Raw genomic sequence first — 72,089 nt, 5'->3', positions numbered from 1 at the left:
ATATCTCCTAAATTATAACTCCGAATCGAGCGCATAAGTACTCGTTGGAAAGGTATGACAAAGCTCTACATGATTATTCCACTGATTCCCACTAATTACCCCACGAAAATTCCCAGAAATCCCTAGAACTACTGCTGTTCACCCACTCACAAAATTCCTGGACAGCACCTCTACCGATTCGCAAAGATAAACACATAATCCAATTGATTGCAGCACAAAAACAACAAAAGTTAATCACAAATTCACCTTAGGTTCTTCCCTTCCTCCTTCCTTCTTCCTCCCTCCAAACTTCAATTGAGATCGCAGCCACACGACGGAGAACCACACGGGAGGGCTGCACCCTGGAGGAGGGGGAGAAATGGGGGGGGGGGGGCGGCTAGGGTTTTGGGTGGTGAGGGCTGCAAAGGTTTGAGGAGGAAGAAGATGGGAGAGGGGGGGGGCGTCCAAGAGAAAGGGGAGGGGAAGGGGCGGCTGCAACAACCCAAGGGGGAAAAAGGGGGGCGGCTAGGGTTAGGGGAGGGTTAGTGGGCCGGATTGCGATTCGCGGCCCAACTCGCTTGCACGACAGCTCCCGACCAACCACTCTAGTGTTATACTGGTGAATGTTTTCCACAAATTCTAAATCCCCAAAGCGCGACACCCGAATAAGAGAAAAAACAAACAAAAAGAATAACCTTCAATTTCTCTTCTTTGCAAACCGGGTATCACACATCTTGATGAGCTGAGCTGCTAGATTTTGTTCGTCTGGAAATGTCAATGGAAAAAACCTCCTGACTGGACTCAATGGTTAGTCTTTTTGGATTACTTGGAGGGCGATCAACAGATCTCATGATTAAACACTGAATAAATCTGTTGAAAAAAAGTTGTTTTTAAATACAGTGATTTATGCATGAATATATGCCAAAAAAATCTAATTTTTACTATAACTATCTACAATGCATACTACATAATGCTAAATGGAGTTACATAACTTAAACTACCTTTTCCATTTATGTGACAACATTTAATGAACAATGGTTATATACAAACATAAAGATTAATTTAATATTTCATATAATTCTAACTGGAGCATGATAAAATAAGTGCCTTTTTTGCATCAACTAACTATACAACATATTTTAATAACTGGTTCATAGTAATATACACATTTAGCTCATATTCAAACATGAATATTTAAATAACTTTTGCATGAATAACAGTATCTGTATGTATTTATATATAATAAACAGTAGTGTAAACTACTGATTCAAGTAAATAGAACAATGTAATTATGCTTATTACCTTGTCCAATGTTCATAAACATTTGTACAAATGAGCATAGATAGTATTGACGATATGCATATATATCAAATCCAATAAGTATATTTTATATATAATACAACAGGTGTGTAAACTAATGATTGAAGTAAATAGAACAATACAATTATGCATATTATCTTGACCAATATTCAAAACATTTGTACAAATGTGCATAAACAGTCTTGACGATATGCATATATATCAAATACAATAAGCATATACGTGTTACTAATGTTGTGTAAAGGTACTCTCTGCAAACTCATGAATAAATATCTGATCCACTACCTTCGTCTAGGTCTATGAATGCGGAGAGATACACTGGATCTAGAAGAAATGCAGGTGCTCTAAGATCGGGGCTCCTGAACAAAAGATAGATGCAATGAGCGACGCAATAAGCAAATTAGAGAGATGTATAATCGGATACAAATCACACATTTAGGTGAAGAATAAGGGTTACAATCAAATCCACTTCAATCGACGAAAAATGCTTCAAGAATCGACGGAAAACTCGATGTATTTCAAGTTGGATTACCTGGAACTTCTGGGAAAGCATTGGCTCTTGAATCGGGCTCCAATGCTCGGAGATTGAAGGAGCTCAGCTGGATTGGAGTGGCGCTGGATTGGAGCGGCGGAAATCGCTGGCGAGTCGCCTCAGACGCAAGGAAGGACGGCGCGGTCACTGGGGTTTCCTTCCTATCAACGCGGGTTTCTCTGGGCTGATTGCACGAAGACGGTTTTAGAAACCGGGAAACAAGGGATACGTGGCTGGGACTGACGGGGGAAATGGTGTAACGGCGCCGTGACTGGAAACTGTTGACCAGGTCTGGTTCAACCCAAATGAGCATATTGACTAGCCTGGGCTTCCTCTATTATTGGAAGCCCAGGGCTCTTAATATATAAACTATATATATATATAGGGAAGAGGTAATGGAAGCCCTGGGCTTCCGTTAGTGGGCGAAGCCCCAGCCAGGAGACCGATCGGGTCGCGTTCGGCCCACTGGACGCCAGCTTGCGCCATTTATGCATAGGATAGCCACGTATCCCGGCTTAGACGCGACATGCGATATACGCACGCATAAATATGTGTACAAATGTGCATAATTCATGCATAAATGGAATCTTTTATGCCAGGAATCGCGGGAACGAATATTTGTATGTGCTTGCCGGTTACGACTGCATAACGTTGTGATACATGATAGCGTAAACCATGCAAACGTTTAAAATCTCCCACCGGTTTTGAGATAAGGCAAGACGTGATCTTCGTGCGCGTAAATAAAGGCGCAGTTACGGTAGGAAACAAATACAACTTTACAGCCGCTCGTCCACGTTCGCTCGTCCACGTGCGTATCTGAGATATTGGCGGCGGTTAGCGGCGGCGGAAGTGAGAGGTCCGGCCGGCGATTGGCGGCAAGAAGATGTCCAACACCGGCGCTGGCGATGACATGCCACCTGTATCATCTGTGCATAAGCCAACAGGTACGTCTATTTCAATGGACATGCATCCTGTAGCGTCTGTGATCGCCCCATACACAGAGGGTGTCTCCGTTACTCCTCCGGCGGCATTGAGGGCACCTGGACATATCGATGAGCACACAAAAACGGCAGACGTGGTCGGCGCAGAGAAGCACATCCCCATGAGACATATTGGGCCACATGAACAGGACACACCTCATATTCTTCAAAGCCACGTAAGTTCTCCCATATTACGTTAGATTTAGTCGCTATTGAATCGTAAATGTTAAATTTCTTTGCGCGGCCGGACAATATCGATATAAGATTGATACCTAAGGTCGGTATGACATTTAGTAACGTGGACGAGGCGTATAATTTTTATAGTCAATATGCATATGAGGTTGGATTTCCGTTGAAGAAATATAGGGAGTGGAAGAATTGTAAATGGTTGAATTGTTCAATGGAAGGAAAGAATGCTGAAAGGGTAGCTGGAAATCCAAGGATACGTAACACATGTTCGAAACGAACACAGTGCAAGGCTGGGATGAAACTTAAAAAATCTACGATGATGCTAAAGAGAATGTTATTTCCGTTCGGATTGATCTGGTAAACTATGAGCATAATCATGAATTCTTGGAGAAAGATACAGAAAAAGGGCAATTGCAATGCAACAAAACGCATGATCGTGAATATATGGAGTTCCTTAGTGCGATGCAAGAAAGCAGGATTCCACAACATTGCATAATGGATTTTGTTACAGAAATGCATGGTGGCCCAGAAAACGTTCCAATAACCGTGCAGGACATGAGTAATCTGTAAGTGTATTTTGCATTGACAATAATTGTATTTTGTATTACAGAAACAATCGTAATGTGTTGAGTTAGAGATAGTGCATAATCATTACATTTTTTGAAAGGAAAAAAGCATGGCAAAGGGAAAGAAATGCAAATGATGTGTCAAAGATGTTATCATTTTTCATTATGCAAGAAAGATAATCCACAATTTTTTTCAGACTTTCAACTGGACAAAGAAGGGAAAATTTTAAGCATATTTTGGTCCCATGCTAGCCAGCAAGCCGAGTACATTGATTTTGGTGATGCAGTTACCTTTGATACTACACATAAGACTAATATGTACGATAAGCCATTAGGCATGTTTGTTGGCTCGAACCACCACCTACAATGCACAATATTTGGGTTTGCTTTACTAGGAGACGAGACAGTTGATACATTCGAGTGGGTATTCAATACGTTCAAAACATGTATGGGATGTGAAGGACCACGAGTGATGTTGACAAGTATGTTGTTATAAATGGCTCGGATTTATTATGGCATGTACTATATGATATCATATTGGCTTGCATAATGCTATGTAAATTTATCTATTTCAGATCAAGACCCTGCTATGCCAATCGCACTAGGCAAAGTATTCCCAAACACAATACATCGATTGTGTTTGTGGCATGTGCAGAACAGGTATATGCCCCACTTGAATGAATTGTATGCAAGATTTGAGGAGATGGATTTCAAAACAAGGTTCCAATCTATAATACATCATCCATTGAATGAAATGGAGTTCGAGGCTGCCTGGCAAATGATGCTAAATGATTTCCAGCTACACGAGAACAACACACTTGCCAGATTATATGAGATACGCAAAGATTGGGTACCTGCATTTTTCAAAGGAGACTATTGTGGTCTTATGGTCTCTACACAATGAAGAGAGAGCATGAACAAGGTGGTGAAGAGTGCCCACGTGGATGCAAACACACCGCTTCATCAATTTGCAAAGCAAACGATGAAGCTCCTGCATAGTAGGAAGATGAAAGAGGCCAAAGAGGCACTAGGTTGCATGGTAAGTGGAAAAAATGATAAACATATGTTTTATGCTATTAAAAACAAAATGGTATTAATACTATATTGTGTAATTTGCAGGGTCAGAAGGATACAACTACATTGTATATGTTTGAAATAAGAGTTGCAAGGGCATACACTAGAGCTGTGATGACAAGGTTCCAGGAGACCGTAAAATATGCAACTGCATACCGAATAGACCGTGATACAGAGGGTGATGAAAATGATTGGGTGGTGAAAAATACTACAAGATCAAATAAAATTGTTTGGGGTCAACACCAATTCAAAATAAGGGCTGATGTGGATGCCGGAAAGTATTCATGTGAGTGCAAGCATTGGGAGCATACAGGTATGTTATACTAAACGATTATTTCTATATGGAAATCTAAATTATTATGAATACATAGTTGTTTGCGATTAATATGTGCCATAATGTACGTGTAATCAATTATAGGTCTATTTTGTGTTCATCTTGTACGCGCTTTCATGCATCTACAAATTGAAAGGATCCCGAGTGAGTATATTTTGCAACGATACACATACTTCGCGCGTCAAGATGTGGCTTTTTCAAGAGACGATAGGAATTTGAAAGGAAAAGATGGAGAAACTAGATCATATAGACAGAAGATGTTGCTTAAAAAGCATTGAAAGTAGTACACCATGCAAGTCTGTCTAAAGCTGGGAATGATAAAGCCCTAGAGATGATGGACGAATTATTAGGGTTATTGATGCGTGTGGAGCCTAATATAGGTACTGGTGAGAGTTGTGGCACAAGTGCTGGCGACGACATCCAGGTACGCACATCGTGTTATTATGAATTTTGCATAATTACATGTCGATAATGATCCATGTATGTAATGATGATGTAGGCCGAAGCGTATGAAACAGAAGACATAGTTGTAGCCAATTTAAGCAAATTAGATGATGGGGACGAGGTATGGAACATAATTTTATAATGTATTATTTATGCTGCTCTATAAAAATTGTGTCTTCAGTGGAGTTTGCGTTATTTCACAGGAAATTTTAATGGAGTCTAATACAAATGAATGCAATATGCCGATATTAACATTGGAAGATAACACTGATATGCGTCTGGTTGATAGTAGTGCTAAGGATGTGGAAGCTAGAAAGGTAATAACATTGCTACAATATATGATGAAATACGTGAATATAAAAACTAACTTAATATCTTTGATTTGTAGAAACTGGATTTTCATATGGAACGTGTAAACTTAGCAAGACCAGATAAGGCCAAGCCTAAGGGAAGAACAATCAAAAGTAGTGAGCAACAAGTTTTTAAATTGGGTGCGAAAGGAGCTAAGAAGATGAGCAGGAAGTGCCAGAAATGTGGCATAGCTGATGGTCACAACAGCCGTACGTGTTTAACTGTGGGGGATAATAGGGTTCGATTGGCAAACCTATCTGGACGTAAGCGAGGACGGCCTCCTGGTTCAAGGAACAAAATGATAGCTGCAGCCCCACAATGGAATGAGACATCAACGTCGAAAAAACGAACGGTGGATGTCAGAGATGATGATTCATCTGGTAGAGAGTAGAATACCATAAGATTTATGATAAAATTATATTCTGGATGTAAATGTGATTCCTGTGTTTAATTGACAATGTCAGAAAGTGTCATAAATATGCTTGTAAACGTGCATAAACGTATGTGGAATTTGTCATAAGTCATCAACAGTTCTGTAGCAAACTGAATGTACATATACTTAGCATACATGTATGTGCAAAATATGCATAACACTGCAATTTGTAATGCATAAACTGGTCTGAGTGTGGAGCATAACTGTACAAAAAATGAGATGTTTCCAGTATATAATGGTGATAATTGTATCCTACACTTGAGCCAAAACTATAATAATGTATGTGCATTCCCATGGTGATAATATTACCATAACTGTATGGGCAAACATGCATAACACCGGCAATCAGTATGTCATAAACTTGGGACAAAATAGTCTTAATTCGAGGTTGTTGACAGCACAAATTTGTACAGGAAATTGGTAGAATCAAATGCAATAAACACACATGACGATCAAACACATTTGGTACAATATTCCAGTTTAGAGATTCGCTGATCCACAAAGTTGTCATTGACATAAACTAAGAAACGTCTACGGTCTTTGCCCATATTATACACACATGACTGATCTGAAGTTTAGGGAACCATTGTATACACAAATATATTACATGCCCAAACTAAACTACATCCATTAGACCTTGAATCTTTCGATGTCTTCAAGCAGCGATAATGCTTTGTTCTTCGGATGGAATGTGATATAATGCAGCGCAAGAGACCGTATCTCACTAGTGTTGCCCTGCAATACAGTAAAATTGAGTTATGTATAAATCTGTACCATATGTTGCATTGTACCAAATATAGAATTAACTGGTAAATTTGTACGTACTGCTTCTATGTCTGACCGCAGAGATCCTTTGTCGCATTCATAAAAGAGAATGTAACCCATAACATAAAACCCACAGTCATTGGACCCTGCTGCCATGTTAGGACAATTTGGGCACAAGTCAATTGCGAAGTTGCCAAATTTGGGAAAGCATGTCCTCGGCCGTACATGTTGTATTCCTTTGTTTAATCTACTCATAATAACCTTAGCCCATGGTGCAAAATGATAGTCCTTCCATGTAGTACCACCAAGTGTTGTCCCATATGGATTGGAATCTAAAATATGAATGCACTTCTTGACTGTATTGACAACATACAATGTCCAGTGCCCCCTACTTACCATGGGAACCATGATCTGACCGTGTAAAAAAGCATAAAATGAACAATGTAAGTTACAAAAGCATAACAATGTGATATGTTCCATTTAAAATAAATTATGTTTGTATTATGAAATACGATTGTTACCGCTTTGCATTGATCCAATTCATCTGTCTCGGGCAATGAATTGTCTAGAAGTGTGTGGAGTACAGATTCATCAAAAGGTTGAGGGTTGCGACTGTGTCGTTCCTGTTCCTCAAAGTTGAGTAGTGACTGCAATAAACGATATAAATGTAGTCAGTATACTTGGGTTCATCCAATGTGTATATGAATATGGTGTAAGTATGTTACGATAATTTACCCCAACATTAACATCAAGAATTAATCTGTTCGAACTCATCGAAGTCTGCTGATTTTTTGCATCATCATCAACACATTGGATGAAACACTGCATGAACACATTGTTGAGACACTTCCCATCGGCAAAAGATTCATATATATCAGAACATGTCGCTGAATATTCACCATAATCTATTATGGTCCTGGGGAATTTTTTATAACAATTAGAGAGGTCACGAAAAACTACCAGCATATAAACAGATTTTGATTTAGTCTATACTTCATACCTGCTGGTGTCAGATTGCGGACCACACAAATATTCGCGTAGAGCTAACACAGTTTGCATCTCCGAATCAAGTGCAGCCTGGCTAACCTGAGGAGTGTTTGTAGCTGGATCGGTTTCAACAGAAACCTAACAATATATATGAAAATATACATATAAATCTGTGAACAGTTTTGACAACTATAATGAAAATGAAAAGTACTAAGCTGACATAAACTGGGATAAACGTATGTGGAATCAAGTGTCATAAACTGGCATAAAATCACTGAGCTGACATTGCTGATCCGAATCAAGTGTCATAAATCAGCTTGCAAACTGGCATAAATGTATGTGGGATTTATCATAAGCAATTAACAGATATGGATACATGTACATCTACTTAGCATACATGTATGTGCAAATATGCATAACACTGCTTTGTGTAATGCATAAACTAGTAAGACTGTGAAGCATGACTGTACAAAAATTTGTGAACAGTTTCGACAACTATAATGAAAATAGAAATTACTGAGATGACATGTTCAGATGGAGTCTGATCAAAGCATGGACCACTGTCGGGGAGATCTGTTTCTGCCGCTAGTTGGACGCCGCCAGTAGACTAACAATTATGGTATAAATGGATTAGAAGTTTAGTAAACTACTAATAATAATATAGAAAAAACAACGAGGCGGTGTACTCATACCTTTATTTGAGGTGTCGCGTCAAATATCGGCGCGGAAGATTCCGTATGTGGTGTTGCTTTAGGAGTGACGTTTGTGTTGGTCGGCATGTTCTGGCCACCGTCACCATGTTTACCCTGAAAAAAATTGTAATGGTTATATGCTATTTAAAGAAAACGATGAATACAACCCTTAAATGAGAAATACAAGTAATAAGAAAAACATTACCACTGGGGTTGTAGGTGTTTTGTTCTGTTTCGTTATATTTGTATGAACCAGTGGATCAATATCAGCTTCATCTGGGAAACTTTCTAATAGTACACGAATATGTTGTTGCCTTAACAGTAATTCATGTACCTGTGTGTCTGTAAACTGTGTATCCTGCTGTGATGCTGGAGTAGAAATATCGGGTACAGTTGGGGGGCGGACACGTACATCCTTCTTTATGTATCATGTAAACAAAAAAACATTGTTTAAAATAATGGCATCAAAATGATATCGACAAATGATTGCATAACTTTTTTATATTGATGTAAAGACCATAAAACTGACTAACCTGCCGTCTGGAGAAGACTATCATCTGATTTTGTAGTTATTTTCTGCACATCATAACCATCTTCATTGTCCCCTGACTAAGCGCGGAGGACCTCATCAATTAACTCGCCAAAAACATCAGATAGATTGTATTGTTTCTCAACAATCTATTGAAGAGTCTGTTTAATAACTGAACACGCCTTACCAACCTCCGTATCAAAATGTGACAACTTCTCTATGAAACCCAAGCGGTGGCGGGATGGAAGCTGATTCAGCTTGGTTGATATCAAATCCCTGATGAGCGGAAGTTCGATGTGAATTGTGTGCTGTCCAGATGGGTCAGGACGAGGTACATCAAAAGTGTTTGTCCTAGTCTTATGCTGTTGTAAATTGAAAAATATTAAGTAAATATATAGCGTATCACTGAATATTATGTTGAAATTCTATGACAAAAAATATATATAAATAGAATATTGCCTTAAATTGTGCTTCAACAAGTGGTACAGCTGTGTAGCAGGTCTCTGTGGGGCTTCGGAACTAAAAAGGCGTGAAAGATGGAGTAAAACTTATACAAACATATTAAATTGATAAATGTGATTCATATGTTTAATGGACAATGCAAAAAAGCATCATAAATATGCTTACAAACTGGCATAAAGGTATGTGAACGTTATCATATGCATGTAAAAAAATGATTGACACATAAAAAAATACCGAACAATGTCCAAATGGTTCTTCTCCTTTGCGTATCTTGCCCTTGTCAGCTCTTGTCAGTGCTTGAATAATATTCCTATCAAAATATTTGATGTGTGGTGTTCCACGTTTATTCTGAGGTGCCGCTGAGTCATGAAGATGATCCAAATAATACAGCTGCAAAAATCATAACATGAGTCATTGTGAGACATAACAAAGCATAATCTACGTGTATATAGATTTTGCATACAAGAATATGGCTACATATAACAGACAAAAAAAAGATATGCTTACAAGAATGACGATGGAACATCCGTAAATGGTTGTAGAAACGTTCGTAACGCTCCTAGTATGCCACTTCTTGGCAGCTTGGCATAAATCATTGAAAATAAGCTGGCACCAGTCCATCTGGTGGAAACGATCCATCTCCTCAGTTAAAAGAACCTCATGGTTGGTTATTCCCCAGCTGGCAGTAGGGAACAACAACCTATTGAACAGTATCAGGAAAAAGGATCTGATGCTTAGATCATCGTCAGACCCTTTCCTCAGACGATCTTGAAGAGCTGCAACCCCAAAATCTTCTTTCGATAAACCAAGTTCAGCCCTTAAATTGTTGGCAGCAACAGCTTCATCGATGCCCAATGTCATTCCTCCACCAGCATTTGGTAACCCCAAAATAAGGTGCACCGTATCCTTTGTAATTTTGAGCTCCTTCCCTGGGCCGGCTCGAATTGTTATCTCATTATGGTCGAGCTTTTCCATCAGCCAAGCTAAATGTGATCTACTGCCGAGTGCGTCAAGTCTCATATCAAGAATACTGGAAAATCCCCTCTGTGCAATTGCTTGGCGCTGTCTGTCATTTAATATCTGGATGCTTACTAATACATCTTGGGGGTTGCATCTCACGTTAAGCCTCTGCTGAAAAAATGTATACAATGAATATCGTAAACATTTACAACTGCATAATCGCAACTCAATGTTTAACTCAGACCTCAACACAACATGATTTCACGCAGAAAATGATATATTGCCATAGACCATAAATTCTAGGACTGTCGTCGAAGTTACGCTTTGTGACTATCTTCTTCAAACCTTTTCGAGGACTATCTTCTTCAAACCTTTTCGAGGACTATCTTCTTCAAACCTTTTTGAGGACTGTCGTCGAAGTTACGCTTCTTGGATAATGGCATAAAGTCATCGTCCTCATCAGCAGCCTGCCTTGTTTCGTGTCTAACAGTTTCCGCCGGAACACGGGGAATGTCAACACGAAAGCACTCTTGAGTAGACTGAATTATAATCCGTTTTGGATTAGATGGAGGTCGGTCTACGTTCTTCATGAATGATGTTCCTGCCAAATCAAAAAACACATATACATAAAATACGTAAAGGATCAATAAAAAGATAAGCGCAAGTCAATTCAGTTCACTTCATGACCATGCATTCCATTACTACACAAAAATCATGCAGCAGCACTACTAACATCTATGCATGTTGTGCAAAATACGAACAAAACGGGCCGGGGAGCACTGCTAGGGCCCACTAGGAATGGTTTGGAGGTAGGGATAGGGAGACGCGCTGCTGCGTTCTTCATATATGATGTTCGAGCCAAATCAAACAACACATATACATACAAAACTTAATGGATCAATACAAAATCTGCTCATATGCGACATCCAATTAATGTATAATCTGGATATTTCGTGTGTGCTGACCCAAATTGAACAATGAGATGTTTATGGCATAACATATTGATGTATATATCATAATTTTGTCAACAAAGCAGCATAACACATTATTGTAAATTGCATAAACGTGTGATAAGTTGAATAGTATAAATTTGTGTCTCCGTTTAACAATAAATTTATGCTGAATTGGTTTTTGATAAATCAAGCAATTGGCAAAATAATAAGGCCAAACCTATTTACGATTCAGATTGTGTAAATATGCAAATGTAAGAGTTAAAGGTTGAGGACTTACCGGAGTGTGGATGTGCCTGGAGGCCGGCCGAATTCGGGACACCTCTGCAGGGGACAAGGCCAAGGCGACGCGCGGCTCGGTCAAATGCGTAGGGGACTCGACGTTGGGGACGGAGCTCACGACGGCATAGGGGACTCGGCGTTCGGCCGCCGCGGTGGAGAAGATCGAGGTCTCGGTCTTTGCGGAGGAGAAGAACGAAGGGGCAGCGCCACCGCCTCCGCGATTCCGGGTCCCTTCCCGGTGAGGAAGAATAAGGCGACGGCATCTCTGCGGCGGAGAAGGCGATTCCGGGTCTCTGCGGTGGAGAAGGTGAATGCGACGACGGTGGAACGACGGGGGGAGAATCTCTATGTGTTCGGCGGCCGCGGTAGAGAAGAAGCTCACGGTGGCGATTAATGTAGGGTTCGGCGGGCGCGGAGGAGAAGAAGCAGACGGCGGCGATTTAGCTAGGGTTCGGCCGCCGCAAGCGTTACGGGAGAGGTGAGCTGAAAAAATGCGAGCTCGGTTGCTGGATTCGTGGGACCGATACATGTAAACTGCTGGCGAAATCAACGTGGAGGCCCATGGACCGACACGTGGATTACTGTATCATAAACAGAAGCATAAGACATCGTAATATCGATATTTATGTGGGGACTAGTACGACTGCCCAGATTGCGGGAACACGATCTTTTGGTGGGCCCGGATGCCGCGAAACATGCGCACACCAAAAAGTGTGTAAACCGTAACAAGATTGAGCATAACACGTAGTTATAATTGACGTAACTAGGTGGTACAGTGAACCAAAAAAGCCTGCGCACCTGGTCGGTACGGTGCGGTCAGCGCACCTGGTCGGTTTCTGGTCGGGCCTTCCATTAGTTAGAGAGAGTCCAGGGATCTAAATACTATATATATATATACTACTCCTTATGTTTGTAGTGTAGGCGTCCACAGTTTGTGTTCTGCCATCGCACGCTCCCCGCGTCCGTGGTCCCCGTCGCCGTCCTCGCGGTCGCAGCCGAGCACAGCCACCGCGTCCGCAAATCATGAGACTCCCCTTCCATCCATGGCAGGTACACCGTACGCGCGTCCGCCAGGGCTTCAACTCCCCTCCTCCTCTCCCCATTGCTCAGTGTAGGCAGTCCCCAAATCAACGGAAGGTGTCGAGGATCTCCTATCCCGCCATCAACGGAAGGTGTCAAGGATCTTCTACCCCTGCCGAGGCCGCCATCAACGCCCTCCTACCCACACCATCCATGGAAGGTGCCCGAGGTTCCACCCCATCGCGCCCTCCTCCCCGTCTGCTCTGCCCCACCCTCCTCTCCACACTGTCGATGGCGCGCGCAGATCCCAGGTGGCCGAGGATCCGCCCCACCCTCCTCCCCCACCTTCTAGGCCCCTGCCGTGCCCCTGCATGCGGGTATGTCCCGCATCGCGAGATTCCCATCGCAAGAGCCGATGAGCCCTTCTCCGCCTCACCTCCCTTCCTCTCTCCGCCTGACTCGCACACGCCCTCTTCGTCCGATTCCCCCACGCGGGCACGAGCCCGCCCTACGCGCGCGCCGCCAGGGCGCTCGTCGCCATCGTCCAGGCCAGCGTGACCCCGTCGACGGCCTTGCCTTAGGATCCGCTCCCTGCCCCTGGACGATGTAAGAATTGTCAGTTTCAGGACTCCAACAATAGCCAACAGAGCAGTGATGCCATTGAAGAGAGTGTAGCAGAATTGTGCTTAGCACTTGAGCAGATTCGTTGGAAGTTTCACAGCAAAAGAATAACCAGTAGCCAAGAGTGGGTACTTAGTCTATTTGTTTCTTGCTATCATTTCAAACATGTAATTTCTGCATAGTTCGTAAAGACAATTTTTTTTGGTGATTAAAATTATGGCTTGATTCCAATGTGTTGCATCTAGCTTTGCCTTTCTTCCATGATAGCTGATTGTTCTGCTGTCCACTTTCTGTCTTACCAGTACATATACGTTTAAATGAATTAGTATCAACGCAACATAGAAGAGGAACATTAATCTGATGCATATAAGGACAGTCCTAACCCAGAAACTGCTACCCAATTTTTATACCTTCCGATGTTCTCCCATCTCACAAGGTGAGGCTACTGTCTCTCGCCTTCATTAGGGTTATAATTCAGTCTTTTATGCAAATGAACCTTATCAGTACAGGTTTGTGATGCTTTTTTGCATTTTCACCTTTTTTAGATCTATGAACACTAATAACAAGAAGATGAGCTGCCCAACAATGGACCCTGAAGCAAGAAATACATTGATTTTCTCTCTGCAAATTATTTCTGTGGCAAGGTACATTGATGCATTTCTGTGGCAAGGTTGGGTACCAATTTTGTGACCTTCAATCTTTTTCCTCCCATTGGATCAGCATCTTTATTCATTTTGTTTAGGCACTTTGTAGTCTTACACGCCTCTACATGATAGATCTAGAGTCTTAATTATTGTTAACTGCAAATTATTTTTTAACTGAGGTAATGGAAACCTGTTTGTTTTAGGGGAAGTTGTTCACATATTCATGCCACTTGTATATGTACTTCTGATTAGATAGTTTTGAATCAAATCATGGACCCCATGGATAGTGTCGCTAGCTGTGGAACTAACGAGTCTAGGCATCCATTCGCATGCGACTTATCTGTATCATAGATCAGGGTAAGTACATCAGCTCAGTTCTGTTGAGAAGGACAAGACAAGTTAACTTTAGTTGTCTAACTGCTTAAATACTTAAATTTTGGGGTCGTAATGTTGTCGTTGTCTAGATCTATGCTTTTTGGGGTCGTAAGGTGCGCTGTTTCGCGCACCTCCGTGACAATTTGGCTGTATTGCAGCGTGGATTCAGGTTTCTTCATGCTGCATTTGTGGCTTGTGATGCGTCAGAGTTTTTTTAAAACATGTGATTATTTTTTATACCTCTGCAAGGGGTTGCTTTCGTTGAATGGAGACCCTACGGGCATGAAATGAAAAAGATGAGGGGTCAACTAGGGGATATAGAATAAGGTCAAGACTTTTATCCAAAAAATGTAAATATTGGCTGGACACCGTGACCTGACGACCAACCATATTAGTGAAATAGGAGAACCCATAACTTACATTTTTTATCACAGCTTCTTGGGTGAGTGGGGATCTATTTCTCTGCAGTCGAAGTCATGGTGACTTTTGTCACTGACAGGTGAGGTGAGCCTGACCTTGAGGCATCCAAAATAGGCTAGGTAGTAGTAAATGGCAACCTTTTCATTTTAGCTATGTTTTTTTGTTTCATCCATCTGTTTCTGTATGCATTTTGCAAATATATGTTTAATTTAGAGTAAATTTAACTATGCATTTTACAAACAAACACACATATGATGAGGTTCATAGAAGTGTTGGAGCAAGTACTGAAGCTTCAAGTGAAGCAAATACCCGCCGCTGGTGCGTGTAGATTCTCGGGCTGGACATGTGCGCGGATATCATCGTCGGCAACGAGCTAATACGCGGCATCTCCGGCGGCCAGAAGAAGCGCCTCACCACAGGTACCCCTCCCTCTCCTTCATCCGCCTCAAACCCATCCGCGCGTCTGCTGTTGCCTCCGTTACCATTGCTACAACCGCGCGTGTTTGGTTTTAGGGGAGATGCTGGTCGGCCCGACCAAGGTGCTATTCATGGACGAGATCTCCATGGGCCTCGACAGCTCCACCACCTTCCAGATTGTCAAGTGCATCCAGCAGATCGTCCACCTGGGCGAGGCCACCGTCCTGGCCTCGCTGCTCCAGCCCGCGCCGGAGGTCTTCGGCCTCTTCGACGATGTCATGCTGCTGTCCGAGGGGCAGATCGTCTACCAGGGGCCCCAGGAGTACGTGCTTGAGTTCTTCGAGAGGTGTGGCTTCTGGTGCCCGCAGAGGAAAGGTGTCCCTGATTTCCTTCAGGAGGTTGGTTACTTCGTGGCAGAAAGCTTCCTAATACATATTTTTTCCAACATTATTTCTCAAACATAGCATGCTTTTGTAATGAAGTCATCAGAATTGCATAAATCAACACGTAGAGATTTTTTTATGTAATGAAGTCATCACTCATCAGAACTATATAAATCAACATCTAGAGCTTTTTTCAGTTAGTATAAAGACCAACTTGTTATTATCCTATAGTTTGTAGACCTTCTTGATACATCAAGTTTACCTTCTTGGTGAACCCACGTCTGTTAAAGAAAATGTATGTTGTTTCAGAAAGTGTGTAGTTAAACTTCTGTAATATGGAGATGGACCACCATGTCGTCGATAGGAAAGAAATATTGGACCGGTCACGTGAGATTGCACCATTAGGTTTATCAGGAAAATTTAATGATTTTTTTTTTCATTCTGCCATCTGGCACTGTGGCACATCCAAGTACAGAACACAAAGTTGCATGTTGGGGACCTTGCATTGTCTAAAATAGCCCAAAGTAAGTAGCATATAGTTTTGATGAATGTTGCTTTTGACCAGGTTACATCAAAAAAAGATCAGGAACAGTACTGGATACAAAATGAAAAACCATATCACTATGTATCAGTACCTGAATTTGTTGCAAAGTTCAAGAAATTTCATATGGGGAAGAGCCTCAAGAAACAACTTTCGGTGCCTTTCCATAAGAGGAAAATACACAAATATGCTTTGGTCTTCTCTGAGAAGTCTGTCTCTACTTTGGAGCTTCTCAAGGTCTATGGTCCAAAGAATGACTTCTCATGAAGAGGAATTCATTTGTGTACATCTTCAAAATAGTTCAGGTACCTAGAAGGATAGTCCCTATTCTAAATTGTTTCTCTTTGATGTGAGCTTAACATCTTAGTCTTTCCTTGGTAGAGTGCTTAACAAGGATATAGTTCTTCCAACATTATTTCTTGAGCGAGGGGTCGTAGTAGGAGTTGAAGCTGTCGATGCCGACGACGCCGTCACCGCGCTTGTTGTTGGGTGTCTGTACACGATGGCATCAGTGATGCTCATCTTTTCAGCAAAAGCTGCTGATATTCACCAGATAATCCCTCTTGTGAAAGCTGCAGGACCAGATAAAATGGTTTGTTGATTCCCATGTTTATTTGCTAGCTGTTGTAGCATTGATCCTCATCTTTGCTTGATGGATGACTGCCAACTTGTTAATACCTCTGCGGAGTCATCTAACAGTGAGATGGTTTATGGTTCTGAAGAAGATGAAAATGATGCACTGGCCTTTCTTTCAGCCATAAGCGAGCACGACATGGAGCTAATAGAAACTGTGATGTGCCACTTCAGGGAGAAGTTTGAAAATTTACCAGAGGTGTGGATTTAGTTTTCCTTAGTATTTTTGTTTACTTGTATAGAACGAAAACATAATAGATAACTGATTGTCTTTAGCTGTTATCTCCAGAAGTTTAATGGGGTAGAAGAACAACTTCTTCAAGAGTTTTCCCTAGATGATTTGTTTCCTCTTGTTGCTCCACTGTTCATGGAGACGCCACACTCTTGTTCGATGTATGCAGAAAAGGCCGAACAATGTTTTGACGAGGTAGCAACTGATCCTTCACAAATAGTTGATCTGTGTTACAATGTTAATATTCGACAATTACAGTATTGTCGTTGTAACCTGTTGTTTTTGTCTGCTCATCTCCTGTCCACAGGATACTACAAGTTTCCTTTGCAGCGCTACATGGCCCTCGTGGATCTCCAGGTAACTGATCATTAAGTTTCATTGTTATGCATAGTATATTAGTATAGCTGATATAAGGAGTTCATTTGGGCTATACTTTTCTCTGGTACCATCTTATCACAGGAAGGGAACGAGAGGCTTTTCTACAAGCTGTTCATTGACAACATTGAGGAGCCGTTGGTGAGGCCTGCCAAAAGTATGGATCCATATTGAGTCGCCCTCAGTGTCTTTATATCAGTTTGAAGGAAAAGTAAGTTCTGTTTTTTTTGCCATTGCCTGTTCAGGTTCATATGGTGGTTTTATTTGGTTGTGCAGGGGAAAGATCCTTGAGGTGCTAAAAACTGGCTAGAGAGGAGCATTCAAGTTACAGTGTTTACCGATGGTGAACGTATTTTGGGCTTGGAGATATTGGATGCCAGGTATGGTAGCATCTTGCTCTAGGTGTATTGAGCATTGATGACAAGCAATCTCCTAGGTTTTCTATTGATTAAGATAACATCTATTTAGGGAGTGGGGATTCCTGTCAACAAACATTCTGTAGTTTGTCGTGCACTGTCAAGGCATGCATATAGCTAGGTTAGGACTTTGTTGTCAAAGATAACAAGTAATTTCTATTGGGTTTAAATTTTGAGTATCCGACATATAAATCACAAGTACATAATGGATTCAACAGTGTGTGTGATGTCGTGGTATGTTTATAATGTTGCTTCATGGGGGCGCCACTGCTGTTGGGTAAGTTTTATAATCGCACTAACCTTGGACAGTAATATTTTCTGAAAGAATTATCTTCCCACAAAATAATCACCAAGTTGAATAGGGGTCTGCTAGCTTGGCCCCCTAATCTCTATATAGCGCTACGCTAACTATTTGAGTAATCCGTCATGCAGGGTCTACAATAATCGAGCATTACTTACGGTCGCAACTACAACGTTTCAGACTTCCTGCCGTGTGATAACCAAGTTCCTTTGAATATTGTGTCAACTACTAGGGCATGTTAGAATTGCTTGCGTGTGTGCTTTTCCATTGTTCAGACAGCATAAAGCTTGAGACCATTTGTTTAGTCTATGCTGATGAGTTTGACTGCTAATTAGCACGCCTCTCAGTCAAAAGCAACATGTGTATTGTATAACTGTAAATATTGCCTTGATTTCAACAAACTCGTTTTTTGTGCTAGAACTTTATTTCACGAACTTCATATGATAGACCCTACTGTAGATTATTTCTTTCTCTTCTCATTTCTCATTATTGTTGTCACTTCTCTTTCAACAAGAATTTTCTTTCTTATTTTATTTTATGTAGAAGTGTAGAATCATATAGTCTCTTTGGCTAATTTAATGTGGTTTTGTTATCTGGAAATCTGAACTAATATATTTATCCCATCGTTAAAAGTGGTATTTTGAATTATTAGATCGACATGTTAACAACTGGGTGGGGGTATTTTATCTACTATCTTTACTACTATAATGCACTACTTTTAATAGTTCCAGTCGTGGTTTTTGTGCGTCGCGCCCCTACCCGCTCGCTTGTTCTCCACGCTTCGCTATCCAGGAGCGTCCGCCCGCTCTCTGACATCTACAAACACTATCCTTTTAGCATTACATATCTTTTTGAACTGATTTAGTTGTGCATTATCATTTTATTTAATATTTTGTATGCCGTCGCAACGCACGGGCATCTACCTAGTGTGTGTGTGTATATATATATATATATATATATATATATATATGAAGTAGAAAGTATGTCACCTTCCAAAGAAAAAAAATTGATTAGCTAACATTATTATGAGCGTCGGCTCTTAGCAACTTGGCACATGCAATATTGTGCTGTGCCGGGTCAGATCAGATGTCCCATGCTCAGATCTAGCCGGCCATGAGGCTTCGCCTATAAATTGCTATGCTGGTTCGTAAGGTCAGTATAGCTCTACATACGAGTACTGTATACATAGAAATAAAAATAGCAGTGTCCATCTAGAGAGAATCATAAGAAATCAAAAAATGCATGGTGAAGCCAGCTCCCAGCGTAATGAGTGGACCGCTGGTTTCGTAGTGACCAAGGCCTCACCGGTGATGGTCCGGCCGTCGGAGTTGGAGCTGGGACGAACGCCAACGCCGTCGCTTCCCGCCGGTGACTACGCTACCGTTCCTCTCTCCTCTTTCGACAGACGTGTGCCTCCTATGCCGGCCACCTCGCTGCTGGTGTTCGAGCGCACCATTGACGAGCCCGTCGAGACGATAAAGCGCGCCTTGTCGCGAGCGCTGGCTCACTACCGCCCCATGGCCGGCCGCCTCGACGGTGCCGGCGGCATCGCGTGCACCGATGAGGGCGTGACGTTCGTAGGCGCCGCAGCCAGCTGTGCTCTCAAGGAGGCCACCACGAGGGCGCTGCAGGAGATGGACCTCGCCGTGTGCTATCCCGGCTTGCTCTGCCGTGATGCGGAGCCCTTGCTTCTGGTGCAGGTGACAGAGTTCGCATGTGGCGGCTTTGTTGTCGGGGTGACGTCGAACCACGTCGCCGCGGATGGCCTCGGGATGGCACAGTTCCTGAAGGCTCTCGGCGAGCTCGCGCGCGGGACCTCGCCGCCGTCTTGCATCCCTGTCAGGAGCTGGGACGAGTCGCTCCCGGTCTCGTCAGCCATCCCTGCTGCCAAGGGGAGCATGGAGCATCACGATCCCCAGCATCTGGCTACCCTCGACATCGTCATCCCGTCGGACCTGATCAGCCGGATCAAAGCTGACGACTGCTGCTCGGTGTTAGACGCCGTCATGGCGGTGCTCTGGCGCTGCCGCACCCGCGCGACAATGTCGCCCTGTGACGCCGAATCTCCTGCGCCGCTCAAGTTTGCGTGCAACATGCGCGCGCATGCCGGGGCGCCAGCCGGATACTACGGCAACTGCATCCGCGTGCAGGTCGTCCGGGCGACGGCCGGCGTGGTGGCCAGCAGCGGCATCGGACACCTTGTTGGGCTCATCAGGCGCGTCAAGGAGATGGTACCGGACCTCCTGTCCACGCCCGGCAGCCGGGCAGAAGCAGATCATTGTCAGGGGCAGCACGCGCCGCCGCCGTCTCTCTGGTACGAGACGTTCACCGTGACGGACTGGAGGAACCTTGGCTTGGACGCAGTCGACTTCGGCGGTGGGCCGCCGGAGCGGGTGCTGTTGAGGCACGATAGGAGGGCAATGGTGCCGAGCTGTGTGGTGTGCCCGCGCAGCAGGGCGAAGAGGCATGAATGTGATGGGGTGTTCGTGTCCTCCAAGTTCGTCAAGCCACAACACGTCGATGCTTTGCTTGCCGAGCTCGCGGCGCTGGTAGCTTCAGGGTAGCGAGTCAAATAACTCAAATTCCATGTGGGACTATAGGAGCATGCATGTAGGAGACGAGTAAAATAAGTCTGGGAGAAAGGCGAATGAAATAAAATATATCTATTTCTCAAGCGTTTCCGTCCTTTCAGACCTAAATATGATATAATTACTAGTTTCAGGTGGTGAGTAACCACACTTATTTCATCATCCCACTAGTAAAAAAGAGCTCTAAGGTGACGGCACGCAGAAATTTATACTGACGGTTTCAGTTACAGCACGTCAGTGAAAAAAACAGGCGGGCCTACCATAACGAACCGGCAGTGTAAATATATATACACTGGCGGTTCACTTAACAGAACCGTCAGTGTAAAGGATGCATTTACACTGGCGGCTATATTAAGTAAACCGCCACTGGAAATATCATATACACTGGCGGCTGTATAAAGTGCACCGTCAGTGTAAAGGATATATATACATTGACGGCTGTATAAAGTACGCCGCCAGTAGAAATATCATATACACTGACGGCTGTATAAAGTGCACCGTCAGTGTAAAGGATGTATATACACTGGCGGTTGTATAAAGTACACCGCCAGTGGAAATATCATATACACTGGCGGCTGTATAAAGTGCACCGTCAGTGTAAAGGATATATATACACTAGCGGCTGTATAAAGTACGCCGCCAGTGGAAATATCATATACACTGGCGGCTGTATAAAGTGCACCGTCAGTGTAAAGGATGTATATACACTGGCGGCTGTATAAAGTACACCGCCAGTGGAAATATCATATACACTGGCGGCTGTATAAAGTGCACCGTCAGTGTAAATGATATATATACACTAGCGGTTGTATAAAGTACGCCGCCAGTGGAAATATCATATACACTGGCGACTGTATAAAGTACACCGTCAGTGTAAAGGATGTATATACACTGACATTCACTTATTGAAACCATCAATACATTGCATGATTACTCATTGATTACTTATTGAAACCCTCAATAATCGGTACCAGAGAGGATTCCGTACCCCAATACATTGAGGCCATTGAGTCGGGAGGACCATTTTGCAATATTATACTAAATGGTTATGTATCAACCCGTGCTCGTCCCGATACATTGCATCAGTCGTCGGTACTCAGTGATTGGTACCCCAATACATTGCATCAATACCAGAGAGGTGATCAATACATCTAAGATAAACAATATATCCACTAACTACTTCATTACATCTAACTACTTCATTACATACACTACATCATTGATATTCCAGCAGCGATCCAATCTCTCAATAATGTCATTTCTAGACTTGCATTTACTTTCAGCCAATCTGACACATCGTAATCAGCTTGGCCATGCGAACTACTCCCTGATCCTCCTATGTGGCCTCGGTCCAACAAATAGTTATGCAAAGCAAAACAAGCAATTATAATCTTCACTTGCATGCTTCTTTCGTAAAATGGGAGTCCTCGTAGCACATGCCACCTTGATTTGAGTAGTCCAAAAGCCCGTTCAACTACATTACGTAGACTCGAGTGGTGAAAATTAAACTTTTCCTGCACACTCTCTACTCATGTTTGATTAAAATCTTCTAAGTGGTGTCTCTGATTCCGATATGGTGGCAAGTAACCTTCGTGAATTGAGTAACCCGCATCCACTAGATAATACCTCCCTGTACAAACAAATAAACCCAAAAAAAGATTTACTATATCGTAATGCATGTATGCAATGGCGCCAACATAACATGCATGCCACCATACCTGCTGGTGGGTGTGGATAGTTCGCTTCTCCCATACAACTCCTGAGCACTGCCATGTCATGGCAAGAACCAGGCAACCCAGCACCTACAAAAGTGAACCGCATATCCATGTCCACATGTGTGTGCCATCTAAGGCTCCTATGCACCCATCAAAGAAAGGGGCATAAGGTCTAAGATTGTTATGCACTTTAGAAAATGTTGGATCCTTTGAACATATAGTGGTTTGTGCAAAACTATACAGTGCATCTGCCACCATAGCCATTTTTCTATGGATGGTATCCAAAGACCTTTCAAATCTGTCTCTAATTTGTCGTGTTGCTTGTTGTGTCCCACATGCCCATAAGAACATCCCTAATGCTTCACATGACTCCACCTCTTGTGTTGACCTTAACCATGATACCTCACTATAGTATCATGCAATTCTCTAAAAGAATCTAGAGTCATACGAAAATTGTCGTGACACCTCCTGAAGTCCCTCATATTAAGTTCCACCCATTGCCATCCTGTCACGTGCGGCAATGGAGTATGAAGATTGATCATAGGAGCAAGAGTATACGAACTAGAAGCAAAAGCAGCTAGAACTGCCGCTGCACCAGCTTGTTGGAATATGTTGGAGCTATCATCACTTGTCGTGTCGCTATGGCTGGACTCTTCTGCACTACTCATCTCGGAGTTGCCTACATTTAACAGAAATGCAATACTCACCAATTTGATTATAGACCATTCAAAACAGAAATACAATACTTAACTTGTATGTTATAAAACTAAAGTGCACAAGCACATAAATTAAATTGAACTACAATATGTCCGCAAACATCAAATAATACTAGAGTAATTACAACACACACATTCAAAACTAGACAGGAAAACTTAACAGTGTATCAAAGCATTATTACAACACCACACAGACAAGCTACTTGTTATTAATATGATTCCATTGGAACCTAATCCAATGGAGGCGTTCCTCTTTGCTTGTCAGTTGAAGAAAAAACTTCCTATTTATATCGTTTTTGCAAAGAATATTTGCCATGCAGTACAAATCAGAGTCTTCTTCAAGTCCATCTTCCTTTAAGAGTCGCACAACTTCGACAACTTCTTCGTTTCCATGATTAAGAGTCTTCTTCAAGTCCAGCTGGTTTCTGATGCTAATGCAATCAGAAATATTAGCAATGTGATCTTCCAAACTCATCCTTTTCGCCTTAGGGGGCTATCCACTGTGGCTTCTCTAATCCTTTTGAATGAGCAACCCACACCGTCATCAGGAGTATCGTGGCTTCCATAGCTTCGCAAGGGTTCACGGACACCTCCAACACTAATCAAATTGCCCCTGTCGTGTGTGGTTCGACCAAACAAAGTGTAAAGCTCATCAAGAAAGGGTGGTGGTTTTCCTCGACTGCCCTGAGGACTAGGATCCTGCGTTTGAACATAGTGCAGATTTAGTATTGGTCCATAAAAAAACTTGTAATCAATTCATGAACAATGTACCCCTTCCTGGGTCCCCCAGTACGAATCATCTTCTGCTATATCACCAGTCCTTGGTTCAAGGCCAAGCCCAGTATGGTTCTGCAAGTATTGCCACTGCTGGAAAGACCTTCGGAGCAAGTTCAATTTGTTTTGCATTTTTTTGTTGTCATAATCAAGACCAGTCTGCTCTCTGAAGCTGCGATACACTTGTTGCCATCCATATTTAGTTAAGCCCATGCTATTGAAGTTATTAAGGTCCTTCTGATTGATGCATAGGTCAATGAATATTTTAGTTGTCATCGGATCCCAACTGGCACGGTCCGACGAACTCATCTGTGGGCAAGTTGCACATGCACGTAACTATTTGGAACAGAGGACATGTAGTAAAAGAAACAAGAACTTGCCGTGGTCAAAGAAACAAGATAAGAACTTGTTGTAGGTCAATGAATACAAAGGCGCATTTAACAATTTCTGAAACAGAGGACATAAGAAACAAGATAAGGTATGCACAAAAGAACTTATCGTGGAAGTGGTTTTGGCACGCTTCTTGCGTAGGTTGTACTGAACAGGTGCAGTTCTCTTGTCAGTTGTCACGCGCAGGTTTGTCCGGGGAACAAGAATCAGTGAATGAATGTGCCAGATTGGGCAAACTTATGCAGGAACTGCACCGAAAAAGAAGAGTGATTTAATACATTAAAATGGAGGCACGAGGGCAGATATCAACAGTAAAATGGAGGAACTAAGCAGTGAAACCTAGATCTGGTGTCTAGCGCGCGGTGTGCAGAGTCGACGGCTGGGCCCACCGCCTACTTCACTTCGGCTAGGACGATGGAGGGAGGGCGGATCCGGCAACGACAACGAAGGAGAGGGACGTCGGCGGCTGGAGCGGCTGGGATATACTAGGACGTCTAGAGCGGCGGAAACCATTGAGTCGCATATATGTCCCAACCACATCATTATCACTGGCGGTTTTCTTTAGTAGCCCACATGTGTAAATAATATTAGCACTGGCGGTTTGCTTAAAAAACGCATGTGGAATTTTCACAGGCGACTGCTTAAGACACCGCTTGTGGAAATGTTATTATCACTAACGGTTTTCTTTAGTAGCCCGCCAGTGTAAATAATATTAGCAATGGCGGTTTGCTTATGAAACCGAATGTGGAAACATGATTTTTCACAGGCGGCCTGCTTAAGACACCGCTTGTGGAAATGTTATCACTACCGGGTTTTCTTTAGTAGCCCGCCAGTATAAGTTTTCCTGCCTTTTTTCAAAATTTCAGAATCTTTTTCACTGGCGGTTCCTTAAGCCAGCCGCCATTGTAAACAAGAACTGCTTTATTCATTTAAAAAGATTTGTCATCCAGTACAAACTACTTTTCCTACCAGAATAAGCTATCATGCTGCAGCCGACGACGCTTGCTGGGAGGCATCTCATCGCATTGGCTTGCCCCGCCATCATCATCACCGTCATCGTCGCCACTGCCGTCACTGTCCTCGTCACTGCTGTCAAGGGATTCATGACAATCAAAGAAATCTAAATTCCCTCTACCAAAATTGGTGTGCACATTCGAGAAAAAGAAGAGTAAAGCTACTATTGCTGGCACAGCTCGATTTTTGAAAGTGATTGGACGGGACCTCACATCACGTACTGTTGATTTGGCCGAGCACGAGGAGTCTGTAGAAAAGGCTAAGGCAATGGCCGCAAAGATAAAGATCCCAACTAAGGCAGGTTATAAAAATGTGCCTAAACATTATGTGCCGGCCAGACCTCTACTAACTCTTGAGAAATTGAGGAAGGTCCCTACTAGTATTAAAAGGTTGCATGACTGGTACATGCGTGCATCATCAGTTGGCATTGACGCCATTAGTGTGCATATACCAGACCATGCTTTTATTGGTTCGGACCAAAAGGCCTTTCTTGCATTCGAGGATATGTGATTAATGATGAACCTTCAGAAAATAGACGTGCAACTTGTGACTCTGTTTGCACTGTAAGTGTCGCTCATATTTCCACATCTATGTGTTATTAATTTTCAATATCTGACACACACACGTGTGACTTGTAGAATGCAACATGACCAACAAGAGATCCTGTATGGTACCAAGCCCGATGCTAATGCCGGTAAAAGGATTGGGTATCTGAACCCAATACTGATATGTGAGGAAAGCCACACTTTCAGAATCGGCAAAGACAATGAAGTGTTAAAGGGAAAGACGGACGAAGAAGTTGAGCATTGCATAAATACTATGAAGAATGATTTTGAAGCAAGATACGCCACCTACATAGCAAATGCAATGCTTAAATTTCAAGACAGGGAAGCTATAATGGCCCTCTACAACTTTAAGTAAGTGTGATTTTGCATAAAAATAATAATTTCAATACACATGCATCACAAATTAATTTGATTCGTACAGGGACCACTGGATATGCTTCCTCATTTATCCTAAGGTTGGAAAGGTGCTGGTGCTCGACTCCTTGAACTATGACCCTTCAACCTATGCAAAATTCCTTAGTATCTTGGAGCAGTAAGTCTTTTCTATGCATGCATGCATACTTATATCGTTGAGCAAATTTTGAAATAAACATGGATATTCTACTTGAGATCACAGAGCATTTAGGTTCTATAAGATTAAAGGTGGAAAGTACGACAAGACCAAAAAATGTGTTCCACTAGACATCCATCATCACTGGCCGGTAAGTATGTGAATTTATGAATACATATCATACACAATGCTGCAACTAAATAACCAATCTCTCATGTTATGTATGTAGTGCCACAAGCAACCACAAGGATCGGTCCTATGTGGTTTCTATGCGTGCGAGTTTATGAGAATGAACGGACGATACATCACAAACCCTAGCAAGGTATTATTAGTAATAGTCATGTTTGTATTTGTAAATTAACGATGCAAATGTGAATAGATGATGTTTATAAGCTTCCTTTACAGGAATTTCAAAAAGGAAATCCGGAGAACTTGACCGAAGCTGCATTGTATGGTATAGTTGAAGACCTATGCACATTCATATTAAAAGAGGTCATTCCAGCTGAAGGGAAATATCACGACGCTTCCAGTACATTAGTTATGCCAGAGTTTAGAATATTAACAGAAGTTAGTAGACTATCTCTTAAACGAGATAGTTACTAGCTAGAGCACAGGTGAAAACTTATATGTTCAGTTTTGATGTATAGAATGTATCAAATTTAATTAAGTTTGATTGATTGAAAATTTATAGTTGTAAACAGAAAAATATGTGTTGTAAACAATATATTGTAAACAGATCTGTGTATAAAATTCAGTTTTGATGTATAAAATTCAGTTTTGTTTGAAATGGTAAGCAGACCGCCAGTGCTAATATTATTTGCACTGGCGAGCTGCTAAAGAAAACCGCCAGTGAAAATAATGTTTCCACATGCGTTTTCTTAAGCAGCCCGTTAGTGAAAATTTAGTTTTGTTTGAAAATTTGAAAAAAGGCAGGAAACTTATACTAGCGGACAGCTAAAGAAAACTGCCAGTGATAATAATCTTTCCACTGGCAGTCTCTTAAGCAGCCTGTCTGTGATAATAATGTTTACACATGTGATTTCTTAAGCAAACCGCCAGTGCTAATTATATTTACATTGGCGGGCTGCTAAAGAAAACTGCCAGTGCTAATAATATTAGCACTGACGGTTTTCTTAAGAAACTGTATGTGGAGACAACATTTTCATAGGCGGGCTGCTTAAGACACCGCCAGTGCTAATGATATTTACACTGGCGGGCTGCTAAAGAAAACCGTCAGTGCTAATGATATTTACACCGGCGGGCTACTAAAGAAAACTGCTAGTGCTAATTGTCGGGGACCATAATTAGGGGTACCCCCAAGACTCCTAAACTCGGTTGGTAATCACCATCAGCACAAAGGTGCAGAGGCCTGATGGGCGCAATTCAGGTCAAGGCTCCGTCCACTCAAGGGACACGATCTCGCCTCGCCCGAGCCCAGCCTCGGGCAGGAACAGTAGACCTAGGTAGATTCACGCCTCGCCCGAGGGCCTCCTCAAGCAACAGGCGCACCCTCAACTCGCCCGAGGCCCGGCTCGGGCAGGCTTCGCGGAGAAGCAACCTTGGCCAGATCGCCTCGCCAACCGACCGTATCGCAGGAGCATTCAATGCAAGGATCGCCTGACACCTTATCCTGACACGCGTTCCTCAGTCGACAGGGTCGAAGTGACCGCAGTCATTTCGCCCTTCCACTGACTGACCTGACAGGAAAACAGCGTCGCCTGCCCTGCTCCGACTGCTGTGCCACCCGCCAGGTTGAGGCTGACATCAGCCGAATAAAGCCCCAAGCGCCATAGGAAGCTCCGCCTCGCCTGATCCCAGGGCTCGACCTCCGCCTCGACCTCGGAAGACGGTTTCCGCCTCGCCCGACCCCAGGGCTCGGACTCAACCTCAACCTCAGAAGACGGTCTCCGCCTCGCCCGACCCCAGGGCTCGGACTCAACCTCGACCTCGGAAGACGGTCTCCGCCTCGCCCGACCCCAGGGCTCGGACTCAGCCTCGACCCCGGAAGACGGTCTCCGCCTCGCCCGACCCCAGGGCTCGGACTCAGCCTCGACCTCGGAGGAGTCACCGCCTCGCCCGACCTTGGGCTCGGACTGACCACGTTACAGGGGGGCACATCATTACCCTACCCCTAGCTAGCTCCGGCTACGGGGAACAAGACCGGCGTCCCATTTGGCTCGCCCCGGTAAACAGGTAATGATGGCACCCCGCGTGCTCCCATGACGACGGCGGTTCTCAGCCCCTTACGGATGCAAGGAGACATCAGCAAGGACCTGACAGCCCCGACAGCTGTGCTTCTACAGGGTTTAAGCGCTCCTCCGATGACCATGACATCACATGAACAGGGCACCAACACCTCTCCGATAGCCACGTCGGCATGTACATAGGGCTCTGGCTCCTCTCTGCTAGACACGTTAGCACATTGCTACACCCCCCATTGTACACCTGGGCCTTATCCTTACATCTATAAAAGGAAGGTCCAGGGCCCTCGTACGAGAAGGTGGCCGCGCGGGAGGACGGGCTGACGAATGGGCTCTCTCTCTCTCCCTCGCGAACGCTTGTAACCCCCTACTGCAAGCGCATCCGTCCTGGGCAGAGGATAACATGAGCCGCAGTTCCCCTTTTTGTTCCCCCTCGTGTTCCATCTCGCGCCGACCCATCTGGGCTGGGACGCGCAGCGATAATTTACTCGTCGGTCCAGGGACCCCCGGGGTTGAAACGCCGACAGTTGGCGTGCCAGGTAGGGGCCTGCTGCGTGTTGACGAACAACTTCCCGTCAAGCTCCAGATGGGTAGTCTCCATCAACCTCTCCAGCCCGGGACGCTGCTCCATTTCGGGAGTCTCGAGTTCATGTCCCTCGACGGCAGCTACGACATGGTTCTCCTTCCCCTGCCGCGCGACAGCGACAATGGCGGCCGTCAACCCGCCCGACGGCGGCGGAATCATCGACGTCTTCCCCGCGTGGCGGAAGAGCAGCATCCGGGCTTGTCCCGTCACCTTCCCCGCCGTAGGAGGAGGAGGCGGGGCAACCATGGCCAAGCAGAAGGCGGCACCTCATTGGCTGTCGAGCGAGTCGACGACGCCGGCGCCCCAGCGGGGGACACGTCGGGCGTTGACCTCGTGTCTGAGACGAAGACGAGCGTCGTTTCCCCGCAACACGCCAACCCCAAGCGGACGGATGATGCCAGCACGCTCGCGAAGGACTTGCTGGGCGTTAGCCTCGTACCTGAGATAACGGTGCAGTCCGTCCCCGACGCGACTTCGTCACCATCCGTCGATCAAGAGGTACCGTCCGTTTTCCACCCTGTGCCTTTTAGATTCAGCTTCGACCCACCAAGCGACCCCGCTTCTGTGGACACTTTCATAAAGGCATATCCTAAGTTCCTAACCTTCTGGGGTACCATATGTGGTCAACCTGGGACCGACTGACGGTCGTCTCGACCTACGGGCCCCCAGGTTCCGAGGAAGATGACGAGCCCGACTATGGTTGGGATTTCTCCGGGCTCGGTAACCCCAGTGCCATGCGAGACTTCATGGCCGCATGTGACTACTGCCTCTCCGATTACTCCGATGGTGGCCACAGCCTCGGCGACAAAGACTGTGGCCCAAGTCGCGAATGTTTCTACGTCGATCTAGGGGGTCTCGATGAAGGCAACCACCTTGGTATGCCGGAGGACGGTGATCCCCCTAGGCCTGCGCCTCACGTTGACATCCTTCGGGAGCTAGCTGTGGTCCCAGTCCCTGCGGGGGGTCAGGACACACAGCTCGAGCAAATCCGTGAGATGCAGGCCAGGCTCGACGAGGAAGCAGGACAACTTGTGCAGCTCCGGCAAAACATCGGGCGAGCGCTAGCCGGAGAAGCGCGTCATCAGGCCCTGGACGTCCAGCACCGCATCGCTGACGATGCCAGGGCAAGGCTGCCCCCGGCTTCCAGTGGGGTCAGCCAGAACCTGGCTGCAGCAGCAATACTACTTCGAGCGATGCCAGAGCCATCCACCACCGAGGGGCGGCGTATCCAGGGAGAGCTCAAGAATCTCCTAGAGGATGCCGCGGTCCGATGGGCCGAAAGCTCTTCCTCCCGAAGGCAGGGGTACCCCCCGGAGCATCGCGCCGCGACTTCCCGATTCATGCGGGAAGCCTCGGTCCACACCGGGCGCACGCAGTACGCAACGCCTGCAGCCCTGGGTCGCCTCGGCAACGAGCACCACCGCCGCGACCGTCGAGCCCACCTCGACGAGAAGGTGCGCCGAGGCTACCACCCCAGGCGTGGGGGACGTTACGACAGCGGGGAGGATCGGAGCCCCTCGCCCGAACCACCTGGCCCGTAAGCTTTTAGCCGGGCCATACGACGGGCACCATTCCCGACCCGGTTCCGAGCCCCGACTACCATCACTAAGTACTCGGGGGAAACAAGGCCGGAACTGTGGCTCGCGGACTACCGACTGGCCTGCCAGCTGGGTGGAACGGACGATGACAACCTCATCATCTGCAGCCTCCTCCTGTTTCTCTCCGACGCCGCCCGGGCCTGGCTGGAGCATCTGCCTCCTACGCAGATCTCCAACTGGGACGACCTGGTCAAGGCCTTCGCCGGCAACTTCTAGGGCACATACGTGCGCCCTGGGAACTCCTGGGATCTCCGAAGCTACCGCCAGCAGCCGGGAGAATCCCTGCGGGACTACATCCGATGATTTTCGAAGCAGTGCACCGAGCTACCCAACATCACCGACTCAGATGTCATCGGCGCGTTCCTCGCCGGCACCACTTGTCGCGACCTGGTGAGCAAGCTGGGTCGTAAGACCCCCACTAGGGCGAGCGAGCTGATGGACATCGCCACCAAGTTCGCCTCTGGTCAGGAGGTGGTCGAGACCATCTTCGGGAAGGACAAGCAGCCTCAGGAACGCCAGCAGGAAGACATCCCCGAGGCGTCCGCCCAGCGCGGCACGAAGAAGAAGGGCAAGAAGAAGTCACAAGCGAAACGCGACGTCGCCGACGCAGATCTTGTCGCCGCCGCCGAGCACAGGAACCCTCGGAAGCCTCCCAGAGGGGCCAACATGTTCGACAAGATGCTTAAGGAGTCGTGCCCCTATCATCAGGGTCCCGTCAAGCACACCCTTGAGGAGTGCGTCATGCTTCGGCGCTACTTCCATAAGGCCGGGCCCCCGGTGGAAGGTGGCAAATGCCATGACAATGACAAGAAGGAGGGCCATAAAGTAGAGGAGTTCCCCGAGGTCCACGACTGCTTCATGATCTACGGTGGGCAAGTGGCGAACGCCTCGGCTCAGCACCGCAAGCAGGAGCACCGGGAGGTCTGCTCGGTGAAGGTGGTGGCGCCAGTCTACCTAGACTGGTCCGACAAGCCCATCACCTTCGACCAAGGCCACCACCCTGACTGCGTGCCGAGCCCAGGGAAGTACCCGCTCGTTGTCGATCCCGTCATCGGCAACATCAGGCTTACCAAGGTCCTCATGGATCGAGGCAGGAGCCTCAACATCATCTACACCGAGACCCTCGGGCTCTTGCAGATCGATCTGTCCACGATCTGGGCCAGTGCGGCATCCTTTCACGGGATCATTCCCGGGAAGTGCGTCCAGCCCCTTGGGCAACTCGATCTGCCCGTCTGCTTCGGGACTCCCTCCAACTTCCAAAAAAAACCCTCATGTTCGAGGTGGTCGAGTTCTGAGGAACCTACCACGCAGTGCTGGGGAGACCATGCTACACCAAGTTCATGGTCGTCCCCAACTACACCTACCTCAAGCTCAAGATGTCGGGCCCCAACGGGGTCATCACCGTCAGATCCACATACCGACACGCGTACGAATGCGACGTGGAGTGCGTGGAGTACGCTAAGGCCCTCGCCGAATCCGAGGCCCTCATCGCCAACCTGGAGAGCCTCTCCAAGGAGGTGCCAGATGCGAAGCGCCACGCCGGCAACTTTGAGCCCGCAGAGGCGGCTAAGTCTGTCCCTCTCGACCCCAGCAACGACGCCTCCAAGCAAGTCCGGATCGGCTCCGAGCTCGACCCCAAATAGGAAGCAGTGCTCGTCGACTTTCTCCACGCAAACGCTGAGGTTTTTGCGTGGAGTCCCTCGGACATGCCTGGCATACCGAGGGATGTCGCCGAGCACTCGCTGGATATCCGAGCTGAAGCCCGACCTGTGAAGCAGCCTCTGCGCCGATTCGACGAAGAGAAGCACAGAGCCGTAGGCGAGGAGATCCACAAGCTGATGGCTGCAGGGTTCATCAAAGAGGTATTCCATCCCGAATGGCTAGCCAACCCTGTGCTTGTGAAAAAGAAAGGTGGGAAATGGAGGATGTGTGTAGACTACACTGGTCAAAACAAAGCATGTCCAAAGGTTCCCTACCCTCTGCCTCGCATCGATCAAATCGTGGATTCCACTGCTGGGTGTGAAACCCTGTCATTCCTTGATGCCTACTCAGGGTATCACCAAATCAGGATGAAAGAGTCCGACCAGCTCGCGACTTCTTTCATCACACCCTTTGGCATGTACTGCTATATTATTATGCCATTCGGTTTAAGGAATACAGGCACGACATACCAAAGGTGCATGAACCACGTGTTCGGTGAGCACATTGGCCGAACGGTCGAGGCTTACGTCGATGACATCATAGTCAAGACGAGGAAAGCCTCTGACCTCCTCTCTGGCCTCGAAACAACATTCAAGTGTCTCAAGGCGAAAGGCGTAAAACTCAATCCCGAGAAGTGTGTCTTCGGAGTCCCCGAGGCATGCTCCTGGGGTTCATCGTCTCCGAGCAGGGCATCGAGGCCAACCCGGAGAAAATCGTGGCCATCACCAACATGGGGCCTATCAAGGACTTGAAAGGAGTACATAGGGTCATGGGATGCCTTGCGTCTCTGAGCCGCTTCATCTCGCGCCTCGGCGAAAGAGGCCTGCCCCTGTACCGCCTCTTAAGGAAGACCGAGCGCTTCACTTGGACCCCCGAGGCCGAGGAAGCCCTCGGGAACTTAAAGGCGCTCCTTACAAGCGCGCCCATCCTGGTGCCCCCCACTGCGGGAGAAGCCCTCTTGATCTACGTAGCCGCAACCACTCAGGTGGTCAGCGCCGCGATCGTGGTCAAGAAACGAGAAGAAGGGCATGCATTGCCCGTCCAGAGGCCGGTCTACTTCATCAGTGAGGTACTGTCCGAGACCAAAACCCGCTACCCACAAATTCAGAAGCTACTGTACGCGGTAATTCTGACGCGGCGAAAGTTGCGACACTACTTCGAGTCTCATCCAGTGACTGTGGTGTCATCCTTCCCCCTGGGGGAGATCATCCAGTGTCGAGAGGCCTCAGGTAGGATCGCAAAGTGGGCGGTGGAGATCATGGGCGAGACAATCTCGTTCGCCCCTCGGAAGGCCATCAAGTCCCAAGTCTTGGCGGACTTCGTGGCTGAATGGGTCGACACCCAGCTTCCAGCAGCTCCGATCCAACCGGAACTCTGGATCATGTTTTTCGACGGGTCGCTGATGAAAACAGGAGTGGGCACGGGCCTGCTCTTCATCTCACCCCTCGGTAAGCACCTCCGCTACGTGTTGCGCCTCCATTTCCCGGCGTCCAACAACGTGGCCGAGTACGAGGCTCTGGTTAACGGGTTGCGCATCGCCATCGAGCTAGGGGTTTGGCGCCTCGACGCTCGTGGTAACTCGTAGCTTGTCATCGACCAAGTCATGAAGAACTCCCTCTGCCGCGACCCGGAGATGGAAGCCTACTACGACGAGGTTCAGCGCCTGGAAGACAAGTTCTACGGGCTCGAGCTCAACCACGTCGCTCGACGATACAACGAGACTGCGGACGAGCTGGCTAAAATAGCCTCGGGGCGGACAACGGTTCCCCCGGACGTCTTCTCCCGAGACCTACATCAACCCTCTGTCAAGACCGACGACACGCCCGAGCCCAAGGAGGCCTCGGCCTTGCCTGAGGCACCCTCGGCCCCCGAGGGTGAGGCACTGCGCGTCGAGGAAGAGCGGAATGGGGCCACGCCTAATCGAAACTGGCAGACCCCGTACCTGCAATATCTCCACCGAGGAGAGCTACCCCTCGACAGAGCCGAGGCTCGGCGACTGGCGCGGCGCGCCAAGTCGTTCGTCTTGCTGGGTGACGAAAAGGAGCTCTACCACCGCCGCCCCTCAGGCATCCTCCAGCGATGCATATCCATCGTCGAAGGTCAGGAGCTATTGCAAGAAATACACTCGGGGGCTTGCGGTCATCACGCAGCACCTCGAGCCCTTGTGGGAAATGCCTTCCGACAAGGTTTCTACTGGCCAACCGCGGTGGCCGATGCCACTAGGATTGTACGCACCTGCCAAGGGTGTCAATTCAACGCAAGGCAGACACACCTGCCCGCTCAGGCCCTGCAAACAATACCCATCACCTGGTCGTTTGCTGTGTGGGGTCTGGACCTCGTCGGTCCCTTGCATAATGCACCCGGGGGCTTCACGCACCTGTTGGTCGCTATCGACAAATTCTCCAAGTGGATTGAGGTCCGACCCCTAAATAGCATCAGGTCTGAACAGGCGGTGGCATTCTTCACCAACATCATCCATCGCTTTGGAGTCCCGAACTCCATCATCACCGACAACGGCACCCAGTTCATTGGCAGGAAGTTCCCGGACTTCTGCGAGGACCACCACATCCGGATGGACTGGGCCGCCGTAGCTCACCCCATGACGAATGGGCAGGTAGAGCGTGCCAACGGCATGATCCTGCAGGGACTCAAGCCAAGGATCTACAACGACCTCAACAAGTTCGGCAGGCGATGGATGAAGGAACTCCTCTCGGTGGTCTGGAGTCTGAGAACGACGCCAAGCCGAGCCACGGGCTTCACGCCGTTTTTTCTAGTCTATGGGGCCGAGGCTATCTTGCCCATAGACTTAGAATACGGCTCCCCGAGGACGAGGGCGTACGACGGCCGAAGCAACCAGACCAACCGAGAAGACTCACTGGACCAACTGGAAGAGGCTCGGGACATGGCCTTACTACACTCGGCATGGTATCAGCAGTCTCTACGACACTACCACTCCCGAGGGGTTCGGTCCCGAGACCTCCAGGTGGGAGACTTGGTGCTTCGGCTACGACAAGACGCCAGAGGGCGCCACAAGCTCACACCTCCCTGGGAAGGGCCGTTCATCATCGCCAAGATTTTGAAGCCCGGAACGTACAAGCTGGCCAACAGTCACGGCGAGGTCTACAGCAACGCTTGGAACATCCGACAGCTACGTCGCTTTTACCCTTAAGATATTTTCAAGTCATTCATATACCTCTTTACATACACAAATAGAGTCTAACCATCAAGGAAGGGTCAGCCTTGCCTCGGTGAAGCCCGACCCTCCCTCGGGGGCTAGAAGGGGGGAACCCCCTCTGCGTCAAAAATTTTCCTCGGAGAAGATCTTTCTGCTAGAACATCTTTCGCGCTTTTCGACTACTTCGATAGTGGGATCCTGAAAACGACGGAGTATACATAAGCGGCAAGGCCGACCGAGCCGAGGGAGTCCTACGCCTCCGGGATACGGATACCTCACTCATCACCTTCTGCGATAAGTAACTCACACTCGGATAAGCAATTCTGCTGACCAAACAAGTCTTAACGCTCGAAAACTTTTCTGCCAAAACGATTTTCCGTGCCTTCTCGACTATATCGATAACAGAATCCTGCGGACGAGTAAGAGTACACATAAGCGGCGAGGCCGACCGAGCCGAGGGACTCCTACGCCTCCGGGATACGGATACCTCACTCATCACCTTCCGCGATAAGTAACTCTCGCTCGCACAAGTAATTCTGCTACCGACAAACAAGTCCTGATACTCGAAACAAGAGGAAAAGAAACGCAGCTTTATAACACGACAATGATATGTTTGGGCCTCGGCGGCCGCAAAAAACATACGCATGCTACAGACAAACTGTTCCTGCAGGTTCAGACATCAACGGGGGGAGCAGCAGCACCCTCGGCATCATCTCCACCTTCGGCGGAATCTGGCCCGGCCTCGGACGGCGACACGGGCGAAGGATCTCCACCTCGAAGGAAGATGTCAGCACCACGCCTGGGCCATCGCCACTAGGGTCTCCTCCAGGAACCCGGCCCAAGCAGACGGCTTGACTAGCCGCTCCGTAGCCTCATCCAGCTGTCCCCCGAGGACATCAGCCCGGCTCATGGCCCCGGCAGCCCGACTCCAGGGTTGGTCCCACCAGTGGACAACCCGGCCAGTTTCCAGCCGCCGCTGCTACGCCTCCTCGGCCTGGGAAGTCCCCTGCTCCTGGGCCGACGAAGCCCCCTTTTTGAGCCAACTCCGCCTCTGTCCATGCTGACACCGCTGCCTCCGGCTCCGGCTCATCGCAGAGCAGCCGAGGGTTCCTTAACTGAGCGAGAGAAGCCTTGAGCGGCAAGGCCGACCGAGCTGAGGGACTCCTACGCCTCCGAGATACGGATACCTCACTCGTCACCTTCCGCACAGGGCAACTCGCACTTGGTTAAGCGGTCCAGCCAGCCGATAGGCGAGTTCTGGTGCTCAAAATGGGGAAGACACGGCTTTACGCTCAAATACCTAGATGTTCAGGCCCACACGTCATGTAACCGGCGCGCCGGTTACTACGTGCGAAAAACTGCACCGCCACTTACGCCAATGTCGCGCCTTCTCGACTGCGGAACCGGTGCCGCGATTCGAGGCAACCCTGCGCATGGCCCAACAGTGCCAACCAAGCACATCGGTCATAGGTCAGTCAGCCGTGGGAGAAGGCGCGACGATTGATATGGCCAAAAGTGGGCCGGCAGTAATGGCGGCGGCAGGCGGGCGAAAGCAGCAGTCAAATCGTCTGCAGGCTCACGTCCCCTCCTGAAGCAGCAAGAGAGCCCTCTCCCACGGCGTGAAGACGACGCGCCCGTGTTCCGCCCCTCGAACGGCTCGCACAACGGCTGCCCCGTGAACCACTCGTCCCGTCGCATTAACTCCGCGGCAGGGCAGGCGACACCTTTGGCAGGCGAAGTGGGCGACGCTTCACCTCTGTCATGATGACCGCGTCAAAAAAGGTGTGCCACATCGTTCAATTTCGTATCCTTTTCCTCTTCCCCTTTCTCTCTCTTGCTACAGGGACCGGGAAAGGGGATACTACGAAAGGGATCCTTCTCTATAAAGGAAGCGGGCCCCGAGCCCTCCTACTGATCAGGGGTTCGAAGGATGGCCCCTCGGAAGGGTTCGACAGCCACCCCAGAGCACTCGGGCTCCGCGCCCACTACTGGTCAGAGGTTCGAAGGCTGGCCCCTCGGAAGGTTTCGACAGCCGCCTCAGAGCACTCGGGCTCCGCGCCCACTACTGGTCAGAGGTTTGAAGGCTGGCCCCTCGAAAGGGTTTGACAGCCGCCTCAGGCCACTCGGGCTCTGCGCCCACTACTGATCAGGGGTTCGAAGGCTGGCCCCCCGAAGGGTTCGACAGCCGCCTCAGAACATGCATAGCGAGGGATGACTCTGGGTACGTCCGATACTTGGCCGAGGCTCGGGCTACGCTCCCGAGGTACCCTAGGACATTTCCGAGACCAGCAGGAGCGATTCTGTAACAGAATCCCATCAGAGGGAGGCATTGAGCCCTTGGACCCTATCAAACGGGACCGGGTCCGGCAAATCACCTGCAGTTACTTTTAGAGCGTGCCTCTGGGCCACTAGCCGACCCTTATCGAATGGGGCACGGGCGTCCACTCGGATCACCCGTTAGCAACTCACTGGAGACACCATGTTCGGTGCCCTCCAAGGGCAACATGGCGCTTCCCCCCTCCTCCTTGCGGAAAGGCGACGAAGGGGCGTATGATAAAAGCCGAGTCAGCCCTTGACCGTCCTCTCGCTCTGTGCAGAGGCTCGGGGGATGCTCTCGCAAACCCGGCTCCGGCCAAACCGTTGACAGCGTCAACATACCAACCCGAGAACTCAGAACCTAACCATGCACCCGGGCTACGCCAGTTCGCATGAGGGAACAACCAGACCGGCCGAGGCATCACGAAAGGCACTAAGACCTCGGAGGAGTCAAACCACTCCTCCGAGGCCTCGGGGGCTACACCCGGCGGGTGCGCTCGCACGCACCCACCGGAACAAAATGCAACCGAGAAAGCCCGGTCCCCTTGCAAAAAAGTGCGACAAAGCCTCCAAGCGAGTACCAACACTCCCTTCGAGGCTCAGGGGCTACTGTTGGGGACCATAATCAGGGGTACCCCCAATACTCCTAAACTCGGCTGGTAATCACCATCAGCACAAAGCTGCAGAGGCCTGATGGGCGCAATTCAGGTCAAGGCTCCGTCCACTCAAGGGACACGATCTCGCCTCGCCCGAGCCCAGCCTCGGGCAGGAACAGTAGACCCAGGCAGATTCATGCCTCGCCCGAGGGCCTCCTCAAGCAACAGGCGCACCCTCGACTCGCCCGAGGCCCGGCTCGGGCAGGCTTCGTGGAGAAGCAACCTTGGCCAGATCGCCTCGCCAACCGACCGTATCGCAGGAGCATTCAATGCAAGGATCGCCTGACACCTTATCCTGACCCGCGTTCCTCAGTCGACAGGGCCGAAGTGACCGCAGTCATTTTGCCCCTCCACTGACTCACCTGACAGGAAAATAGCGTCGCATGCGCTGCTCCGATTGTTGTGCCACCCGCCAGGGTGAGGCTGACAGCAGCCGAATCCAGCCCCAAGCGCCATAGGAAGCTCCGCCTCGCCCGACCCCAGGGCTCGGCCTCCGCCTCGACCTCGGAAGACGGTTTCCGCCTCGCCCGACCCTAGGGCTCAGACTCAACCTCGACCTCGGAAGACGGTCTCCACCTCACCCGACCCCAGGGCTCGGACTCAACCTCGACCTCGGAAGACGGTCTCCGCCTCGCCCGACCCCAGGGCTCAGACTCAGCCTCGACCTCGGAGGAGTCACCGCCTCGCTCGACCTTGGGCTCGGACCGACCACGTTATAGGGGGGCACATCATTACCCTACCCCTAGCTAGCTCCGGCTACGGGGAACAAGACCAGCGTCCCATCTGGCTTGCCCCGGTAAACAGGTAATGATGGCACCCCTCGTGCTCCCATGACGACGGCGGTTCTCAGCCCCTTACGGAAGTAAGGAGACGTCAGCAAGGACCCGACAGCCCCGACAGTTGTGCTTCTACAGGGTTTAAGCGCTCCTCCGACGGCCACGACGTCACATGAACAGGGCACCAACACCTCTCCGATAGCCACGTCGGCATGTACATAGGGCTCTGGCTCCTCTCTGCTAGACACGTTAGCACATTGCTACACCCCCCATTGTACACCTGGGCCTTCTCCTTACATCTATAAAAGGAAGGTCCAGGGCCCTCGTAAGGGAAGGTGGCCGCGCGGGACGACGGGCTGACGAACGGGCTCTCTCTCTCTCTCCCTCGCGAACGCTTGTAACCCCCTACTGCAAGCGCATCCGCCCTGGGCGCAGGATAACACGAGCCGCGGTTCCCCTTTTTGTTCCCCCTCGTGTTCCATCTCGCGCCGACCCATCTGGGCTGGGACACGCAGCGACAATTTACTCGTCGGTCCAGGGACCCCCCGGGGTCGAAACGTCGACACTAATAATATCAGCACTAGCGGTTTTCTTAAGAAACCGCATGTGGAGACAACATTTTCATAGGCAGGCTGCTTAAGACACCGCCAGTGATAATAATATTTCCACAATGCGGTTTCTTAAGCAAACCGCCAGTGCTAATGATATTTACATTGGCGGGCTGCTAAAGAAAACTGCTAGTGCTAATGATATTTACACTGGCGGTTGGCAAACAACCGCCTATGAAAAAGGCCGATTTCTACTGGCCCCTAGCACTGGCGGCACTGAAAAACGCCAGTGCAAATAGCTCTAGGGCCGCCACTATAGAGCTTCCGTGTACTAGTGTCCTTTGAGATCCAAATATGATATAATTACTAGTTTCATGTGGCTAGTAACCACACTTACTTCATCAGATGGATTAGAGTCTTTACAATAATTATTACAATATCGAGTGCAAAGCTCACAAGAGCTAAATAAAAGCGGAGCGGAAACGAACCCTAGCCAGAGGCGGACCTGGTGTAGACGTAGCCCTCGTCTGGTCGAACAAAGCGGAAATGAAGTCTTCAGCCACTGAAAAACATATAAAGCAACATGTGAATACTTTCGTATTCCACAAGCACATGCTAGTCCATCGAGGGTGAGAGACCTATATTTTACATGCTCTTATTTGGTGGACCTATGAGTCACCCTTTTTACTTTTCACAAGTGGCTTTGTTTTCAGTATCCCCAGAATAAAAGATAAAAAACACGTTCCTTTATTCAACCACCACTAAGCTTCCCGCTCCTGTGGCACATTTTTATTTCCAAAAACACGCACGCTTTTAAACACCATTTTTGAAAACGAATTGCTAATTGTCATATCATACCAAACTCGTCCATACCAGTGGACAAGCACTACTCGAATAGATTTTTGACTCTGCACAGAGGTGTACACTTTATCCACTAGTCCGGCTTTGCGGTCTCACTGCTATGAGACCCAACACCGAAACTCTCCTCCCTTGCACGACTTTACCTTAACGGTTATACCAAAAGGAACAAGGCCACCATCTCACCCAAACCAGGATGACAATGTTTCTCTCTGCTTGTCCTTCTGGAGCTCCTCAGCCACCGATAACCCTAGGGTGCAAACCGTGCAAGTTTGGATCGAGCGACTTCCCATACCATCTCGAGTGGTTGTACTTGATAAGAGTATAGGTAGTGAAAAATGATAAATTGGTCCTTATACGAGTCGGGACAATCCTTCTTGCTCACACCTAATTCGACTGAGCCAACTCCTTGGGACCCTCCCAAAGCAGGGAGTCCTAATCATCTCGCTCAAGGTGATAAGAGTGATAACCCTTCATCATACCCAAGTTTTGAAAAAAAATATTTCCTTTTTAAAACACAACCCTTATTCCGCATTTTTCTTGAAAACATAATGAATATTTAATGCAGACTAAACTCATCTCACATATGCATTAATCCATCCCCTTTTTCCCGGCTTGGGTTGTGGTGGAAAACATATAGGTAACTTATGCATCAAGGGTAGAATAAACTTGCCTTCGCCGAAGTTCTCATGATACAGAGGATCTACTTCCGGGAGGTCGGGCTCCTGCCCTTCTTCTAGAGCTAGGGTTTCTAGGGTGTCAACCACTGCTTCGTCTAGCAAAATAGTCAAGAAACAATACATCAAACATTGGTTTTGCTAGAACAAGGGTAATATGATATTGGGTTCATCATTTTATGTGACCTATAAAGTGCTTTTACCATTTTTTGTGCATATGTGCATATATGTGTATATATATAAATGAAAATGAGAGGGAAAGAAGAAGAAAAGGGATTTTCTCGCTTCATGGGCTCGACGACCGAATTTTGACCTAGCTAGGCATGGCGCGGCGCGGGCGCGTGGCCCAGCAGGCCCATATGGGAAGAGAAGGCGGGGCAACGGCGGGTCAGCCGAGTCCACTCGTCAGAGAGACAGGAGGGAACGACATGACGGCTTGGATGGGGGTGAACTTGCCAAGGGTGAGGGGAGAACCGTCTGCCGATGTCAGTTCACCAGCGGTTCTCCGCCGGTGCTTCAATTTCTAGGTAGGGGAGAGGTTGCTAGCATGGGTGGAGGTAGGCGAGCATGCAGGAGGGTTTAATTTAGCCAGAGGGGTTGTTGATGAAGCTGCCCACGGTGGGGCTGAGCACCATCGCGACTTGGTGGTCGACGATGAGGTTGTGGCCTATGATCAGGACTAGGAGAGGAGGAATGTGATCGTGGGGAGCTGGTGAAACTTGTGCGCTAATCAATTTGGCTCTGGATGACCCTAGAGGTGGCGGGGGTCTCACCGGAGATGGGGATCGTGGCGGCGTTAGCTCGAATTGAGCACAGGGAAGCAGGGAGGACGGAAGGTGAGTGATGCGAGTTAAAAGTGTGCTCCTAGCGTCCCTTTTATAGGCGGCCTTGGAGAGGAGCTGTGCCCAGCTGGCCTTCGCGGGCAGGGGAGCAGTGTTTGTGAGCAGGGGGCAAGGATGGTGGAGGACGGTGGCAATAAGATTTAACGAGGATGAGAGGATGGGAGTGGCATGGGTACACTCCCATAACGAGCGGCACCTAACTCCATTGTGGTCATCGGCGAGGGGGGATGTGAGATGATGGTGATGGCGTGCGACACTTGAGCTCGTGAGGGGGACGGTGATGATAGGTGGGGCTGGGCTGGCGGTGAGAGAGAGAGGGGGGAACGGGCGAGCGCGGACGTGGGAGACGGGAGGAAGGGGACGCGCATGCGCGAGAGATGACGTGAGCGTGGAGACCTAGGTCGAATTGGCCTAGCCGAGCGAGGGAGGTGTTTTTATTTATTTTTCCTTTTCAAATATGAATATGTGTGTGTTTCTGAAGTGTAAAATAAATCCCTATTGCTTTGTCAACAAGATAAAATAGCTAAGTGTGGTGCCTTTAACAATCATCACTCATACATATATATAGCTAGCTTTTCAAAAATAGATGTGATGATGCTAGTATTTATGAATATGCTTCTAGGTTTTCCTTAACTAATTTCCTATTTTGAGAACAGGGATGCTACGGTGGAGCATGCTTGAGGATCACAATGAGCATCTAGATGGCGTGGCCATGTTTGGCAGTAATGCAGATGCTGATATCGACATCGATGCGGTGGCGCCGAGCGTGGCCAGGACAGTGACGGGTCCTCGAGCCCCACTGTCACTAGAAGCATTTACCTAGGAAGGTTTTTAACGACTTTAATAATACTCCACTTATCTTGCTTTTTGAGTTTTTTTGCTTGTTGTTTTGTTGCCCAGAATGCCTTGTATATGAGTTTTGTTGCCGGTTGTTGTGTATTATTATATATACCCAAAACTTATGTGTAATTGTGTATTATTGTCCAGATTATAAAAATGTCTTGTATGAGATTATAAGTATGCCTTGTATCAAATTTTTATCTAGAATTGTGTGTATTAAAAGAATTATGTGTGTATTATTGGCTTGTATTCGATTTAATTTATTGCCCATATTTTTACCTTGTAGTATTAGATTATGTGGTGTATGGTAGCCGAGCTTACGGGCGGCATGATCCTGTTTAGCCTACCGGATTTGAAGCACGACATATATTTGCACGTGTGCATTATATCTAAAAGCATATAAATCACTTTGTGATGGGGATAATAAATTATTATAATGTTCCAATGTCAACAAAGACAATGCTTTCATCACAAGATTTCACATGTTTGTTTTCGACCAAGTCCATATAATATTTTTAGTTACACTGATTATAGAGACAAGCATCTTAGGGCATCTATCTCTGTATATCGATTTAAGGGAATGGTCGAATGACCACATCTATTAATAGCGATTTTGGATAATGAGCATCTTAAGATGTCTACCTCCCAAAATCGGTTTATGTATATGCCACCTCCGTTAATCAATGGTTTCGGACAACCGCATCCGTAAATGATTTTCGAATGTGTGCATTTTTTTAGAGCACCCATAATCATTTACGGAGGTGGTTGCTATTTATTAATTCAATTTGTCCAGTTTTGTGACTTAATTTTTAATAGTGATACAAAACTATTTTTTATCAGTGAATAATGGTATATATATTGAAATTTACCCTGTGATCTTAATAACCAATCCTGAAGACAAATGAAAGGTTCATCGTTTCACTCTTTAGCATGCTTATGCATGTGAATCATGTACAATTCTTTCTCGAATTGAAAAGTAGAGTCCGCAGCTACCGTTGATGCTAGTACAACAACGAAACTATCGTGTGCCGTACAAATAAGTAGTGGAAGACGATGTCTAGATTAACTTCCCAAACTGCTCATAAAGTCGTGTACCTGCTAAGCTTCTCAAGACTTTTGATTTTATAACCGTTTTGCACGACTCCGATCCAAATATGCACCTCAAGACTTTTGATTTTTGGGACTGTTTTGCACGACTTTTAAAGGCTCGAACGGCGACCAACAAATTCAGTACTAACATCTACTTACCACCAATACCATAGAATCATTTATGGCTTGTGAGTACATATATGATTTTTTTATCTATTAGTATTAGGTGACAGACTCTCTGATTAATAAATATATGGTATTATTATATTATCCATCTCAAGCAGAAGTATGTCACCGTACCTTCCTTGAAAAAAAATAATTAGCTAACATTATGAGCGTCGGCTATTGACTACTTGGCACATGCAATATTGTGTGTTTTGTGTTAATATAAATATCCAAATAATAATTTTCTACCGGAGACGCGCTCTTTTCCGAGTGTTGAAAGGTTTGCGGAGAACAAAATCTCGAACACACTCGATAAAGATATACTTTGTCTAGTGTCTCTCTCGGCAAAAAACAACAATAGGCAAACACCATATTTACCGAGGGCCAAACACTCGGCAAAGATTTCATCTAATGCTCGGTAAAATAGGGCACTCGGCAAAGCGACCTCAGCAACCGACGGAAACTCTGACGGCTGTTAACTATGTCGAAATGCTTAAAGAAAACACTCGGCAAAGTGATATCTTTGCCGAGTGTCATGTACAAACATTTGGCAAAGAATGTTTTTCTCAAGTGTCTTTCAGCCACTTCATCCAGTGCATATCTGGATAGCTCAATGAATCTGTCGCGGTATTCGCTGACTGACATGCTCCCCTGCTTTAGCGACAGAAATTCCTTTTTCTTGATCTTCATCAGTCCAGCAGGAATATGATAGTTTCTAAACTGAGTAGCAAATTCCGCCCATGTGATAGTGTCAGCAACATCGTGGGTAGTGGTGTAGGAATCCCACCAATCGGCAGCAGGACCAGTCAGACGACCAGAAGCATATAAAACCTTCTCCCGTTCAGAACATTGTGCAATATTCAGCATCTTCTCCACTGACTTCACCCAGTCATCGGCGTGCAGAGGATCTGGAGAGCTGGCGAAGGTACGCGGCTTGTGGCTCATGAATTCCCGGTACTTGTCCCGGGGTGGAAGTGGTGGTGGGGTGGTGGCAGTGGTGCTTGCTGCTGTTGCACCCTTCGCTCTTGGTGCATCTCTTCTCTTTCTTGGCGCATCTCTTGATGCTCCTGTTGCATCTGCGCGTACATATCTGCCATAGTATTAGCCATCTGTTGCATTATCCGCATCTGTGCTGCAACTGCTGGATCAGTTTCGGCTGGTGGAGGATTCGTAGGATTCATCTCTGCTTGCTATTGTTGTTGTCTAAGTACCGTCTGGTTGAATGAGTTGGCAGGTAGATCAATTTCACCTCCCTTCCTGGTATTGACCATCTGAGTTAGAAACACAGGGTAAGGAGAAAGAATTATAGACAAGGCAAGTAATTACGAGACATGTTACTTTGGGGGTTTTATTAGCTAAGTAGATTAGTGTGTCACCTACTAAAGCTAATACATTATCTTATGGTGGTACATGCTAAGATGTCCTTCTATAATATTTCAATCAACCAAAGAAGCAAATCAGACAGGCATTTATCATTAGAACAATCAACCAACATTTTTAAATAGAGAAAATAGTTTTAATTTTGTCTTAGGTCTCCTATCTCTTAAAAAGGTCATAAATGTAGGATTCCAAGGTGTGAAATCCATCTTGTCTTAGAGTAGAAAAGATAAGAGTAATGAGAGTAGAATAGCAAAAGGTGAGACAGGATCAAGATAACTATAGAAAGAATTAGAGTAAGATAAGTAGGTAAGAGTTTTATCCATTTCTATCTAGGTTCCGTCCTACAGTCAACATCTTCTCTGATACCACTTCTGTCACACCCGGATTTAAGGGATAAAGCCGGGTGCGTCTCATATATGCGCTAAAGAAGACACCACATATAATAACAGAGTGTATAGAGATAAATGTCACAATATCATAAAAGTATTTATTACATAGCGGAAGTCTTACAAAATAAAAGATAAATATAAAGCGAACTAAAGTCCATCCTTGGCGCCATAAAGTCGACTGGGAGATGCCACCTAGATCAAGTCGAACTCCTCGTTGTGCGGCTCCTCTTGGGCCACCCGTTCTTCTCCTGTGGGGGGTTATATATCGCAAGTGTGAGCTTACAAAAGATCATAGCTCAACAAGTCATGGAGAATAATGTGCATGAACTCACCAAAGGTGGGAGTTCATGTGATGTGTAAGGCTGATCAACAATAGGGGGTTAAAGCTGAGCATTACTTTTAATAAGTTGGTCAAATTTTATTAGCAATAACTAGATGTGAGTAAATACCAAACCATAACAAGAATAGAACAAAATTAATAAATAATCCCATGCAATGCGAATGACAAATTGAATTTAGTTCCATAATTTAATCATGTGAGAGTCCTGAGCTGCACATGACCGCGAGAACGGCTAGTATACCAGTTTTACACTCTGCAGAGGTTGTACCCTGTAACCACAAGTCATGTCACCTATCTGCCAAGGGATCGCGACTCCCATACACCTATACCAAGGAAGCGAGGCAAGGTAACACTACGAGGCCTCTACCTAGTTCCACTAGCTTTATAAAACCCGCTACAGTTTTAGGAAGAGCAATGCAGGAATCCCCCGTCTGACCGCCATCGCAGCAAAATCAATCTGGGAACCTCCCTACACGTCTACTCCCCTACTGCCCTTGCCCCTATCGGGTAAGGTAGTCCTTCACTAGCTTTCCTAGTTAGTCAGCCAAGGGCGTCCCATTCCACCCTTGTGGTGGCACGTGTTTCTCAAGTTAAGCTCCATGTTCCAATTAAAAATAATGATCTTGACATGAACAATAAATAAAATAACAGAATAATTAGAACATGGACATAATTTGATATTAATCCCAAAACCATATAAAGAAATAGCAAAACTACCCAAATAATTCAGGGGTAAACAAGGTAAAAGGGTAACCAGTCTAGGGTGACATATTGGGTCCCATCAAAATTAAACCTATGCATTGATAAGTGATAATAAAGAATATTATTGGGTAAAAAGTGGTTTGTGCCTTCAATGAGCACCTGCTCAGCAACTTCTACCTGTTGAACTTCGTGATTCTTAGCCACAGGCTCTTCTACTCGCCACAATACAAACAAGCATAGTATAAAGATGAATTTAACATCAAACCAAACATGTATATAAAATACATATTAATAATCTACATATTAAAATAAGATCATAGGAACAAGAATCATTACTTTTGGAGTTATGAATTTTAAGTTATGAATTTCCAAAGGTTTTATGTATTTGATACAAGATTAATTAAGAGATAAATTTTAACACAGTTTTCATGCCAAAACAGAGACACTATGTGATGAACAATATTATTACAAAATTATAGGAATTGGAATGGGTCAATTTGGACTCAATATGCATTTTCTAGGAATTAAACAAGTTCTAACCATTATTTTTAGATTAAAAATAAATTTTTATTTACTTTTCCCTGATTTTCTATTTCCTAGACCGGGCTCAAGATTTAACCGAAAGACAGGTTTCACTGCGCAAATAACCATAAGACTTAGAGCGCCCCTCATATGGACGACGGTTTATTTCTGATAACTCTTGGGGTTCCTTTGTAAAACGTCATGGCCGAAAGGGTATCGACGTTCACGGACCGTTGGATCCATACCGAGCGTCCAGATCAAATCGCAGAGGGGTGCGAGACATCGACCCTTAGATCTAGATCTTACGATTCCAGTTTTATGAAGACACGATCTAATCCCGGCCACCAATCGATCATCCAACGGTGGTGGTTTTAAGACCCCTCAAATCTGATCACTACCCTACAAGCGACAATGGACGACCCAGATGAATACCCCTGAACCGGTACACCGTACGTGATCTCGTTCGTCCAATTTTGGATTAACGGCGATGGACTCGTCACTCTCCTCTGCGGTCACCAAACGGCGGCGTAGAGCCCGCACGGTGGCGCATCACGCCGATGAACCGAGCTTCCACGCCCAAGGACACTACCCCCGAGTCCGATAGCTTCTACACGATGCGGAGGTTATGGAGAAAACGTGGGTGGACGACTTACCGACAGTGAAGGAGTAGAAACTCCCAGTCGCGGAACAAAGCTACCCGCGGCGGAGTTCAGTCGACGGCGAGAAACTACCCACGTTCCGCAGGTCCCGTGTTAGGCGCAGACAGAGACAGAGACAGAGACAGACAGAGTATGCGATTTATTCTTTCTTGCTTTCCAAGTTCAGTTGTGTCTAATGCCAAAAGCCACTTTACAATATTGCAGATGCTTTCCTTTTATACTTGAGAACAAAAAGCAAAACCACAGTCTAACAACCCTGTAATTCTATTACATCCAGTTGGCACCAATGTATTTTGGATTCAGCTTCCTTGCTCGCATACCTCTTCTTAATTTCTGGACAGCTTCAACTTCCAGCTTCCCTTCATCTCCAACAGCTTCATCTCCTGTCCCTTCCTGGTCCGGTCCACCCTTAGAGTTGTTAACATATTCCCCCCTGGAGAGACAGCTTGTCCCCAAGCTGGTGTTGCAGGGAATTGTTGCTTCAGCACAGCTTCATCTTCCCACGTAGCCAGAGAGACATCCCAATCCGACCATTTAACCAACACCTGGGAAATTGCTTTGCCTCCACGCCAAACCAACTTGGAGTCCAATATCTGTTCAGGCACTTGCAAACCAGTTGACAGATCAGGTACTGACAAGCTAACAGGTGTATTGGAACCAACTTGAGGCTTCAACTGAGAAACATGGAATACCGGATGAATACCACAACCTGGTGGATGAGCCAACTCATAAGCTACAGGATTAACCTTGCGAACAATGGTAAATGGACCAAAGAACTTAAAAGCCAATTTGGGATAAGGCCGGGAAGTTACGAAAGATTGACAATAAGGTTGAAGTTTGAGAAACACTTGTTGTCCTGCTTCAAAAACACGACCTGTCCTTCCTTTATCCGATTGTTTTTTCATACGTTGCTGGGCACGATTGAGATGCAACTTAACTTGCTGGAGCATCAGCTGTCGCTCTGCCAACATCTCTTGAAGATCAGGAATTGTACACTGACCATTGTCAACAAGCCCAAAATGTATAGGCGAGTGGCCATACAACACTTCAAACGGAGAAGTTCCAAGAGCCGAGTGAGGACAAGTATTATACCAAAACTCAGCCAACGGCAGCCAGTGCGCCCATTTCTTGGGAGAAGAGTGGACAAAACAGTGAAGATACGTCTCCAGACACTGATTCACTCGCTCTGTTTGTCCATCCGACTGAGGGTGATATGCACTGCTTAAGCATAACTGAGTACCAGCCATTTTGAACAGTTCTTGCCACAAGTGACTCGTAAAGACCGGGTCCCTGTCTGAAATCATAGCAGCTGGCAACCCATGTAGCCGATAGACTTCTGACAAATATAGTTTAGCCACTAAAAGAGCTGTAAAGGGATGAGCCAAGGGAAGAAAGTGAGCATACTTAGAAAACTTGTCCACCACCACTAAGATGCAATTAGACCGATTGGACTGAGGCAATCCGGTGATAAAAATCCAAGCTAACAGTATGCCAGGCATGTGTTGGAACTGGTAGTGGCAGCAGGAGACCAGGATACTTGACCCGGTCAGGTTTGGCCTGTTGACTTGTGACACATGATTGCACAAATTCCTTCACCTGCTTCTTCATACCAGGTCAGGCAAAAATAGCTTTGAGACGCCGGTATGTTACTGGGAAACCAGAGTGACCTCCTAGAGCGCTGGCATGCAAGGCGGTCATGACTGTCTGCTGCAAAACAAGATTGGTGCTCAACCAAATACGACCCTTTTATCTGATCACTCCATTTGTCAGAGTATACCGACCCTGGTCCGTCCCAGTGGCTAATACCTGCAACAGTTTTTGAGCACTGGGGTCTTGCTCATACCCCTGAACTACTTGTTGTAACCAACTGGGAACCACCATTGAAGTTGCCACTAGATTCAGTTGAAGATGTGGTGCATCCCGTTCCAGCCCCGGTCGGCGTGACAAAGCATCGGCTACTCGGTTGTTGGTCCCTTGATGGTAGATAATCTTGTATTGCAAACCAAGAAGCTTTGTCAAAGCTTTCTGCTGCCAGCTCGTAGACAACCTCTGATCATCAAGGTGAATAAGGCTTTGCTGATCTGTTTTAATGATAAATTCCCCATGCTGAAGATACAAACGTCAGTGGTCGACCGCAAATAAAATGGCGAGGCATTCCTTCTCATAGATTGACAAACCCAAATTTCGTGGTCCGAGTGCCTTGCTAATATATGCAATTGGATGTCCTTCCTGCTGCAACACAGCCCCAATACCGCCTCCACTAGCATCAGTCTCAATCACAAAAGTTTTCTGAAAATTAGGAATAGCTAGCACCGGAGCTTGAGTCAAAACTTGCTTTAGAATATCAAAAGACTTTTGAGTTTCAGTGGTCCAGACAAACACCGTGTCCTTCCTCAAAAGATTAGTAAGGGATTTACTGATGATGCCGAAATGCTGCACAAACTTTCGATAATAACCGGCCATACCAAGAAAACTCCGGAGTTCTTTAACACAATTTGGAATTGGCCAATCTTGAATTATTTCGACCTTGCGTGGATCTGTAGATACCCCTCGTGCACTGATCACATGGCCCAAAAATTCCAGAGTATCTTGAGCCATCAGACACTTTGATCGCTTGAGATGTAGCTGATGGTCACTCAGTATCTGAAATACTGCTTTCAAGTGCTGCACATGAAGTTCCAGGCTAGGACTGTAAACAAGCACATCGTCCAGAAAGACAACTACACACTTGCGTAGTAGTGGGGCCAAAATATGGTTCATGAACTCCTGAAAAGTAGCAGGTGCTCCCGTTAACCCAAATGGCATAACACGATATTCAAAATGGCCAGAATGTGTCTGAAAGGCTGTTTTCGGCTCATCCCCTTCTTTAATCCGTATCTGGTGGTACCCCGCTCTATGATCGAGCTTAGAAAAGATAACAGCCCCACTCAACTCATCTGCTATCTCATCGAAAATGGGCATAGGATACCTGTTCTTCACTGTATATGCATTAAGTCTGTGGTAGTCTACACACAACCGCCACTCACCATCTTTTTTCTTGACAAGAAGAACAGGTGAAGCAAATGGACTTGTACTCTGCTGAATAATACCATTGCCCAACATTTCCTTCACTTGTTTTTCAATTTCATCTTTCTGCTGTGGTGTATACCGATACGGTCGGAGCCGAAAAGGTTGAGCTCCTGGGATTAGTGGTATAGCATGATCAATCCACCTCTTGGGTGGTAACTCTTTTGGCTCATCGAACAGATGGTTAAACTGGCTAACCAGATCAGCCACCACCATAGGCATGTCAGTGGGTTCACTAAGTGGTACGACTTGCAACTCTAATAACTGCTCAATTGCATCTTGTTTGACAAGGGAATCAAACTGAAGACAATTTAGGGAAAAACAAGACCGAGTATTGGGTAAAACACCTTGCAGCCGTACTGACTTCCCTTTATATATAAACTGGAACCACTTTTGCCCCCAGTGTATAGACATTGGGCTAAATTTTTCCAGCCAGTCCATACCAAGAATCAGATCATACCCACTCAATGGTAATATTTTGAAGTCATGGACGAAAGTATGTCCCCCACATAGCCACTGGCAATCAGGAACAAAGTGAGTACTCCATAGTGTCCTTCCATCGGCAACCTTCACTTGCAAAGGCATTGATAATGGCTGCACTGCGGACATTACCCCTGTGAGATGATTATCCATAAAACTCGTGGAGCTACCCGAATCCACTAACACCAAAACCTGTTGACAATAAATGGATGCCCACAGTCTGATAGTTTTGCTCCCTTCGCTGCCTGATACTGCTGCAACAGAAATAGCAAGCACACTCTCTAGGCTAGTCTCAGTTGCAGGCTCTGCAGACACCATCTCCAGTTCAGATGCACCCATTGTTAGAGCCCACATTTCTTCAACCAGATGTAAAGGCACTGTGTTCGAGCACGTGTGAAGTTGACCCCATCTTTCTCCACACTTAAAACACAGTCCCTTAGCCTTCCGATATGCAGTGAGGGCTTCCATTTTACTCATTTCACCTTTAGCACCCACTGTTGCCATAGACCTCCGTTCATCATGTACCCCTGATGTCCGACTACCTGACAACATAGGCAAGGCATTGGGTTTGTTTGGAACTCTAACAATAGAGTTAGTATCCACTTTTCTCAGTTCTCTACGTCCAGAAGTACTCATGACCTCTCCTTGTAATAATGCTAGAGAACATGTTGTATCCAGATCAGCTGGCCGCTGTATGATTACCACTGCCCTTAGTTCGTCTTTCAGTCCATCAACAAAACGGGCAGTAACCATGGTAGTGGTGAGATGATTTTCATGAGCCAACAACTGATGCAGTAACAAATCAAATTGTTCAATATAATCTGATACTGATCCTGTCTGGAATATATGGTAAAATTGCCTGATGAGCAAATTATGCTGGTCACGACCAAATCTGGTGAGCAGAGCTGCACAAAGTTCACCCCAATTCATTTCCCTGGTTCTACCTTCCATAGACTCCAGCCAAAACAGAGCCGGCCCCTCAAAGTGCATGATAGCCAATCGAATCCACATCTCCACTGGGACAGCATAGTACTCAAAATAAGTTTCACACTGATTTTTCCACAGCTTAGGATTGGATCCATCAAACACTGGAAAATTCATCGGTGGCATGTTTCCTCCCAATCCTTGTGACCAGGTTGGAGATGCAAATGGACTCATAGAGGGTTGGCCAAATAACCAAGGAGCATGAGGATTTGGCGTGGCCATACCTCCCAAGGGCAGCGACATCCGGTTCACCTCCGATTCGGCAGCAGGTCGTTGGAAGGGATCCGCTGTACGGTGCAGGGTAGAACCCGCCATCTTCTCCCCTGCCACCACCGAAGCTGTTGCCGACGTCGAGCCGTTGGCGACCGCTGGTACTGCTCCCGAAGAAGTGGTAGATGGAGTCGTATTACTTATCTTCGTTTGGATCTTCACTAGGGTTTCCGCCATCTCCACCACCTTCCTCTCGATCTCGGGCCACCACTTCTTGAAGTCGCTCCGATCAGAGACCAATCCTTGCACTGTGCTCTCCATCTTCTCCATTGTAGACTGGATCGCCTCCATGCGTCGGCAGGTTTCCTTGTTGCCTTCATCGATTTTGGCCATCAATAGCGCCATGGGGTCTTCCACTCTCGGGGGCGCCATCGCTCCCGCTCTGGCCTGCAATCTCGTGTTGTACTCGTGGTGAGGATCCAGTTTAGGCTCTGAATACCAAATGTTAGGCGCAGACAGAGACAGAGACAGACAGAGTATGCGATTTATTCTTTCTTGCTTTCCAAGTTCAGTTGTGTCTAATGCCAAAAGCCACTTTACAATATTGCAGATGCTTTCCTTTTATACTTGAGAACAAAAAGCAAAACCACAGTCTAACAACCCTGTAATTCTATTACATCCAGTTGGCACCAATGTATTTTGGATTCAGCTTCCTTGCTCGCGTACCTCTTCTTAATTTCTGGACAGCTTCAACTTCCAGCTTCCCTTCATCTCCAACAGCTTCATCTCTTGTCCCTTCCTGGTCCGGTCCACCCTTAGAGTTGTTAACATCCCGCCTTCCAATTGCGGTCACGGACGACCACCCCAGGTGTTGACGATCCTCCTCGGCCCCACTCTGAGGACAGAGACCCAGCAACGATGAGAATCACCAACGGCGGACCAATTCGCTCCCTCGGCCAACACCTTCTCTCACCCCTACGGCACCTTTGGCTAAACACGGATGGTTAACTGACGGCGAACTTGAGATGTGGCAGCTGGTCACCTAAGTAGGGCGAAGAAGGGGGAGATGGAGGCGATTCGAGCGCCCACGACGCCGGCCATTGCGCCCGGTTTGTTATAGAAGCGAGCAGGGTGACAGGTGGGCCCCACGCGGAAGTGTTCGAGTGTGGAGGCTGACTGGGTCATGGGTCCCAGCAGTCGGAACGAGCAGCGCGCGGGTCAAACGCAGCTGATGAATGGGGCCCGCAGTGCAGTGAGTGCCCGAGGATTGGCGTGCGACCAGCGACTGACAACGGCGCCCCACCTGTCGGCGCGTGGACGCGGATGGTTGTGCGGACGGTAGGTCTGGTGGGCCGACTTGAGTTGATTTCGGCCCACACGGTCATATTCTCTTTTATTTTATTTTTCTTTTTCTTTTCTGATTTTATTTTCCTTTTCATTTGAATCTCCAATTTGAATTTGAATCTTGTTATGAGTTTCACCTTTGACTCAAATGTACAAATTCAAATATTAGTGGAAGGGAAATATATTCTTATTTATATATTTATTTTATCTCATTTGTATATTATTTTCTTCTCTTTTTTCTCAAATTCTAGAATTCCCTTTAGATCTTAAATTCCAATTTGGGTATTAATATATTTCTATTTACATTATTTTTATACTGTCATAAAATGCACACAAAATGAAACCTCAGCATGATGCATATTTCATTTAAGTGTCATTAGTTACTTATAATATTTAAATGGGATTATTCACATGCTCAATTAAATAGAGGCAAACACTCCTATCATATGTTTTACAAATTTGGGTATTACAGTGGGGCTGCCGATCAAACTGCCCACCAAGTACCCAGTGGGGCGGGGCTACTGACCAAACCGCCTGCCGAGCAACCCACCATGGCAGGGCTGCCGACCAAATCGCGCGCCTAGAAACCTAGTGAGGCGGGGCTGCTGACCAAATCGCCCGCCCAGCAACCTAGCGAGGCGGGGTTGTCGACCAACCTGCCCGCCAAGCAACCTAGCAAGACGACAACGAGCTCTCGAGCGAACACCTCTACTGAAAGAAAGAGCCGACCTAATACCATCGAGCCACGTCAGCACGATGGGACATCACCAAGCCATGCCCGGACCATGGACGTGGTACCGAAGGGCCTCTATCAAGCATGTTGTCATATACGTATGCTCACTGACCAATGTGATTGGACAATCGGAGCCACAGGGACCTTAGCACCGGGGTATCTATAGTGACCCATATGCCGGAAGGGATGGGGCAATACGCCATACTAGGTGTACGTCTACGCATGATAAAAGGTGACACAAAAAGGGTGACGGAAGATGAAGCTGTACTGAAGACATCCCTAAACCATGCCTTGAGTTGACTCGATAGGACCCACCAAACACCGCCACGTCCAAATTGGAGTAGCTACAGGAACCCATTGGAAGGTGGATGAGACGCGACGCCATGGCAGGGGTACGACGGTGCACGAGCCAGCAGACGACTCCATAGGGACTATGTGGTCTAGAAGCATGACCTAGCAGATGACACCATAAGGGCTACGAGGCCTAGAAGCAGAAGGCCAAACTCCACCCAGTAGAATAGTAGTCCTCATTGTAACGTCTACCCTTGAGCTATAAAAGGGCAAGACAACCCCCATCCAAAGACATCCCACAACTTCACACAAGCACCCAACTGTAACACACTCTAAGAAATACTATAATCAGCAATGCACTGGACTAGGGCTCAAGCCTGAACCAGATAACCTGTTCGTCCCAGATCCACCTTCGAGGCCCCCTAACTCACCATTCGAAGTGAGTCCGCGCTAACACCCCTACCGAACACAAATCTTATTGTCCCCCAGTTCCGGAAACCACGACATATATCATGCAGGACTAGAATTTTTATACTTGCCAGAGTATGGAACTGAGCAGGGTCAGCTGCAGGGAACAACAGAGGTGGAGGAGCAAAACCGGATGTGACGCTAAGTCTCTCCATCTCCTTATGTTGCCTGCTCTCATCATCTAGCTGAGTCTGTAATATTTCGTCCTAATATTAAGAGAATGAAAATAGAAGATATATACTAATCAATGAACGACAAATAGATAAGTAATAACCTAGAGTTATTGTATCCGATGATGTGAGCTTTCCTACCGAGGTCGTATGGCTGGGCTCGCGCTCGTGCTCCTAGTTCGCACCTAAGACAAAGTGAGAGTGGAGGACGAGTCGATTGCCCCATCGGCAATCTAGTACCGTCCATGCCTCTTGCCTTCTCTGACCCTCATAAGGACATCTCTATCAATGTCCTTGGTCCTCGAATCATAATCTGGCCCATGGACCTCCTTGGCCATGGCAGTGTAGTCAATTAGGCGACTGTGGATGGCAGGGTTGGTGTATGCCTCGGGCTTGTCCTCCGGGTTGTAGGTGGCGTCGGACGTCGCCTTGCCCTTGTGGGCCATAACATATGCTGAGAAGCTGGAGCAAGGCTGGCCACCATGTGATGCCGACTAGAGAAAATCAACGAGGTGGTTAGAAATCATGCCTAATTGAAAGTTATGTACCTAAATAAAAAAGAGCGCGTACCCATGCTTCTGCGTATTTGTCGAGGCTGCAGCTGCCTTGGTGCTGGGAGGTACTTTACATCATTAGACGTCGTTCCCAGCTAACGTTGTGCGCATCGTCCCACTCAGGCGAGCACCACCTCTACATCATCTGCTCCCAACACTGAGGATGCACGACGCACCAATAAGAAATCATCTAAAAACAAGTACACAACATATAATAAGATAAAATTAAGCATATTTAATACGAATATTTAAGTTATGTATTTATCTATAAGTATTGGTCCTGAGTCAACGACATGGTTCGGGCGTCTTGCTTGCTCACCTTCTCCCCAAGGACAGAGCTGTGGTAAGTGACGATGCCTGGATGCGTGCCTCGTAGTGCATGTCCACGACGAGCTTCTTACAGCTCGTGGTAGCCACCACATCCACCTGGCCTCGTATCTAGCCTCTCATTTGAGAAATCGTGCATATGAAGACAATGTATCCATACATTATGTTGTGGACTTGTTCTCAAATGCTATGAGTTAAGAACAAGGCAACACAAAAAATGTTAAACGTTAAAGCCCTTCGTCCTTTGAAGCATTATTTCCCTTGGGATATAATGATTTTCGGACGAAGGTTATGAAGGACATACCTTCATAAGCACAACATATAATAATGAAGAGGGAACCATATGAAATATATATATATATATATATATAGAAAATAACATGAACAATTATGTATTATCATCAACTCATTTCTATTTTATTATCATGGAGAAATAGAAATGATATCGAATTACAAAGGTACCTTCGGCTTAAAAGAAGATAAAAGTACAAGCGTGACGCAAAAGCGGAATGACCAGTCAGCGTGAACAGTACGGGAGCACTGTTCATCTATTTATAGGCACGGGACGCAGCCCATGTGAAATTACATCCATGCCCTTTACATTTACTAATGACTTTATAGTGATCTATCGAGGTCTAAATAGCCTTTTCCTTTTAAGTCGGTTCCTTTTTCTGCTAATATGCCGAAGCTCCCCTGCGCGTAGCTTCGGTCCTGCGCCAACCTTCGTATTCTTTGTGCTTGCTTTCACGTTGTGGTTTTGATCCGAGTCCGAAGGTACCTGTTTATATATTATACTCCAGAAACATCGTTAAATCATGTTTTTGAGGACCTTCAGAAGCCGAAGGCCCCCAACAGTAGCCCCTCGCAATATTAATTTGTTAGGATGATAAATTCAGATTGCGATATGGACGAAGGCCCTAAGCCGAAGGTCTGAAAAAACACCTTCCCTTTGCTAGAATAGCAACAGTCAATGACAAGCGGGGCCCTCTAGTGTGCAACGCACTAGGCGTATAAATAAGAGCACACCACGAGCTCATTTGGCACACTTTTTGCCATCTGCTTGCTCAATTTTTAGCTCTTGCCGACTAACGCTTGCTTGGCTCTTTAGTTTTTCTAAGCTTCGGCTTTAAAAGCATATTTTCATCATTTTCGAAGAGAAGATGTCTCAAGATAAAAAAGCTGTTGTTGAGATGAGGCTGAGCGAGGAGGAGAAACTCTCTGAGGAGAAGACTGTTGGTTTCATTGAATCAATAGCAAAGACAAATACCGAAAAGATTACGAAGGAGATTCTAGAAGGCTTATCTGAAGATACCGGTGACAGCGATAGTTATGATGCGGAGAGTGGGGGCAAAGACTCTGAAGATCGTCCATGGCGACCCAGTCATACAGTTTTCGGAAAATCAACTATTAAACAAAGCCATCTTGATAACATGAGAGGAAGGTATTTTCGGGACATATCTATTGTGAGGGCTGACAATGGAGACAGAACTTCTTCTGTTCCCGAAGAGAACGAAGTCGTGATCTTCTAAAGCTTTTTCAAAGCTGGGCTTCGGTTCCCCTTAAATAGATTTGTGGTTGAAGTTTTAAAGATATATCAAATTTACCTTCACCACCTTACCCCCGAAGCAATCATCAGAATGGGGATCTTTGTCTAGGCCGTGAGAAGTCAGGGTTTGGAGCCAAGTGCAAAAAGTTTCTGCAGCATGCACGAACTTTTATATGAGACGAAGCCTTGGGGTAAAGAACAATATCATAACAATTTTGGCTGCTATAGCTTCGTTGCTCGTTCTGGCTCAAGCTGCCCCGTGCCAATCTTTCGGAAGAGATGGCCCGGAGACTGGATGAAGGAATGGTTCTATGTGAAAAATGATTTAAAGGAACGAGAAGACATTAAAGGTATCATCATGTGCCCTATCTGGCAACGCTTCGGCCTCCGGAAATCGAAGGTAGATATTGACGAGGCAGCCAAAAATGCTGAAGGGCCTTCGGCATAGTTTGCTCTTTCATCGAGACAAGGGATTTAATCCAGGAGCACATAGCCTTCAGAGTGTGGCCACTTGCAGAGAAGTGGGAAATGCCAAAGGAGACTATCACCAAGTCTGACGAAGGTGGGCTGGTTAGGTTGAAATACACCTTCAGATATGAAGGTAAGTTTGTTGAGCCGGATGATGATTGGCTGAAATGTATCGAAGCTACAAGCGATGAACTGCTTGGGCTATATTCAAAGGCAGAAGATAACGCATTATCTGTGGCCTTCGGGAGCCGAAAAAAGAAGAGGCTGAATAGAGTTTTTGATGCTATTGGATTTATGTATCCTGACTACCGCTACCCACCACGAGGGCAGAAGAGAAAACATGATCCTTCCGGGAAGGATGTTGCCTCAGCCGCCTTAAGCGAGCCCGCGCCAAAGAGGAAAATGATGAAGGTCCTTACTCACCGACCGCGCTATATTGAACCGGCCATAGTGCCTAAATTCGGCGGTGAAACATCTTTGGCTACTAAAGCCGAAGAACCTACCCTCACACAGAGGATTGAAGAACCGGTTACAATACCGAAGATTACCAAAATTGAAGAACCTAGAATCGAAGAAACAAAAATATCAGAAGTTCTGAGCCCTTGGCAGAAGTGACAGTGCCAAAGGCACAAAAAGATCTTACAGCGACCCCCAAGAGGAAAAGGATGGTCAATGTACTAGATGTACTGGAGACGATAAAGAGTTCAAGCTCTACTCCAGGGAAAACTGTCGAAGCTTCAAAAACGCAGACTGAGACAAAACTAACCGAAGCCGAAGCTGCAAAAAGCCAGGCCAGGACTGAAGCTGGGCCTTCAAAGCCCGCCAAGGAGAAATCCTTGGAAACCGGAGAAAAAGAAACGGAAAAAGAAGCTGCAAAACAAATTGTGCCTGAAAAAAATGTCACTTCTACTCCCGAAGCATCTTCCGAAGTACCTGATTATATTGTACGACATGCTTCGGGAAAAAGGTTATCTGAAGAAGAAAAGCGAGAAGCTCAATATTATGCCCAGAAATTGAAATATCCAAAGAGGGCATTGATATTCAATGGTAGTGGAGAAGAAGATTTCTTGTATTGTCTCCCAGACAGCAAGGAGATTTCTGTCTGCCGGGAGATGGGCAAAAGCTTCGGATTCCCGACACTAGAAGATGGGCTTTCGGTGCTATCGAAAGATGAATTGGCCGATAGCTTAGCATATAATAGTTTAAAGGTATGAGAATGAATTTTTTGTACTTAAAAACAAAAATTTGTTTTATTTACTTATACTTAATACCACACTTCTTTTTGCAGGGCTTGATTCTTAGCAATGCCCTCAGGGCTCAGAAAAATGCCGAAGACGAAGGATGTATTATAGCTCTGAACAACCTTCGTTCCGAAGTAATTGAACTAAGGAACGAAGGTCTTGAAAAAGATAAAATTCTAAATTCATTGGTAAACAAAATAAAAGAAGATGAAGTTACTTCCAATACCCAAGCTCAAGCTCATAAATGTGAAATTGAAGATCTTCGGAAACAGCTGGCTGAAGCAAAATTGAAATGTGCTATTGATGAAGCTGACCGAGACGCCAGTGACTACTGGAAAAATTATTGGGAAAAATAGTTGTAGAGCTTCGCTCTTCAAAAGAAAGATGCTATGAAAAATCTGTAGAATGTGTAAAAATATAAAAACTAGCTTCGCCAATGTTGGCGCATATTCAAATGAAGACAACTTCGTACGGGGCGATCCCGAAGGTCCAATTGAATGGATCAGCAGCGAGGCCGACGCCTTTGAGGAAGTTTTGAGTGGCCGCGGGGACGTCTGCGCCTTCTCAGGTGCGAGGGGAATTGCGGCTATCTTGGAGAAATCAGGTTGCGATCATGTGAAAGCTTTGGCCCAAACCAAAGCTACTTTATCTATTGATGATACGAAGGACCCCTCGGCCGAAGCAAGCTTAGTTGGTGGAAAATTCTTTACTGACATATGGGAAAATGGCGGTCGAGGGATGGCTCGTGAAATAATAAAGAAAAGCGAAAAAGATACTCACGATGCTATGGAAGCAACGAAGGTAGCTGAAAAAGCTACAGAACTCGAAAGGCGAATAGGTATTGCTTAATAGCTTTTAACTTTATTTTTTATTTTTGTGACTTCGAACTTATTTACGTTCTCACCGCAGCCGAACTATCTCCACCCCCGGAGCCCCTCGAGCCACTAGCCGAAGCAGAGACAAAAGCATCATCAGAAATTATTAGCATGGCTGAAACCATTATGGACGAAGTCGTTACTCAACTGCTGACCGAAGCTGTAGACAAAGTTTTGAGATAAGAAGAATAGATATTGTAAAAACATTGCCAAAATATTAATGTAACATTTGCTGGACTATGCTTGTAATATTTGGTACTCATGAGTTTTTAATGTAATGTATAAATGGCTTTGTAATTCATTTCTTTGCGATGCATGAAACTTTTTATTGTACATACCGTTTTTGAGCCTTCGGCGAAAAAACACCTTCCCTTCTTTTCATGCTTCGTAAAGAAGAGTTTTTATGCTTCGTGAAAAATCCTCCAATCGTCGCAGAAACATTAATCCTTCATTAGTAGCAGACTTTCTTCCTCGATATCAGCGTACTTTATAAAAAATGCTTCAAGTGTTGCCATAACACTGATGCTTCATCATCAATAGACTTTTTCCTTCACTTCAGAGCTGATAAATCAAAACTTATTTTGTGCCTTAGCACAATTTCACTTTTTCCGAGCATTCTCCGAAGATCAATATTGTATCCCCTTCTTGTGCCATCGATGCAATATGATGTATGATGGTATGTTATGCGAAATGATGTGATGATGTTATGCTATGCAAAATGATACTTTGTGCCGAAGACACACACTCACATCCCCATACTGAATACACAATCTCTTTGTCGTTTATTTTTCGGCTTCACCGCTTATTTTTCGGTGTATCAGCGCTGACTTTTCGCTGTAAGTTCTGCATTCCCTTAGGAACGTCTTTTGAACTTCTTCGCCTTCTATTTCGGCGGTATTCGCGTTGACTTTTCGCGCTTCGCCTTATATTTCGGCGGAATCAGCGTTGACTTTTCGCTGTAAGCTCTGCATTACCTTTGGAACGACTTTTGAGTAGAAAACTTACACTGCGTTCGCTTAGGAACGACTTTTTGTAGCTTCGGCAAACTTACGCTGCATTCCGTAGAACGACTTTTTGTAGCTTCGGAGATACTTTTTTATTCGCGCGCTCTTAGGAATGACTTTTTGTGCTTCGACAACTTTTGGATTTCGTAAGTCTATGGAGAAGATATATTTTTACTATAGCAAAAACGAAGCTATTACAAGGAATTGAAAACAACAAGAAAAACTAGGCTTTCAATGATTGTTCCTTTTTAAAAAAGAAAATGATAACGAATGCAAAAGTTGTTTCAGGAGTAGGATATCTCTTAGTAGATATGCTTCGATTCTGGCACAGTACTGTTGACTGTGCGAGCTTCGGACTCCTCCCTGAAGTCTCGCTGCTGGTGAGTATGCTGGCTCCCTTCTGGCTGCTGGCCGCGGAAATATGCGGGTTGTAGTGGTGGTGGGAGGTGGGGGTTGTTGCCAAGATGCCTGTGATTGGCTAGCCGAAGCAACAGAAACTGCAGGATGGTTACCCACATACTCTGGTATGTAGGGTGAGTGATATGAAGCAGTGTGCATGACCTACTTCGGCTGGTTCTGTTGAGCTGCAGCTTTCTGCTATTTCCTTCTATTTCTGAATGGTGACATGGCACATCCTTGTAGTATGGCCCTTGTCCTCACCACAGAATAGGCAATAAAATTTTCTGGGCTGATCCCCAAACCTTCCTCCGAAGCCCATGGCGCCTCTGCCCCTTGGAGCTGGCGGGCGAAGATAGCTTTGTTGCTGCCCCGAAGCTTGCGAGGAATGTTGTGGCCTCTGTTGCTGACTTCCTCTGTCGTCATTCTGGGTGGAGTGAATTGATCTGACGTGTCTTGGGTGAATTCTGCCTCCGAAGCCCCTGGTCATCTCGGAGAACCTGTAGGCTTCCTCCCTTCTTTGACGGAAGTCATTATCAGCGTGGATGTATTCGTCCATCTTTTGAAGCAATTTCTCTAGGGTCTGAGGGGGTTTCTTGGCGAAGTATTGGGTCGTAGGTCCTGGCCGAAGCCCCTTGATCATGGCCTCAATGACAATTTCATTGGGCACTGTTGGCGCTTGTGCCCTCAGACGCAAAAACCTTCGGACATACGCCTGGAGGTATTCTTCGTGATCTTGCATGCACTGGAACAAAGCTTGAGCGGTAACCGGCTTCGTCTAAAACCCTTGGAAACTGGTGATCAGCATGTCCTTCAGCTTCTGCCATGATGTGATTGTTCCTGGCTGAAGAAAGGAGTACCAGGTTTGCGCAACATTCTTGACTGCCATGACGAAAGATTTCGCCATGACTGCAGTATTGCCTCCATATGAAGATATGGTTGCTTCGTAGCTCATCAGAAACTGCTTCGGATCTGAGTGCCCGTCATACATGGGGAGCTGGGGTGGTTTGTAAGATGGGGGCCAAGGTGTAGCCTGTAGTTCTGCTGACAAAGGAGAGGCATCATCAAAAGCAAAATTTCCATGACGGAGATCCTCATACCATTCATCCTCATTGAAGAAGCCTTCTTGATGAAGCTCCCTGTGCTGGGGCCTTCGTTCTTGCTCATCTTGAGCAAGATGGCGTACTTCTTCAGTGGCTTCGTCAATCTGCCTCTGAAGGTCAGCTAGCCGGGCCATCTTCTCCTTCTTCCTTTGTACTTGTTGATGAAGCATCTCCATGTTCCTGATTTCTTGGTCCAACTCGTCCTCCTGGGGTGTTGGACTAGTGGCCTTCCTCTTCTAGATTTGGGCTTCTCGAAGAGAAAGGGTCTCCTGGTTCGGTTCCAGCGGCTGCAAAGCGGCAGCCCCTGTAGCTTTCTTCGGTGGCATGACAAAGGTCAATGCTTGCCGAAGGTGGTCGAAAGGAGTTCACCGGAGGTGGGCGCCAATGTTGGGGACTTGTTCTCAAATGCTATGAGTTAAGAACAAGGCAACACAAAAAATGTTAAACGTTAAAGCCCTTCGTCCTTCGAAGCATTATTTCCCTTGGGATATAATGATTTTCGGACGAAGGTTATGAAGGACATACCTTCGTAAGCACAACATATAATAATGAAGAGGGAACCATATGAAATATATATATATATAGAAAATAACATGCACAATTATGTATTATCATCAACTCATTTCTATTTTATTATCATGGAGAAATAGAAATGATATCGAATTACAAAGGTACCTTCGGCTTGAAAGAAGATAAAAGTACAAGCGTGACGCAAAAGCGGAATGACCAATCAGCATGAACAGTATGGGAGCACTGTTCATCTATTTATAGGCACGGGACGCAACCCATGTGAAATTACATCCATGCCCTTTACATTTACTAATGACTTTATAGTGATCTATCGAGATCTAAATAGCCTTTTCCTTTTAAGTCGGTTCCTTTTTCTGCTAACATGCCGAAGCTCCCCTGCGCGTAGCTTCGGTCCTGCGCTAACCTTCGTATTCTTTGTGCTTGCTTTCACGTTGTGGTTCTGATCCGAGTCCGAAGGTACCTGTTTATGTATTATACTCCAGAAACATTGTTAAATCATGTTTTTGAGGACCTTCGAAAGCCGAAGGCCCCCAACACATTATTTCAAGAATGTGCAATGAATGCGACATATTAAACAATATAGTGAGAGGAAGACTTACCCACAACTCTTGCTTCACCTGCTCCACCTTGTTGTTGAATTCCCTTCCGTCCTGATCTACTGCATTAGGGGCGACGATGTAGTGGTCGAAGGTGTAGGCTAGGCCCATCACTCCGGCGTACTAAACAAGTCCACAGAAGTGTTCCCTGCGCGTAGAAGGTCGAGGATGCCATTGGGGTTGCGGTCGTGACCCCCTGCATTCTCCACAACCTTCTAAGACTTGTCCAAGTGATAAAGAAAAAAGCATTAGTTTGATTATGAATTTGAACATATAATATGAAAAAGTAGCTACAACATATAAAGTTACAGACCTCTCTCTATCGGGTCGAATCAGCGGGTGCATTAAACGAAGTATGGGTCGTTGAGGGAGGCTCGCGGGAGCTCGCAAGTAGACATTCCTCGAACCTAAGGCGTCCTGCTGAGCGTCATCGTCATCCTACTACGCCACATCGACAACGACCTACTGCTCCACCTGCTGCTGAGCATCGTCGTCCTGATGCGCCTCCTCCTCCGTCCTACGGGAGCTCCTTCCCCCCTCCCCCTCCTCGTCCCACCACCCACCATCTTCGTCCAACAATCTATAATTAAGAGTAAGCGAATAAGCTTAGATAAAAACTATGTATTTAGAAACAGATGCGAATTAAATAAAATATAATAATACATCGATTAAAAATAATCTTCATATGTGTCCGGGTTAGCTGGATCATAAGTCTTATCATCACTATCAACCATTTCATAGTCAACACCATCTGAAGGTGCAAGTTCGTCATTAATGTCATTGCCTTCAAGTATTTCTAAGCCATTCTCATTTTGCACCTCATCATCCTCCTTATCAACAACCATTTCAATATCTACTTCCATTTCAATAGCTTCGGTTAAGTCTATCTCATATCACCCTTCTAGACCATCTTCTTGGAAGAACTCTCTGTCATATGTTACCAGGTCTAAGTTATAATCTTTGGAACAGGTAATTTACCGTGCGGTGCTACCTTATACACAACATCCCAACCCTTAAGATGTTCTTTCGTTTGGCACGCATATGAGAGATAATACACTTGTGTGGCCTATTAGGCCATGATGTAGACATTGTCTCCTGGTAAGGTGGGATCCTGTCAAATTTCGACTAGCTCAAGATTAGAATGTGTCCATCTCGTCACTTCAGGTTCAAACCAATGACATTTGAATATCACTAGAGTAATGGTTTGGAACCATAAAAATTGAGTTCATATGTTTGTTCAATTCGTCCATAATACTCGCCTCGTCAAGCCCGGGCGTAAAGACTATAGAACACATGGTTTTTCGATTGGACCAACTTTGGTCGTAGCTTGTTGTGCGAAAACAGTATCCATTGATGTCATACCGAGAAAATTTCCTGACCCTATAGGCAAAGCCATTGGCTATTTGTCTCAACTCAGCACTCATAGACGATTCTCTTTGGCCTTGCAAGTTCAAACATGCTAGATTGTTATATTATTCGAATGTAAGAGCAACTTCAAATGACATACTAAGCATGTAACATACGTTTGAACTAGGAAATGAAATTGGGCAATCCATTTCCTGCACCCTTTCTAAGAAGGGTATCATACTTCTGTGGAGTTGGGTCCCTGATCGACGCCATAATTCATGAAGACATTGCTCCATGTATGGCGTAACCTCTTCAAGGTTGGTCAATACATATAGCATGATATGGCGCCACTCTTCATGTCTCTGGGTCTTGGTGGTCGAACCACTTGCGCTTCCAAGTTGCCCTCGAAAAATGCTGAGGTTCGATTCATCGCTGCCATCATTTTAACGATGGGGTGGATTATGCACGCTCTGCAGTTTATCACCATAGTAAGTTGTTACGAAGTTTGACGCCTCCTCCAGTATGTATGCCTCTGTAATGGAAGCCTCGATTTTTCATTTATCTCTACATTTCTTTCGGATAGTCATTAGACATCTCTCGATTGGATAGCACCAACGTCCCTACACGCCCCCCATTCATGCCTCATATGGGAGATGAAGAATCAAATGCTGCATCAGATTGAAGAAGTCAGGTGGAAAGATCTTCTCCAGCTTACACAGTAACACAGGTGCCATTCTTTCTAAGTTTTCAATCACGGTTCAAGATAATTCTTTTGCAGAAAGCTCACAGAAGAAATAAGTCAACTCTGCAAGCACTAGCCAGACATGATTAGGGACATAGCCTCAAACCATCACTGGAATTTGTTCAATCCATATGTGGAAGTCATGACTCTTCATCCCTAAGACTCGCAGAGTAGATAAGTTCACCCCCTACTCAGGTTAGCTCCATACCCATCAGGGAACATCGACATCTTAATCCACTGTAGTACTTCTTTCCTTTGGGCCCTGCTCAGGATGAAATCAGCCTTAGGCCTTCTCCATGTCTTTCCACCACTATGCGGCTTCATCTCTTGGTTTGATCTATCACATAAATGTCATGGAACCTCCCAAGGTATTAGGCCCACCTACAGATGTCCTTGTCCTTAGGACCTCAGACAACCATGTAGATGCACATAATCACTTGACAAGTTCGGTCCTCTGTATCGCCATCATATCGCCCAAGAGCACATCACCCATCACGCAGACATTACACACATAGCCAGAGTAAAGAAATAGCGGAAGCGGATTACAATAACATAATTTACATTAGTAAAGTATAGAGAGAGTATTATTACAGTACCAGGTATTATGAGTGCATAGCTTATTATTACAAAATAGGGAGGTAAAACGTCCTCCCGCACACAAGCATAGTGTTTTAAACTGGGAGGCAACACATCCTCACAAACCGTTTACTGATTGGCCTCCTCCATTGGCACCACCTTTGAGCAGAAACAACAAAACTCCACTGTTTCATCACCTACAACAACATGGGTTCAAAAACCCTGAGTACAGGGTGTACTTTCGTAAGTCTTACCCGATAAAGGAAAAGACTCTCAAGGATATGCTGGCTTGTGGGATTCAAGGCAAAGCTGGTCAAGAATCAAAGTCTCTGTTTGCAGAAATGTTTACTAAAAGTGGATCCTTAAAAATCCAGTTTTATTATCAGGTTAAGTAATTACCTACATCTAGAGTTCTTTCTATCCGAGTTCAAGCACTTGGCCTACACTGGCCGTCTTTTATCAACCCTTCACTTTACTAGATTGCTATGTGTAGGGCAGTGACCAGGTCTTCATATCCGAGAAGTAATGGCGATCCGAATCGATTAATACCCAGCTGGGGATGTCCAACCACACGACATATGTAGCACTTAACCCTTGCATATGTCAACTCGCCACCGGGTTTCTCAAGACCAGACCGGGTTCACGCTAACCGAGAGCACAGATACTCCACCGTCCAGCCAATTGCCATGGAGGGTACACTCTACTCTCTCCATCTCTCCACTCCCATTGCGTGTTGGCCTTTCTGGTATTGGTTCGACCGAGGCGAAGCTTACCCATGACGAGGCATGTGGCCAGTTAAAGGGTCCTCAATCAGCAAGCCTACATCGACACGGTCCTTAATCAATCAGACGGAGACACTACACCGAGACATCCTTCTCGTGCAAGTCACCCGCCCGGTCTTGTCTTTATCATTTAAAACCCAAAGTTTGGTACCTGTCAGAGGTACATCTTTTCCGATGTTGAACCCATCATGGCCATGATGGATTCACCATCAAGTCTTTTCTTTGAAAACTTCCCATCCCATATGAAGCATCATTTTTATTTAAAACAAAACATTTTGTTTTCTAAGGCAAGGCTAAGCATCAGAAAACTTTTAAGTAAAATCAGTTATCAAAGAATGGTAATCAGTTCCAAGGAAGGAAATGCAGCAATTGTTTATCACTCAACTCCTATCACCTAATGCATCATTTCAAGTGGTAAAGAGTTTGAAATAACAAGGAAAGGGTAAGTGCACCAGGGCTTGCATTGTGTTGTAGCAGGCTCAGGATATGTTACACAAATATCAAAGTAGAAGTTGTTCTCGACAGGTGGAATTTCAACTTGTGGGGCAACTTCTTCTTCGACAACCACTTCTTCTTCGTTTTCTATACATAAAAATACATATACATGAATGCTCATGTGATGCTATGAATATGCAGTTACAATAGAAACACACTAAGTTGTATCTTGAATATAACTTTCCTTCATGGTGCCCACTAGTCACTAGAGTTTCCTAGTTTAGTGCTCTATTAGGGTTGGGTATTTAAATCCTAGAAAGCTAGTTTCTTGGGTTTGGGATCAAACAATGTCCAAAGCATGTCAAACTTTACCCAAGGGCTTTAATCCTCATATTAAGCTCACCCAAAAAGTTTTATGATTTTTGGAGCTACCAACTTAATTCTAAAATTCTAAAAGGCTAGGTTTAGGCATCTTTAAATGCCAAATAATTCATGATTGGGACTAAAAATCTTGGAACTATTTTTATTAAATACTAGATGAATTTAGGAGTCTAGTAAAATTGGTCCCATGTTTTTACCATTTTTCTAGAATTTCCTACAATTTTCCAAGTCTGGTAGTAAAAAGAAAAGGAAAAAGGAGGAACAGTACTAGGCTCAATCTAACCTCCAGGCAAACGCGTCCGCGCTGGTGAAATTGCATAGAGGACCCCGACTATTCAAACAAATAGTAAAGAACCCACGACACTATTTCTTCGTCTCACTGACGTTTGCACTAAACCCCTCGCACTTCTGTTTCTTCACAGCTCCAGGTCCCCGACGGTGAACGGCGGCATGCGCGCTCCGACGAACCTGTACCGGCTGGAATACGCAACGAACAGTGTCCTAATTTGGTATACACCTCCAGTCCTGGCGATCCTAATCTATCCCTCAATTGCACGAATCCGGCCCGGAGTTCTTCTGCCCACGACGACGGCAAGACCCGAGGGAAAATCGAGGTGTTCCCGACGATAAAGCGCGGTCTAGCTCAATTGGTTGAGCCGACAAGCATCACTAGCGTGCAAGGGTGCTGAAACAACGATAAGGACGGTTCGAGTGGACCTGTAAACGGCTGACCACGATGAGGTGACTTACGGTGGCGCAGAGAGTGGATTTGGGGGGAAAACGAAATTGGGGCGCTACAGTGGATGATTGGAGGCGAGGGCTGGTGCTCTAGGTTCGTAACAAGTAGACAGAACAGGTCGAGGCATCAATTTATAGAGGACGACTGCAAGGAGGGCAAATTTGGACGGGGAAGCGCTCGCGATGAGAAGGGGGAGGAGTCATCGGAGGCCGCTAACGTGGCGCTCTTAGGCTAACTGTCATGGAACCTTAGAGCAGAAATGGGAGGCAACACATCCTCCCCAAACAGTTTACTGATTGGCCTCCTCCTTTGGCACCACCTTCAAGCAGAAACAGCAAAACTCTGCTGTTTCATCACCTACAACAACATGGGTTCGAAAACCCTGAGTACGGAGTTTACTTTCGCAAGTCTTACCTGACAAAGGAAAAGACTCTCAAGGATATGCTGGTTTGTGGGATTCAAGGTAGAGCTGATCAAGAATCAAAGACTTTGTTTGCAAAAATGCTTACTACTAGTGGATCCTTAAAAATCCAGTTTTATTATCAGGTTAAGTCATTACCTGCATCTAGAGTTCTTTCTATCCTAATTCAAGCAATTGGCCTATACTAGCCGTCTTTTATAAACCCTTCACTTTGATTGCTACGTGTAGGGCAGTGACCAAGTTTCATGTCCGAGAAGTAACGGCGATCTGAATCGATTAATACCCAGCTGGGGATCTCCAACCACACGACATATGTAGCACTTAACCCTTGCAGATGTCAACTCGCCACCGGGTTTCTCAAGACCAGACCGGGTTCACACCAACCGAGAGCACAGATACACCACCGTCCAGCCTCTTACCATGGAGGGTACACGCTACTCTCGCCATCTCTCCACTCCCAATGTGTGTTGGCATTTCTGGTATTGGTACGACCAAGGCGAAGCTTACCCATGATGAGGCATGTGGATAGTTAAAAGGTCCTCAATCATCAAGCCTACATCGACACGATCCTTAATCAACTCAGATGGAGACACTACATCGAGACTTTCTTCTCATGCAAGTCACCCACCCGGTCTCGTCTTTATCATTTAAACCCAAAGTTTGGTACCTGACAGAGGTACATCTTTTCAGATGTTGAACCCATCATGGCCATGATGGATCCACCATCAAGTCTTTTCTTTGAAAACTTCCCATCCCATATGAAGTATCATCTTTGTTTAAAACAAATCATTTTGTTTTCTAAGGCAAGACTAAGCATCAGAAAACTTTTGTATAAAACATGTATCAAGGAATGGTAAACAGTTTCAAGGAAGGAAATGCAACAATTGTTTAGCACTCAACTCCTGTCACCTAATGCATCATCGCAAGTGATAAAGAGTTTGAAATAACAAGGAAGGGTAAATGCACCGGGGCTTGCCTTGTGTTGTAGGAGGCTCAGGATCTGTTCCACAGATATCAAAGTAGAAGTTGTTCTCGATAGGTGGAATTTCAGCTTGCGATGCAACTTCTTCTTCTTTGTTTTCTATACATAACAATACATATACATGAATGCTCATGTGATGCTATGAATATTCAGTTACAATAGAAACACACTAAGTTGTATCTTGAATACAACTTTCGTTCATGGTGCCCACTAGTTACTAGAGTTTCCTAGTTTAGTACTGTATTAGGGTTAGGAAATTATATCCTAGGAAGCTAGTTTATTGGGTTTGGGATCAAACAATGTCAAAAGAATTTCAAACTTTACTCAAGGGTTTTAATTATCATATTAAGTTCACCCAAAAAGTTTTACTATTTTTGGAGCTACCAATTTAATTCTAAAATTCTAAAGGACTAGATTTAGGCATCTTTAAATGCTAAATAATTCATGGTTGGGACTAAAAATCTTGGAACTATTTTTATTAAATACTAGAGGAATTTAGGAGTCTAGTAAAATTTGTTCCATGATTTTATCATTTTTCGGGAATTTCCTATAAATCTGCGAGTCTGGCAGAAAAAGAAAAAAGGAAAACTATGAATAGTTCTGGGCTGAAACTGGCCCAATTCGGCCCACGACCAGGCAAACGCGCCCGCGCTGGCGATTTTGCATAGAGGTCCCTGACTATTCGAATAACTGGTAAAGAATCCCTACGCACTATTCACCTGTCTCACTGATGTTTGCACTAAACCCCTCGCACTTC

At 46.1% G+C, this 72,089-nt stretch overlaps 2 protein-coding genes across 2 annotated transcripts; both read left to right on the top strand.

Annotated features, from left to right (window-relative positions):
• Window positions 1-15,243: 15,243 nt before the first annotated feature.
• On the top strand, window positions 15,244-17,800 carry LOC118476244 (ATP-binding cassette sub-family G member 8). Its single transcript, XM_035965075.1, has 8 exons — window positions 15,244-15,328; window positions 15,423-15,724; window positions 16,275-16,487; window positions 16,618-16,842; window positions 16,939-17,082; window positions 17,374-17,472; window positions 17,575-17,647; window positions 17,736-17,800. The coding sequence occupies exons 1-8, from the start codon at window positions 15,253-15,255 to the stop codon at window positions 17,798-17,800; spliced, it is 1,197 nt and encodes a 398-aa protein (XP_035820968.1). The 5' UTR covers window positions 15,244-15,252.
• Window positions 17,801-19,378: 1,578 nt separating this feature from the next.
• LOC100382250 (HXXXD-type acyl-transferase family protein) lies at window positions 19,379-20,879 on the top strand. Its single transcript, NM_001175003.1, has one exon. It carries the CDS (start codon window positions 19,446-19,448, stop codon window positions 20,769-20,771), a length of 1,326 nt encoding a protein of 441 aa, NP_001168474.1. The 5' UTR covers window positions 19,379-19,445; the 3' UTR covers window positions 20,772-20,879.
• The last annotated feature ends 51,210 nt before the right edge of the window (window positions 20,880-72,089 follow it).

The sequence above is a fragment of the Zea mays genome, chromosome 2 (genome assembly GCF_902167145.1).
Source record: "Zea mays cultivar B73 chromosome 2, Zm-B73-REFERENCE-NAM-5.0, whole genome shotgun sequence".
NCBI lineage: Eukaryota > Viridiplantae > Streptophyta > Magnoliopsida > Poales > Poaceae > Zea > Zea mays.
The sequence above is the reverse complement of the archived record's forward strand: the minus strand, read 5'-3'. Positions and strand labels throughout refer to the sequence as shown.

Excerpts from the sequence above, each read along its gene's own strand:
- LOC100382250 (NM_001175003.1), top strand. The coding sequence starts at position 19,446 with ATGCATGGTGAAGCCAGCTCCCAGCGTAATGAGTGGACCGCTGGTTTC.
- LOC118476244 (XM_035965075.1), top strand. The coding sequence starts at position 15,253 with ATGTGCGCGGATATCATCGTCGGCAACGAGCTAATACGCGGCATCTCC. Across the intron at positions 16,843-16,938 it reads CTGCAGGACCAGATAAAATG|TCATCTAACAGTGAGATGGT; the intron begins GTTTGTTGATTC and ends ACCTCTGCGGAG. Across the intron at positions 17,083-17,373 it reads AGTTTGAAAATTTACCAGAG|TATTGTCGTTGTAACCTGTT; the intron begins GTGTGGATTTAG and ends CGACAATTACAG.